The 71,056-nt window shown below is 46.1% G+C and overlaps 2 protein-coding genes across 4 annotated transcripts; both read left to right on the top strand.

The window, feature by feature from the left end:
* Positions 1-12,673: 12,673 nt before the first annotated feature.
* URGCP (upregulator of cell proliferation) lies at positions 12,674-40,979 on the top strand. Of its 3 annotated transcripts, none has more exons than XM_047095852.1 (6): positions 12,674-12,719; positions 26,198-26,224; positions 26,535-26,605; positions 35,758-35,790; positions 36,014-36,052; positions 37,821-40,979. In XM_047095852.1, the coding sequence occupies exons 1-6, from the start codon at positions 12,706-12,708 to the stop codon at positions 40,412-40,414; spliced, it is 2,778 nt and encodes a 925-aa protein (XP_046951808.1). In that variant the 5' UTR covers positions 12,674-12,705; the 3' UTR covers positions 40,415-40,979. The 3 variants fall into 3 exon arrangements, with proteins under 3 accessions (XP_046951808.1, XP_046951809.1, XP_046951807.1); XM_047095851.1 differs by lacking the exon at positions 12,674-12,719 and adding an exon at positions 22,595-23,974; XM_047095853.1 differs by lacking the exon at positions 26,198-26,224 and having other exon boundaries at positions 12,676-12,719.
* A 7,751-nt stretch (positions 40,980-48,730) lies between these two features.
* MRPS24 (mitochondrial ribosomal protein S24) lies at positions 48,731-57,730 on the top strand. The gene is made up of 4 exons (XM_047095854.1): positions 48,731-48,965; positions 49,046-49,114; positions 49,200-49,311; positions 57,299-57,730. Exons 1-4 carry the CDS (start codon positions 48,927-48,929, stop codon positions 57,580-57,582), a joined length of 504 nt encoding a protein of 167 aa, XP_046951810.1. The 5' UTR covers positions 48,731-48,926; the 3' UTR covers positions 57,583-57,730.
* Positions 57,731-71,056: the final 13,326 nt, after the last annotated feature.

Raw genomic sequence — 71,056 nt, 5'->3', positions numbered from 1 at the left:
AGACAATGCTATTAGTCACATGCAAATTAGAAATTGTTATATTTTCCTGGTGAAGTTAACATTTCATCTTTATGATTTTTTTATCACTACCTAAAAATAAGTATTCTGAATGAAAGAAGCCAGACCCAAAGGGATATAAATTATATGGGTCCATATATATGACATACTGGAAAGGGCCAACTCAGAGGAATATATAAAGATCAGTGGTTGCTATGGATTGGGGATTAGGAGAAGAGGCTGACTACAAACTGCAAAAGAAATTTTTGAGTGGACTGTGGTGAACGTACAACTCTATTCATTTTTCAGAACTCATAAAACTATATACCACAATGAACACATTTTAAGTTAAAATGGGAACCTTTATGTTATTATATTTTGCCAACAATTAAAAAAAATTTTTTGAGAGAGACAGAGACACAGCATGAGCGGGGGAGGGACATAGAGAGAGGGAGACACAGAATCCAAAGCAGGGTTCAGGCTCTGAGCTGTCAGCACAGAGCCCGATGTGGGGCTCTGACCCACGAGCTGTGAGATCATGACCTTAGCTGAATTTGGACGCTTAATGACAGGGTCACCCAGGAGACCCTACCAACAATTTTAAAATTGCATATAGAGTTCATACTGGTACGTCAGAATCTCATCTAGCACCACAGGGTAACATTCTTCCTTTGTGTATCTGTAACTTCTTTCCCTGATGTTGGGAAACATACTCTCATTATCTATATTTTCATATTTTTTATACTCATAATTTCAGAATTGCTAACCCATATCCTGTGGGTTACAGGATGTGTGAAACATTTACTAATCAGTCTGTTTATGTATCATTCTTTTTGTCATTAGCCTTATAGTATCCAGTGAAAAACACTTTTCCAAAGTTATGTAGGTTTTAGTTCCTTCATTCCCACCCTTTTCAAATGTGGTATGCTATATATTTATAATACAATTAGGTTATTTGTCACAATCTGCTTTCCACACTGGGTTTCCCCAATAGCATGGTACCATTTTTAAGTGTACAGTTCAGTGGGATTAAGTACATTCACACTGGTATGCAACCAACATCGTTATCTATTTCCAGAACTTTTTTTTCATCCTAAACTGAAACTCTGAACCCATTAAACAGTAACTCCCCATTCTTCCTCCCCACAGCCCTGGTAACCTCTGTTCTACTTTCTGTATTTGTATTCAAGTATCCTTATATAAGTGGACTCATACCATATTTGTACACTAATACCAGACTTTTTTTGTTTGGCTTATTTCACTTAGCATAATGTCTTTAAGGAACATCCTTATTTTAGTATATTTCAGAATTACATTCCTTTTTTCAAGGGATTACATTCCTTTTTTTGATATTTTATCATATGTATATACCACTTTTATTTATCCATCAGTGGTCATTTGGGTTGTTTCCACCTTTTGGCTATTGTGAATAATGTTTTTATGAACACTGATGAACAGATATCTGTTGGAGGCCATCTTTTCAATTATTTTAGTTATATACCCAGAAAAGAAATTGCTGGATCAAATGTTAATTGTATGTTTAACTTTGAAAAAAAATTTTTAATGTTTATTTTTGAGAGAGAGACAGAATGTGAGCAGGGGAGGGGCAGAGAGAGGGAGACACAGAATCCAAAGCAGGCTCTAGACTCTGAGCTGTCAGCACAGAGCCTGATGCAGTATTCAAACCCACAACCTGTGAGAACATGACCTGAACCGAAGTCGGACGCCTAACTGACTGAACCACCCAGGTGCCCCTTTATGTTTAACATTTTGAGGACAACCATACTTTTTCCACAATGACCACCATTTTACAATGCCACCACCAATGCACAAAGGTCCCAGTTTCTCCACATTCTTGCCAACATTTCTTATTTTCTGCTGAATACACACACACACATACACACACACACACACACACATATACATACACACACACTCATATATATTTGTAGGTAGATCAATAGAGATGTGTAGATATGACTTGGTATATATACACAGGTTTTCCTGATCTGTCAGCTGAGGGCCTAAAAACAATGACACACTGATAGTGATGAACACACCTAGCTCCCAGATCTTGGTTTCTAAATACAATTCTTGAGTCCAAGGGGCCAGGGCCACTTGGAGAAGTGCTTGGTTCCAGGGCTGAGGCAAGGAAAATACAAGCTAATTCTGGAGTTTCTTTGGTGGCAGAAAGTAAGGAAGTGCTAGGTAAAAAGAGAAAAGGATGGGGGCACATAGAAAGACACAGAAGCCAACCTGAAAAAGTTCCCATTGGCCACAACCAGAACAATTTGGAAAACATTTCTGTAGTATAGTTCTCCAAAATCTATAACCTTAGTCTACTTATGAGATAACATCAAACAAACCCAAAATGAAGGACGTTCTTCAAAATACCTGACCTGTACTCTTCAAAAGTGTCAAGGTCATAAAAGACAAGGAAAGACAGGATCTGTCACAAATTAGAAGAGAATAAGGAAACATGACAGCTAAATTGGAGTGGAGCCCTGGATTGGATTTTGGGACCAAAAAAAACCATTAGTGGGATAGCTGATGAAATCTGAGTGAGGTCTGTAGTTTATTTGGTGACATTGCAATAATGTTAATTTCTTACTTTTGATAATTGAACTGTGGTTATATAAGATGTTAACATTTGGCTATAGTGGGTGAAGAGGATAGGGGAATGTTGTACAATCATTGTGACTTTTCCATACATCAAAAATGTCCCTTAAGTCAGATTTATGTTTGTATATCCCATGTGCTTAATTGATTGTGTGTGTGTTTCTGAATGATGCTAAAATCTCCCACCATGATGTTAGATTAGTCTATTTCCTTTGTTAAAAACAAGACAACAGGCCCAAAATGGAGTCACTTGTGCTAAACCCCACATCACCAGATTGAGACTTAGACTCGTCAATCAGGAACCACCTGGTCAGCACTAGTGAGGTCATCTGCCTGCTACACCCTTGCCATCCCCTAAAGGGCAGTGACCTTGCTAGAACCAGTCCACTTCCTTGTCCTTGCTCCTTCTGCCTGTCAAAGTCTTTCATTGTGTCCAGCTCTTCAGAGCTTCTTTCCATCTGCTGCATGGGATGCTGCCCAATTCACGAATCACTGAGTAAAACAATAAGACCTTTAAAATGTACTCAGTTGAATTTTTTAAAATACTCTTCGTCATTTTATCAATGTTTATGTTTTATGTATTTAAGGTTATATTACGAGGCACATGCAAATGTAAAATTGCTTTATCTGCCAGGTGAAATAACATTTAATCTTTATGAAGTTTTCCTCTTTATCCTTTGTAGTGATTTTTGCTTTGAAATCTCTTTTGTCTGGTATTAGTGTAGCTATAGAAACTTTCTTTTGGTTAGAATTTACCTAAATATCTTTTGTATCCTTTGACTTTCAACCTCTCAGTATACTTGTGCTTGAGAAGTGTCTCCTTAATACCAGCATGACAAACTGTCTTTTAACTTGAACATTTAGCATATTTACATGATTGTAATTACTGATATGTTTCAATTTATAACTATCCTCTTGTACTTTTTCTTGAACTACCAGTTTCATGTTTCTTCTTATCCTCTTTTGTATATATTTGGTGTTTTTTTCTCCTCTCCCACTGTTAACCCCTCTCCCCAAATACTTTGGAAGCCAAGTTAGGGTGTAGTACTTTCATTGTTTACTCCAAGAATTCCAAATGCTCTTTCTCTTAAAAAGTAACACATTTAGTAAATAAAAGTTCAATTTGTAACACTTGCCTATTTCTGTGATGTAAATACTTCCATCTGATTTCAGGCTACCTTCAGTGAATGTGCACTTGGAAAGAGAGGTGCAGAAGTGGCTTGTAAGAAGCTGCTTCCAGCTAGTTTCACACCACTTACACCCTCGATAAAGACTCTTAAAATACTTTAACTCTATTTTCCAACTCTGAAGCTATTGTGCACATGTATTGTAACTCTCTATTAGTTTTCTATTGCTCTGTAACAAATTATCACCAGCTTAGTGGCTTGGTATAGCACCAATTCATCATCTTCCACTTCTGTAGCTTAGAGGTGCTGACAAGGCTGTGTTCCTTGCCAGAGGCCGCTGGTGAGAATTCTGTTTCCTTTCCTTTCCCAGTGCCTGTCGATCTTGTCTCGTGACTCCTTGCTCATTCTTCAGATCCAGCGACAGCCGGGAGCAGTCCTTGCATCTCCTCATCGACCTTCCCGGACCCTGGTAATGGCATTGTCCCTTCCCCCAATCCAGATAGGTGCTCCACATTAAATTCAGTTGATGACCATCCTTAATTCCATCTGCACTCTTAATTTTCCTTTGCCATGTGACACGAAATATTCCTAGGGTATGGGGATTAGTATGTGGGCATCTTTGGGAGACCATTACTTTGCCTCCAACTCTTGCTTTAAACATTTTTAAATTTAACCCACAATACATTATTATTGTTTTTAAGGCCAATGCTTGTTTAAATTACTATTTTCTGTGCTCTTTATTACTTCTTGAAGCCCAGATCCATCTGCTAATTCCCTCTCACCTAAAGTACAGTCTCTTATGCATTTCATTCTTATAGAACCTGGTGTGGATTTCTTTTTATTTGTCCCACTTGAGATTTGTCTAGCCCTTTGAAGCTGTGAGGCAGTATCTTTCATCAGTTCTGGAAAATTCTTAGTAACTATCTTTTCAGATATTGCTTCTCCATTTTCTCTGTTCTCCTGTCTGAGTCCATAATTATACATATGTTAGACCTTCTGACATTATCTTGTGTGTTTCTTAGCCCTTTTTCATCTTTTCCTTCACTTTGACCTGTTCTCCATTACTGATAAACTTTTCAGTACTATTTTCCATTTCACTAATTTCAGTGTGTCTATTAAACCCATCTGTTACACTTGTAATTTCAATTCTATTGTATTTAAATTTTGGTTGTTTTTCAAATCTCATCCTTTTTGGATATATTTCAAGGTTATCTTTTGTCTATTTCAAAGTGTTAAACATAGTTATTGTAAAGTCTGTGTCTAATAATTCCATTTATCTGAAATTCTTAAAGGTCTGTTTGACTTTGTTTTTTGTTTTTGTTTTCTCATTCATGGTGCCATGTTTCTGTTTGTGTTATTTTTGACTACCAAAATTTTATTTGGAATTTTTCTTTGGAATTTTATTTTTCTTGGAATCTTATTTCATAAATTCTCTGATGCCCCGAATAAATGTGGATTCTTTCAGAGGGGATTTGTGTTGGCATCTGCCAGGCTCTAGAAGCACTCCCAACCCAGGATCACTCTAAAGTTCCTTCTAATTTTCAGGTTACCCAGGTGGTAGGAGTTCAGGCTGCACAGCCATGAAAGGGCTACTCGTGGTTTTCATATCCTCAGAGGGAATCCTCTTCCAAACCAAATTGGAGACACTCTCCTCAGGGGTGGAGGCCAGTTATTTCTCTTTCACTGGGTATGACCCTTTGGAATCCTAGCCTTAGAGACAGAGGCTACTCTTTTACAGCCCCTACCTTGGATGGGTCCTGAGGGCTGGTTTCTGTTCCGCAAATGCTGGAAGCTGTGAAATCTCGAATGCAGGTTCCCTGGTGTGGTGAAGGTCCCCAGAAGGAAGCTGCTGTCATTCTCTAGGCTCACCTCTTTGCTTCTGGGACCTGACCAGAGAATGCCCAGCTTTCTTACCAACTCATTAGATAATTATGATATTAAAATAAATTTTCAGTGCTTTTAACTGTTTTAGGATTAGCTCTGATTAGTGTATAGTTTGCATTTTCTGATAATTAAAATCCACTCTTTCAGACCTTTTATTTCAACAATATACTTTTTAAATTTCTGAGATGTCTAAATAGATTCTCTTCAATTTTTTTTGTTTTGGCAAAATATATACAACATAAAATTTACCATTGTAATAATTCTAAGTGTACAGTTCTGTGGCATTCATTACATTCCCAATGTTGTACAACCACGACATCAGTTTTTCTAAAACTATCATTCCACAGAGACTCTGTAGCTACTAAGCAGTAACTCCCCATTCTCCCACCTCTGGACCCTGGTAACTGCTAATCCACTTTCTGTATCTGTTAGTTTGCCTGCTCTGGGTTCCTCACGTAAGTGGAGTCCCACAATATCCTTTTGTGTCTGGCTTATTTCACATAGTGTGTTTTCAAGTTTCATCCGTGTTGTAGTATGAATCAAAATTCCACCATTTCTTGTGAATGAATAATATCCATTTTATGTTTATACCATATTTTGTTTATCCATTTAGTTGTTGATAGGCATTTGGGTTGTTTCCACCTTCTCGCTATGGTGAATACCTGCTACTTTGAACCTTAGTGTACAAGTATCCGTTTGAGTTCCTGCTTTCACTTCTTTGGGACATATACCCCAGAAGCATAATTGCTGGATCATATGGTATTTCTGTGTTTAGCATTTTTAGCAACTGCCAAACTGTTTTCTACAGTGATCAAACCATCTTACATTCCCACCAACACTGTACTAGGGTCCCAGTTTCTCCACATCCTCATTGACACTTGATATTTTCTTTTGTTTGGTGGTAGTCATTTTAGTATGTGGGAAGTGGTATCTCACATACTTTAATGCATTTCTTTAATGACTAATGATGTTGAGCATATTTTCATGTGCTCATTTGCTGTGAGTATATCTTCCTTGGAGAAATGTCTATTCAAGCCCTTTGCCCATTTTCTAATTGGGTTGTTTGGGTTTTTTTTTTTTTTTTTTGTGGTTGAGTTGTAGGGTTTCTTATGTATTTTGGATATGAGTCCATTATCAGATATATGATTTGCAAATATCTTCTCCCATTCTGTGGGTTGTCTTCACTCTTTTGATAATGTCCTTTGATACACAAAAATTTTTAAACTTTGAAGAAGTCTAATTGATCAAGTTTTTTCTTTTGTTGCCTATGCTTTTGGTGTCATATCCAAAAGAATCAGTGTCATGAAGCTTTTCCCCTATGTTTTTTCCAAGAGTTTTATTGTTTTAACTTGCATGTTTGGGTCTTTGACCAATTTTGAGTAATTTTTGTATATGATGTAAGCTATGGGTCCAACTTCATTCTTGTTGAAAAACTGTCCTTTCCACATTGAATGGTCTTAGCACTTGAGTCAAAAATATGTTGGACCATGTATGTGAGAATTTATTTCTGGGCTCATTTTTCTATTCCATTGGCCTATATGTCTGTGTTTATGTACTACACTATTTTGATTACTAAGTTTTATAGCTAGTTTTGAAATTCGAATGTATGAGTCCTCCAACTTTGTTCTTCATTTTTAAGAGTGTTTTTGTTATTCAGTGTTCTTGAGATTCCATATAAATTTTAGGATGACCTCTTCTATTCTGTAAACAAATGTTTTGAGATTTTGATTGGAACTCCATTGAATCTGTAAATTGCTTTGGGTAACATTGACATCTTAACAGTATTAAGATTTCCAATCTGTGAACATGGGATATCTTTCCACTTATTTATATCTGCATTAGTATTTTCAACATTGTTTTTGTAGTTTCCAGTGTCACATTTTTTGTCATTTTGAGTAAATGTATTTCTTTTTTTTTAATTTTTTTCAATGTTTATTATTTATTTTGAGAGAGTGACAGAGAGCTTGAGTAGAGTAGGGACAGAGAGAGAGACACACACAGAACGCAAAGCAGGCTCCAGGCTCCGAGCTGTCAGCACAGAGCCCGACGCGGGACTCAAACCCACCAACGGTGGGATCATGACCTGAGCCGAAGTCAGACACTGAACTGACTGAGCCACCCAGGTGCCCCTGAGTAAATGTATTTCTAAAGATTTTTTCTTTTTGATGCTAATGTAAATAGAATTGATTCCTTAATTTCTTTTTCGTATTGCTCATTGTTAGTGAGTGGAAGTGCAATGGACTTTTCTCAATCTCTTTGAGTATGACTGAAATTCAAAAAGCTGTACATACATAATGTATACACTTTGATAAGCTTGGAGATCATAATATCCCTGTGAAAACATCACAATGAAGGCCATAAACCTATCCATCACCTCCAAAAGCTTTCCTCTCATTCCCTGTATGTATTGTTATTATTTATGTTTATTTATTTATTTGTTTATTTTATATATATATATATATATATATATATATATATATATATATGCTTGTGTGTATGTGGTTAATGGCACTTAACATAAGATCTACCTTCTTAGCATATTTTTAAGTATACCATTGAGTGTTGTTAATATAGACCCTATATTGTACATTAGATCTCCAAAAGTTACTCATTTTGCGTAACTTAGACTAACCAACACCTCTCCGTTTTTCCCTCCTCCCAGCCCTGGTAACCACTATTCTATGTTGTGGTTTTAAATTTACTATTTTAGATTCCTCTTAAAAGTGGGATCATGCAGTATTTGTCCTTTGGTCTATTTCACTTAGCGTAATGTTCTTCAGGTACATCCATGTCATTGCAAATGTCAGGATTTTCTATGTTTTAAAGGCTCACTGATATTCTATTGTATTTATACACCACATTTTTTCTTTATCCATTGACTCCTTGATAGACAGTTAGGTTGTTTCCATATCTTGATTATTATGAATAATGCTGCAGTGAATATTGGAGTATAGATATCTCTTTGAGATCTTCAGTACTTTTGGATATATACTCAGATGTGTGATTTTGGATCATATGGTATTGTTTTCTTTTAATTTTTCTTTTATTTTTTATTTTTATTTGAGAGAGAGAGGCTGTGATTGGGGGAGAGGGGTGGGGAAGGGGGGAGAGAGAGAGAGAGAGAGAGAGAGAGAGAGAGAGAGAGAGAGAGAGAATCCTAAGCCAACTCCATGCTCAGTGCAGAGCCCAACACGGGGCTTGATCCCACAACTCTGGAGTCATCACCTGAGCCAAAATCAAGAGTTGGATGCCCAACCACTAAGCCACCTGGGTGCCCCGGATCATATGGTATTTCTATGTTTAGGTTTTTGAGGAACCTCTATACAGTTTTCCACAGTGGCTGCACCAGTTTGCATTCCCACCAACAGTGTACAAGGTACCCTGTTTCTCAACATCCTTACCAACACATATGTTTTGTTTTTTTGACAATGGCCATTCTAACAGGTGTGAGGTGATATCTTATTGTGGTTTTCATTTGCATTTCCCTGATGAGGTTTTGTTGAACACCTTTTATATACCTGTTGGCCATTTGTACGTCTTCTTTTGAGAAATGTCTAGAGGTCCTTTGCCCATTTTAAAATCAGTCTTCTTTAAGTTTATTCATTTATTTTTGAGGGTGGGGGGACAAAGGATCTGAAGCAGGCTCTGTGCTGACAGCAGAGAGCCCAATGCGGGGCTTGAACCCATGAACCCTGAGATCATGACCTGAGCCAAAGTCAGAAGATTAACCGACTGAGCCACCCAGGCACTCCTAAATCAGTTTTTAAAAAATTATTATTGAGTTGTAGGAGTTCTTCTATATTTTGAATATTAACCTCATATGGGATTTGTGGTTTGCAAATAATTTCTTCCATTCCCTAGGTTGCCTTTTCGTTTTGCTGATTGTTTCCTTTGCTGTGCATTTGTTTTTCAGTTTGATATAATCTCATTCGTCTATTTTTTGCTATTGTTGCCTGTGCTTTTGGTGTTTTATCCAAGAATTCATTGCAGAGTGCAGTATTTAGCTTTTTCCCTAGGTTTTCTTCCAAGAGTTTTATAGTTTCAGGTTTTAGGGTTGTCTCTTACCCATAGTGCCCTGCCATTTCAGTCGGAAGGACTCCCTTTACCGTTTGTTCTAAGGTAGTTTGTGAATAAGGCCTGTTGAAGGCAATGAGTCTGTGGGGACTGGGAAACTGGATACTACCTGTTGAAGGCCAAGGCCACTGCTACTGTGGGGAAGGGGTGGGACAAGGCAATTAAAAATGCTACTGAACTTTCCTGCAATTTTAAATATGACCTTTCCTTGCTTGAGTGTTTGCTTGGTTGCTGTAAATCTTGGGTGTTCAGAGCCTCTACACAATTAGTTCAGAGAGTTTCAGGTGGTTTTCTTCACGTTTCTGTGGGGATATGAGAAGCGGGAACTTCCTAGTGAGCCATTTTGCCAAAATACTGTTTTTTTAACCTATCACACTGGCAATAAAAGAAATTGTGAAATTTACAGAGTGAGTTTTGGGAAACTGGCACTATTACCGGTGTTGGTGACTATGCTGGGAGAGTAATCTGTAGGTTTGTGTATAGGTACGTTTAAATATGTAAGTGTATGTATATGTGTTGTCCATATGTATATATGTATGTGTATATATGTAAGTGCATATATACATGTTATCGGCACGTATATGTGTTTTCATGTGTGTATATATGTGTGAGTGTATATACGTGTGTATTAGTATATATGTATGTGTTTGCTTGTATGTATATATGTATATTATATATTTATCTGAAAAGACTTAAAATACTAATATCATCTGACCTAGAAATACAGCTCCTGGAAACTTGGCTTAAGGAAAATAATCATGGATGATTACTGGATGAAGTAATCATGGTTGGGGAGTTTTGGCTATGAGGACATTTATTGTCCATATTCCTTATAATAATGAATACTGCAGCAGTATTTATGTCCAACAATATGGCTGGTTAGAACAGAATCATCCACCAGGCAGTGAAATGGCACACACACTAAAACTTATGTTAAGGAAGAATAATATATCGGAGACCTTGTATATAGTTATTACTTTAAAGTATTATTTATGTATTTATGTATTTATTTTTGAGGTGAGGGAGGGGCAGAGAGAGAGAGGGAGAGAGAGAATCTTAAGCAAGCTCTATACCCAGCACAGAGCCCAAGGAGATGTGGGCTCTGTCTCACTACTATGAGATCATGGCCTGGGCCAAAATCCAGAGTTGGATGCTTAACTGACTGAGCCACCCTGGTGCCCCATAAAATATATTTTAAATTTAACTAAGTTTATTTAAAAAAATTATCTGACCTCCCTCATTCTAGTAGCAATCATTACTGCCTTGAACTAGGCCATTTAACAGTTGTCCGCTCCCAAACTCTTCCTAACCCTGGTCCTCTGAGATTTCTTCCGATTTGGGGTCTCGAAGCCCCTGTGGATTTACTTAACTCCCTTTACAGAGCATTAATTACCTTCTGAACTTAGGGCAGCAATTCCGTGAGCTTCCATTTTACTGAAGGGAACACGGATCCTCACAACGGTATATGGATTTTCACGAAGGGGAAGAGACCATGCACCAGCCAATGTATTAGTCACTGTACAAATATTAACTCATTCGACCCTCAGAAAAAGGCACCTATTTCTACCTGACTTTTCAAATGAGTAAACTATGGCCCTGAGAAGATTCTATCTTGCCCATGTTTCCAGAGTTGGTAATTGGTGGCTCTCAGATTTCAACCCAGATATTCTGGCTCCAGAGGCAAGGTTTTCAGTCATTGCTTTGCTATCTCTCATTCTTATTAGCAGTGAAAACAAAATATTGATTATCAATAATACCGAATATAACACAGAAATGTGATCAACAGTGGTTTATATTTTCCAGAGCTTTTTGTCAGGCGTTTTCACTTACAAGAGCTCATTTATTTTTGAAAACTCATTTTGCTGAAACAGCAACTGAGGCTCAAGCACTCACAGATGGTGCCTGTGAAACCCACTGTGGGAACCCCAGACTCATTATTATTGCTTAATAACACAACGTAAAGAATAATAAAAGTGCTCCACGGTCCTTAGAGATGAACAGTGTACTTTTATACACATTTTACACGGGGTAACTGGCTCAGAGAGGCCAGCAACTCATGCAAGACAGCACTTAATCAAGTAAGAAATAGCAAAGTTACCACTTGTTTAATAGTAGTCACAACGCCTTGCTCTCCTGGGCTAAAGAAACGCTTTCCTTACAGAAATTAAACTCAGATCGCAGGGAGGTGTCCACTTCACCCAGTCCCGCCGCAGCTTCGTGGCCCCGGGACAGGTGTTCGGTTGGTTTGGCAACCTAGGCACCCGTCCGAGAGTCCTGGCCCGCGGGCACCCGGGCAGGTGGGCCGCCGCGGTCGCCCTGCTCCGGGTCCAAGCCGGTGCTGTGTCGCCCCCACCCCCGCCCAAGGCCGCTGGGAGACGATACTGGGCCCTCTCCCAACACCTCCAAAAGCTCGGCGAACCCCACCGCTCCCAGGCGCGCTTCCAACGAACCCCTGCGTTCCTCCCCAAGCGCCCCGATCCACTGTCCCGGGCCCCCTCCCCGAGCGCCTCCCTCTGCTGACCCGCGCCTCCTCCCGGATCGCCCCCCGCCGCCCCGGGACCGCTCCCCGAGCGCCCCCCATCGCCCCGGACCCCCTCCCCAAGCGCCCTGGGCTCCCTCCCCACCACCACCCCGGGCCCCCTCCCCGCCGCCCCGGGACCGCTCCCCGAGCGCCCCCCATCGCCCCGGACTCTCTCCCCGCCGCCCTGGGCTCCCTCCCGAGCGCCCCACCACCACCCCGGGCCCCCTTCCCGCCGCCCCGGGACCGCTCCCCGAGCGCCCCCCATCGCCCCGGACCCCCTCCCCGAGCGCCCTGGGATACCTTCCAGAGCGCCCCACCACCATCCCGGACCCGTCCCCGAGCGGCCCGGGCCCCCTCCCCGCACCCCTGCCGTCCGGAGCGGCCCGGGCGGGCGGCCGTGGCCGGCGCGAGGCCCCTCCCCGGCGGAGGCGCTCGGCGCGGAGGAAGCGGAGGCGGCGGCAGCGCCGAGACCTCGCCGCGCTGATGGCGTCGCCCGGGTGAGTGAGGCGCTCAGGCCGCGCCGGGGAGGGGTCTGCGGGCCGCGGGGTGGGGGCGTCCGGGTGCAGGTGCGGGCGCGGGCCGCCTTCACTGCCCCTGGCCCACAGCCCCCAGCCCGGACCCCCGCCCGCCGGGCCCCGCGGGCCTTCAGCAGACCTTGGGCGGGCGCGGCCGGGCGGGGGGGGGGGGGAGGGCGCGGGGGCGCGGGTCGGGGGCGGCCGGGCGGGGGACTGGGAGCAGGACGGGGGCGCGGCCCGGAATCCGGGAGCCGCTGGGCCCCGAGGGCCCGGAGCCCGGTCGGCCGGCGCCCCCGCCCTGCCCTGCGCAGCTGTTTTCCACTTGCTCTCTGGGAGCGGATGCCGGGCCCTCCCCCCACCCCGCGGGGCGCAGCCCGAGGGTCCCCGGGGGTCCCCGTAGGGGGGGGGGTCCCTGGGGGTAGGGGAGGCCTCTGCCGGGCCGGCTGGGGCTTCGGGTCGGGACTCGGGTCAGGCCAGGGCCGCGGGCCCCGATAGGGTGGCAGCCCCTGTTCTGACATCACCGCTTTCCACCGCCTGGGTGCTAAAATGTTCTTTCTTGAGGAAAAGATGGTGACACACAGAGTTCGTAATTTTTGAAAAAATTCCTTACTTGTGAAATAAAACCTCAGCAATGAACTGTAATTAGTTTTTGCTTCCATAATATAAGTGGTCATGAAAGCTGGGAATGACAGTTAATCCAATACCTCAGTTCACAGAGGAGGAAAATTAGCCTCAAGGTCATTGCTTTAGTTGGTAAAATTCTTTTTTTGACTACTGTCTACATTCAGAGGGTCTTAGACCTGGTGGCTGTGGTAGCAGCTCCAGTGGGGTAGAGATGGTGGGTGTCAGGCCTCTTACAGGTGGGGGCTGGCTCTGTCCTCAGCCTCCATGGAGCAGGGGGTTTGTGATAACCAAGTGGTGGATCTTTTCCATCTACCTGCAGGCTTTCTAGGTCTGGGGAGCTCTGGTCATAAAGTGCCCAGGACTCTTGAGTTCATAAGTAGAATAAACACTGGCCCATCCCTCAGAAGGCAGACTGATTCCAGAGGGTTCAAGGTCCCACCATGTTCTGGCCCCTCTTGTTGGGAGCAGGCGAGGCAGGGTGATGTCTGAGCCTGTGGTGTGGCTGCTGTCTGGTCTTCCAAACGTGATGGCCCATTTGGTGTCCCAGCACACTCCTTTTAGACCTGGGTCAGAGGTGGAGTTTATGGTGGCCTGGTAAGCCCTCTCAGAGCCAGCAGGCTCTACCTAAGTGGTGTCCTGTAGCAGGTGGCATTAGTTTAGATTTGATATTGTACCATAGCGGGTGTCCCCATGAGTCTGCAGTTAGTACTAAACTGTAGTTTTCTGACATGTACTCATTGCAGAGCTGAGGTCACAAAACTTTAATTTTGCTTTATTTTATTTTGTAGAGAGAACTGTCACTCATTGTGGCATATACGCATTTGGGGACAGTCGTACTTCCAGATATAACCCCTGGGTGTCTACTCTGCAGGTTTCACTGGTAGGGCAGAGTCCAGCCAGGAAGACCTGACTTCCTGGGACTTTCTCGCCTGTCTCAGTCAGCTGACCAGCAGACGTCCAGCCTGCTGGACTCGGTACTGTGGAAACTAGTCCAGGGCATCAGGGCAGGGATGGGAAGGGATCTGTGATTTCTCCTGGGCTGTTCATGGAGGCACCTCTGAATCCCATCTTCTCTCCTAAGTGAATCTCTGCAAGAGAGCTGGGAGAGAAGAAAGAGACCCTTACTGATGGGCTGGGCATTTTGCAGAAGGAAATGGTGAGAAAGCGGGCATCACAGGGAAGGATACATCTGAGGTGACCCCCAGCCCCATGAGTTTAGAGCTATGCAGAGACCAGGGTGCCTGGCCAGACTGTGGGCCTGGCCTCGTTTGTGGGCTCGCTGCCCACTGCTCACTGAGGGGGAGTCCATGTGACAGCAGCGTGGTGGGGCCGGAACACACGGAGCTCCTCACCCTGCTACCGTCAGCTCCATCCTGCCGGCCTTCACTCCTTGCTGCCCCATGGCTAGTCTTCTGTGCTCTGCCTGTGCCTTTGCTGTCAGGACTCCCGGGGGCCGGGGAGTCTGTAGTCCATTTCTGTAATCCCAATGTGTTCTCTGCCAGATTGTGGCGTTTCTGTGGTGGTTTTTTTTTTTTTTTTTTTTTAAGTTTATTTTTGAGAGAGAAAGAGAACATGACTGGGGGAGGGGCAGCGAGAGAGAGAGACAGAGATTCCCAAGCAGGCTCCACCCTGTCAGCACAGAGCCCAACACGGGGCTCGATCCCACAAACTGTGAGATCATGACCTGAGCTGTTGTGGACAGTCAGATGCTTAACCGATTGAGCCATCCAGGCGCCCCTATTTCTGTGGTTTTAAATGTTGTCTAAATCAGAAGTTCTTAACCTGGGGTCCATGATTCATTGGTGGGCTTTCAGGGTTCCTGTGCAGTGTCAGGGGTCAGCGAGTATGTTGGTGGGACCAAGGTCTGTAGCCTTTGTTGTCCACAGCCCATCTTGAAGGGGCTCTTACCTCAGGAGCCTTACAGCCACTCATCTACACTCACTTGGAGGGACAGCAAACCTGGATTACATGGGCTAAATATATTTACATTTGATTGTTAATGGCATATAATTTAAAAAACAAAAAAAGTATAAAACAAAATCAAAATCAAATGTAATCCAAATTTCCATAAACTACCACTTTTAAATTTTTGGTGTATTTTTTTTTTAATGCTTATTTATTTTTGACAGAGAGACACAGAGCATGAGTGGGGGAGGGGCAGAAAGAGAGAGAGGGAGACACAGAATCTGAAGCAAGCTCTAGGCTCTGAGCTGTCAGCACAGAGCCCGACGTGGGGCTCGAACTCACAGACTGCGAGATCATGGCCTGAGCCGAAGTCGGATGCTTAACTGACTGAGCCACCCAGGCGCCCCAAGAATCTTCTTCTTTTTTTTTTTTAGTTTTTAAAATATTTATTTATTTTTTGAGAGAGAGAGAGACACACAGAGTGTGAGTGGGGGAGGGGCAGAAAGAGAGAGAGGGAGACACAGAATCTGAAGCAAGCTCTAGGCTCCGAGCTGTCAGCACAGAGCCCGACGTGGGGCTCGAACTCACAGACTGCGAGATCATGGCCTGTACCGACTGAGCCACCCAGGCGTCCCTGGTGTATTTTTAATTAGGCTGTTCTTATCAGAGAGACAGACTTCCAGATACGCCTGGAGTGTCGTTCCCTGCCCCCCACCCCCTGCCCCTGTGTCTTAACTAGGCAACTATTCTGACATTTTCCTGTGCATTTACACATTATGTTTGTTCTTTGCTCTGTCCCCCCCGCCCCATTTTTTTATTGTGGGAAAATATACATAACACAGTTTGCTTTTCAGAGCATGTATTTGTTCTGTTTTTACTTAAATGCTCTCATGCTATTCTGCAGTTTGCTGTCCTCAGCCAACATGTCAGAACCAGGATCAGATCTACCTAAATCTTGACATTTATATCATATCATGTGACATGGTCATGTTACATAGTTAGGGAGGTTTCCAGTTTTCTCTGTAAGATGATGCCACACATCACGTCTCCCCTGGACATGCACATACCTTTTTCTAGAGTAGGTTCAAAGAACTGGGTGTTGTGGTCAGGGGGCCTGAAACTACTGAAGTGTCCTCACAAGGGGTCACACCACCTTCCCTCTCTGCACCTCCCAACACACGACATCAGACTTTAAAAGTTTTGCTTGTCTGATGGAATTACTGAGTTAAGAAGTAGGAAGCTGGGGTGCCTGGGGGACTCAGTCAGTTAAGTGTCCAACTTCAGCTCAGGTCGTGATCTCACAGTTCATGATGTCGAGCCCCACGTTGGCTCAGAGCCTGGAGCCTGCTTCGGATTCCGTGTCTCCCTCTTTCTCTGCCCCTCCCCTGCTCATGCTTGCTCTCTCTCTCTCTCTCAAAAATAAATAATAAAATCATTAAAAAAAAGTAAAAAAAAAAAAAAAGAACTAGGAAGCTAATGGCATATTCACTCACTGGGTCTTTAAAGATAGAAACTTCCTACCTGACTGCTTGTGTTCCCTCAGAAATAGTCCCAGTGGCTTTGATCCCATTGTTGACATTGGGTTCTAGCCATGTACACCCCGTAAGTGAGATGTAACACAGTGAGGCCTGTCCCCGAACAGAAGAGCAAGAGGTGAGCAAGTCTGCTGGTGTAGGTGCCCCCCCATCATGCACCACACATTTAAAAGTATCTGAGACTTTATTTTAACTGTTTATCATTCCTATCCAGGAAGATCCTCTCCTAACACCATCATTTTGTGGGGAAGGAAAGGATCTGGGGCTTCGCCTTCTGGGACGGGTTCAGCTTTCCTGCCAGAGCCTGGCCTGGTCCAGATGGGCTCTTCACACCAGGGGGGAGGAGAGGACCCACAAACGCACTGTGGGGTGGAGACACTGAGGAACTCAGGCAAGGTGTGTGTCTGCTCCAGGAGAAGTCTGTGAGGAGCTCTTTGCCCGCTCAGTGGCTGCTGTCGTTCCTGGGGAAGGGATGCGGTCTTACCAGCAGGCTGCAGACTTTGCCACCTCCTCCCCCTGCCCATTCCCCAAGGAGCCACACCAGCCCTCAGGGTGTCCCCCACTGGAGAAGAAGGGAGAGCGACGAGGGGCGTTGTAGGCAAAGCGTCCCTGGCTGTGCAGAGCAGCTCAGCAAAGCTCACCTAGCCGTGGTGGAGGGCCAGTGCTTGATCGGGCGGGATGGCCGTGCTGCCGGCCTCTGTCCAGCTTAGGGAAGGGCATCCTACCCAGGACCACGAGTGTCAGGGGCTTTCCAGTCAGGGAGTGTTCTTTTTTAAAAAAAATTTTTAAAGTTTATTTCTTTATTTTGAGAAAGAGCATGAGCAGGGGAGGGATAGAAAGAGAAGCCCAGGCAGGCTCCACACTGGCAGAACCTGACACAGGGCTCTATCCCACGAATTGAGAGATCACAACCTGAGCCAAAATCAAGAGTCGGACGCTTAACTGACTGAGCCACCCAGGCACCCCATTAGCTGCCTTATTTCTCACAACAAGTAATGCACACACGGTACAAATCTCAAAAGGTGTGAAAGGACTTTTGTGGAAACGCAGGCATGGTGCCCAGGTCCCACCCAGGAGGCATCCTTACCCCCCGACTCCAGGGCACAGCCGGGCTCTGGGTCCTCCTTGTTTTGTTTTAAACCTGACATGCATTTTGGAGATGTCCTGTCTCACTTTTCTCTTTGGAGTCTTGGCTTTTTCTTGTGGATTTGTAGCTTTTCGTACATGGAGAAAACCAGCCTTTTGCCATTTGTGTTACAAAGACTTCTCCTGTTGTCGTTTGCCTTGTGACTTTATGAAGCCTTCCCGGCTCTGATTTTTCAACGTTTATTTATTTTTGGGACAGAGAGAGACAGAGCATGAACGGGGGAGGGGCAGAGAGAGAGAGGGAGACACAGAATCAGAAACAGGCTCCAGGCTCTGAGCCATCAGCCCAGAGCCTGACGCGGGGCTCGAACTCCCGGACCGCGAGATCGTGACCTGGCTGAAGTCGGACGCTTAACCGACTGCGCCACCCAGGCGCCCCCCGGCTCTGATTTTTAAGTCTTTAATATTTCCTTTGAGTGCACTTTTTGTTTCCTTTTCCAATTTAAATCTTAGGTCCAGTTGATAACTTTGGTGAAGGGAGTGGCCAGGGTTTGCCGTTACCTTTTCCAGGTTGTTTTTAGCCCCCAGACACTGTGAGCTCCCAGGGTCAGGGACCAGATTCCCTGTGGGTTTGGGGCCTGCCCCTGGGCCTCCTGCCACCCAGCGGCCTGTCTGCTCATGAGCCGGGCCTGCAGCCTTCATTTCTGGTGGCTGGTCCTGTGTCCTACTCTCCGGCAGGTTTTGTCTCTTTCATTGCTGTTCTTTTTCAGAATTTTCCTGATATTGTACAAATATTTCTCCATAGAATCAGCTTATCTGTTTTTCAGCCTAGATGCACAGACAGGTTAACTCAGGGAGCATTGACTTAGAAAATCACGTTAAGCCTTCCTTTCTCAAATAGGATACACCTCTTCATTTGTTCAAGTCTTTTATGGTCTTTGGGATCTGAAAGTTCTCATACAGATGCTGCCTGTTTGCTGTGTGGATTCTTCACGCCTCTCATTGACGTTGTAAATGTACGTTTCTAACCTGCTTGTGTACAGGGCGTTGGCCGTGGGTTTTGATTCTTTTATTTGCAAGTAGATCTGGAAAACTGCCGCCCCAGTGAGAGAATTTGGGAAGCTGGGGACGCACAAATAGTTTCTTTACACTGGTCTCTTGAGATGCGGGCAGCTGTCAGTCCGGCTGTCTGCTGCCTGCACTGTCTGTCTCACACGTTCTGCCTCATCTGCTGAACCCTTCACAGAGACTTTGAGTCCAGCCCTGTGTCAGTGTCTCTGGTGCTGCCACCACCCAGGTATGACCTTTGTCACTGGACAGGTGTGCCACCTACACTCAGCACTTCCCCCCTCCCTCCTCCCCTGGAATAAAAGTGGATCTTGTCTGTGGCCTGAAGAGCTCAGCCTTACCTATCCTGCTGCCTCCTTCTGCTCACCCTGCCCTCCCGCTCATCCTGGGCCCCCTGCCCTGACTGAGCTCTCCTGTGCCCCCCCCCCCCCCCGCCCCACTCCGGGAGTCCCCACCCCCTTTTACCCACAGCAGCCCCAGCCCAGGCCTCAGGGCATCTTCCAGTGTGCCTTCTACTTAAAAGTTATTACTTGTCCATCTCCCCCAGCTGAGAGCAAGGATGTCTGTGTCCTTCACAGAATGATCCGAAACTCCTAGGGAAGTCCCTGGCAGGGAGCAAATGTGAGGGTAAGTCCAGGAGAACATTGACTGCCTTATATGAACTTGCTTCCCACATGTAAACCTCCCCAGACCCTCACAGCACCCTGATGAGCTGTGCGGGGCGGGGACGGCCAGCTTTGGCTCAGAGGTCAGCCCGTGTGTCTTGTGGGGTGTGACACGGCTCCTGTGTGAGCTCTCGGAGGACTCAGAGTCACTTCCTCTCGCTCAGTGAACCCAGGACACAGCCTCGTTGCACGCAGCCCCGTTCCTGCTCCACTTGGGGGTGCAATGATTATGGCCCTGGGAGGGGGGCTGCTGAGGGGGTGTGCTGTGATATCCCACATCTGCTTGTGTCCCTGCCCCCAGGCACTGCCACAGACCCAGCTCCTCTGTTTTCTCAGCCAGTCATGCCCCTGCACATGATGAGAGTTGAACACTTCAATGTGGGTGGTCCCTGTGGAGCTGGGATGGCCTCTCCTGTGGCTTGCATGTTGTTAGAGGTTGAATCGTGTCACCTCCAAAACGTGTGTTGAAGTCTAACCCCTCATAGCTGTTAATGTGACCATTTTTAGGAAATAGGCTCCTGGCAGCTGTGATTAGTTAAAATGAGGTCATGCTGGGCTCGGTGGGCCGTCCTCCAATGACTGGTGTCCTTGCAAGTAGCAGAGAAGGGACGCACTGGGGAGAACGCCGCATCCAGCCGTCAGGAGCCACACTCGTGCTCTATGAACTCTGTTGGGGATGCTGTCACAAGGGCCACAAAGAAGAGAGAAGCGTATTCCGCCACCATTCCGGACACCAGGAGTCTGGGATGAGGGTGTGGGCCCGGTTGGTGCCTCCCTGTTCCCTGGCTTCTGGTGGCTGCTGGTGATCTGTGGATTGTAGACACAGCACTGCGGTCTCTGCCTCCCCTGCCCACGTTTTGCTCGCTGTGGACCAACCACACTTTCCTAATAAGAGGACCCACCCTACCCAGTATGATCTGGTCTTAATTTAACTAATTATATCTGCAAAGACCCTATTTCTAAATAATACCACACTCAGTACTGGGGTTAGGGCTTGAACATACCTTTTTGGGGGACACATTTCTTTTTTTATTAAAAAAATTTTTTTAACGTTTATTTATTATTGAGAGACAGACACAGAGCATGAGCAGGGGAGAGGCAGAGAGAGAGGGAGACATAGAATCCAAAGCAGGCTCCAGGCTCCAAGCTGTCAGCACAGAGCCCGACATGGGGTTCGAACTCACCAACCATGAGATCATGGCCTGAGCCGAAGCCGGTCGCTTAACCAACTGAGCCACCCAGGTGCCCCTTGGGGGGGACACATTTCAACCCTAAACACACACCAGGTTGGTTTATAAAGGTTTATTACTAATTTAGTGAGGCTTCCTAGGCAGAACAACTGGCTTCGAAGTTTATTTTGTTCCGGGGGTGGTAATGGGAGGAGGGCCCCCCACCCCTCCTCCAGGGCAGAGGAAGAAGTCCCTAGGCTTACTTGTCAGCTGGCCCAGGTGTGGGGCAGGAGGGCGACTGGCGGGTCTTACAAGTTGTCAGCATAAAACAGCAAAAATTGAGCAGATTCTTTATTATCCAAAGCAATTGATAGTAGGCTGCTGGCTGCATTACAGTAAGCAAATGCACCTGTATTTCTCTCATATCCTGCTTGGGATGGTTTTCTGTGCCATCTTGCTTTATTGTCACCACCTGGTGAAGGAGTGGGGTTTGTTGCTAGGAATTAGCCCTGCTCACCAGGTTTGGACCGTTTATTCTGGGCATTGAAGACCGCTGCCCGAGAAGTGTGCAGCTCTGACGGGGTGCACTGGTCTCCGTTGTCAGAGGTGGGTCAGCGTGCATTGAACACCCTGGTCTCCAGAATCAGACTCTCCAGATGTAGAAAACCTCTGCAGGTAAATCTTCTGGGCAGTTGGAAAAAGAAGAAGGACAAGGAAAGTATGGCGTGCCCCATCACCTAGGAGACACGGCCAGGGAGTTGTCAGGGCCCTCATTTTTCCTGCTGGACTCAAAGGAAGCCGTCGAAGGGTGCAGACCACAGTGTCTGCTCACTGACTTAGCAAGGAAGTACCGCTAGATGCACTGGGCCCTCAGGGCGGCGGTCAGAGCACCCCTTGTCCCTGTGGGGAGATGCCCCAGGTCTGGTCAGCATGGAGTCCAGGAGCCCACGCCCACCATGGGCCTCTGCACAGGACCTGAGCTGGCTTCCATGTTTGGCTTTGCACTCTGGCCCGTAATGGGGAGGTGACCCCAGCCTCACAGAATGTCGTCCTCTGGAAGCCGGAGCTAGAATGAGCTGTAGCAATGGAATCAGACTAACGGGGGGGAGGGGATTGGTTCATCTGTTGAGTAATTTTCAAAAGAGCAAAGGCATTTTCTTGGTACTCTTCCATATTTTATATTCCCCCTATTTTGGGAAGCAGAAAAAGATAGTGATGATGTTAGTAATTTCCCACACCTGCTCTGCAGAAAGCCTCCTGGGCTGCATGTGCCTGAGGCCGGGCCGGGTACTCAGGGTTTTTGTAATTATTAGTTGTAGTTTTAAGTTACCTAAAATCTACCTGAGTCTTAAAAGTGATGAGCCCTGGGGGAGCCAGAGGACTGAGGTTTGGGTCCAGCCGTGTTTGCTGGTGTGGGGGCGGTGGGCAGGCCTCTGTGCTGTTTCCACCTCGCAGGACGTTTTGGGTATGGCGTTGCTGTGCTCATGGTGCCAGAAGCAACAGACTTGTGTCGCAGGGTCCTGGATGCTGGGTGCCCCGACTGCAGTGTGGTCATGGTTGGTTTCTCCTGAGGCCTCTCTCCCTGGCTTGTGGACGGCCACCTTCTCGCCGTGGCCTCATGTGGCCTTTTCTGTGAAGCTGCAGACAGAGAGCCAGCTCTCCACAAGCCCCAGGCTTAGGACCTCGTTTAACTGCAATTGCCACCAAAACGGAATTCTTGATCTAATTGTAATGTTGCGGGGGGTGGGGGGGGGTTCTGTCCACACCAGCAAACAATTCTGAGACACCTGCAGGGTGTCTGAAATTGAGCTCATCGCTGACCCTGTCTGCCTGGAGACAGCGAGCGTCTCCCACAGGTTCAGGGTCTTGTCATGCAAGACCACCCCTCCCTCCAACCCCCACCCCCAGCCCCACTTCCACGCTGCAGGCCCGGGCCGCTGCTGTGCTTGTGACATGGGCTACAGCCCGGGGCTCCCATGAACACCTCCTGCCTAGGATGCCAGCAGTGAGAATCCAGGCTGCCTCCTATGCTTCTGGCTGACTAGGGGTGAGTCCGGTTCCCATGATCCTTCTTTGGGGTCAGTTAATTGCTGCAGTGACTCACAGAACTCAGGGAAACGTGTTACTTACTAGATTACCCATTTGTTACAAAAGGAGTGATTCGGGAATAGCCAGAAGAGGATCTGCACCAGCCAGGTGTGTGGGGAGGGGCACGGAGTCTCCCTGCCCTCTCAGATCTCGTGCTCACCAACCTGGAGGCCCTCACAACCCCGTCCTGTCGGGGTTTTCTGGAGGCTTCATTACACAGGCATGAGTGATGAACTCATTGACCACTGGTGATTGATCCAACCTCCAGCCCCTCCTGTCCACGAACTTAAAGTTCCAATCCTGTAACCACGTGGTTAGGTCCCCAGGCCACCTGCCCCCATCCTCAGGTGCTTTCCCAAACTCACTCGTTAACATTATAAGAGGCACCTTTACACCTCACAAAGAAAATCCCAAGGGTTTTTAGGAGCTGTGTGCCAGGAATGGAGACGAACCAAATAAATTCTTTTAAATCACAGTATCACACTCTGCACAGACCTCGTCTCCAAATGTAGTCGCATGGGGGTGACAGCTTCAGCAAAGGACTTTGAACACAATTGAGACTGTGAAAGCGTTGAAAGTAGATCGAAAGGTAAAAAGTGCCAGGCGGAGCCAAGCTTCTGATCCCCTGCCAGGCTGGGCCCTGTGTTCCATTCACAATACAGATGTGCAGTTTGTGGACAGGAATACAGGACAGAATCCCTGTGATAATATCACTTTTGTTGCCTGCTTTCTTGTGTTGGAAGGAAAGGGTTGAGGTTCAGCTCTTGTCCCAGGAGCCCGTGTGTGGGTGGGAGGAGCCCCCGACTGTAAACACCTGTCCTTTGGTCCTCCCCTCTCCCAGCCTGGACCTCAGGCGCGTGTGTGCGGCCAGGCCATGCCTGCTTCTACTCTGGGAGCCAGTTTATACCCGTCCTGTTTATTTTTAAGGTTACTTTTTTTCTTACTACAAAAGCAATGAAAACTCTCATTTTTTTATCAGCATCGGGGGCGGAGCTTAGCGGTCTGTGCTGTACAGTTGTGTTTCCAGGACTCTCCTCACAGCAGGCAGAGGATGAGACGCCCAGAGACCCGGCGTGGAGTCTCCTTCCGGACTGCGGGTGTGACTTGTTTGCTGGGGAATTAGTGGGGGCTGGATGGTCTGAGGGTCCCTTACATGGAGTTGAGTGTCCCCATGCTCCTGGAAGACACAGCAGTCTGGTCTCTCTGGGGCACCTGCACATCTTATTCTGGCCCAGACCCCTCTCATTGCATCATTTTTAAGTTCTTTTGGTTTTACTAATACATGCTTCTTTCACTTAAAGAATGTAAATAGAACAAAATAAACTTTGACATTTTTTATTAAAATAACTTGTACCTAGAGATAAATGATAAAAGTGAAAGGCCCTTTATCCAGAGTTTGCTGTTTTTAATATTTTAGCTCACTTACCATTTTCATTTCTCATGCTCCGGCTCTCGCTGCATGTGTGTTTATGTACACACATGAGTACACTCATGCGTAATCTTTCTTACGCACTAGAGAGTCAGCTACATGCAGCATCCTGTTTTCTCACCAGATCCTTCGGGGTTTCCTGAGAGCAGAGATACTCTCTTACAGCTGTGGTTCAGTCATCAACATCCATGCTTTCAACACGCATAGTGCCCACATTTCAATTCTGTCAGTTGACCCCAAAGTCTCTCCCTCCGGTTCAGGATCTAGTGTGGGGTCAGGTCCTGCATTTTGTTTTCACATCTCTCCAGCACCCTGAATCTGGAACGTTTCCTCCACCTTTGTTTTGTCCTTTGTGACTTTGGGATAACATAGTCCTCCCCTCCAGGTGACTTTCTGTTTTGGATTTGCCCCCACAATTAGACCAGGACTTTTCATTCTTAGCCGGAACACTGCCCGGTGATGTGTTCTTTCTCAGGGTGCGATGGCTGGGGCACACAGTGGCCATCTGTCATGTTGTCACTGATTTGATCACCCAGTCAGGTATTGCCCAAGTGTGCATCATTGTAATTACTAGGTTTTTTTTTTTCTCCCTGACCCCTAAGAAGCAGTCTGTGGGGAGACATTTTGAGAGAAACAGAGAGAGAGAGAGAGCGCGCACACGAGAGAGAAATAGCACGTGTGCACTCGAGGGAGGGGCAGAGAGCAAGGGAGAGAGAGAATCCCAAGCAGGCTCTGAGCTGTCAGCCCAGAGCCTGAAATGGGTCTCAAACTCACAAACCCTGAGATCATGACCTGAGCCGAAGTTGGACGCTCACCGACTGAGCCCCCCAGGTGCCCCTGGCCTGAACCAGTCTTCATTGAGATTGAGATGGTCGCAGAATGATACTACTCCAGCCGCAGCACTTGACTCATCGGATAGTTGTGAGCAAGAGCCCTCCTCCCTCCCCCAGTTTGTTTATATATACCTACACGGACTCATTCAGTCCTGCTTTTCAATGGTTTTTCATTAGTTACTGTATTTATTATGCTCACACTCAGATTGTCCCAGACTTGGCCTTAGGAGTCTCTTCAAGCTGGCACCTATGTTCTGTGACCTACCCTAGCATTTTTTTGAGCACTTCCTTGTTTTCTGAAGATGCTGAGACTTCTCTTGTTCTTTCCCGGCCATCCCTCCAAGGAGACCTGTTGTCTCTTAGTGTGGAATGGCACAGAAGGGGGTTGGTGCGCTCACTGCCTCCGTAGAGTATCTTTGGCCCTTTTGGTGGACGGAGCTAGGAGAGAGAATGCGCATAGATGCAAACGCGTACCCACAAGCTCGCGTGTAGAAATCGTGCCGTCGCGCTGGCCTCACTGGTTCCTGTGCGCCCCTGGGAGTTCTTGTTCTAGCTTCTTCTTTCCATATTTGTGTGTCCCTTCTTCACCAGTGGAACCCCTGGCTCCTGACAAAATCGGCACATTTACTCAATTTTATATTTAAAATAGTTCATTCTTAAACGGACTGCACTTACCAAACCTACTTAGAAGAATTCAGGACCACCCCTGTCTGCCCACACTGTTACTCTTGATGAATATCCTTCTAGAGCTCCTTATGTACACCTGTAGGGAAATACACAAATACAATTTTATTGAAACGTCATACTACACATATTGTTCTGTAACTTGACTTTTCCTCCTGCTAATGAATATATCATTCACGTCATTCTGTAACATCGTCCAACGTCTCTGTGTCCACAAGGTGTGATCCATACAGTATTTTCTAATGAGTACAGAATAAGACTGTATCATACTTCTCTGTAATCGGACTTTGATTTTAAAAGGCATCCAGTTTTTCACTATTATATGTAAAGCTGACATCAACATCTTTGTAACTAAATCTTAATTATTTCCTTAGGCTAGAAGTGGAATTACTGGTCAAAGGGTATGTATATTTTTCTGTCTTTTTGAATGACGATGTGTGCTCTGGCCTGCGGTTGCAGAGAGGGCTGGTTTTTCTCGACCAGGGCTTCTCTGTGGTGGCTGCACGTTGGAATCACCGAGGGAGCTCTTTGAAACAGTGCTGCCCGGGCCCAGCCCCCAGGTCTGGTTTCCACGAGCTGGGGCGCGGCCAGGATTTGTAGTTTTCAAGTCCCCCCAAAGAGGTTCTGACGTGCAGCCAACTTGACAGGTAGAATCAAGTTGTGGTATTACTTCATTATTTTCATTACAGTTTTCCTTTGGAATTGTTTCAGACGCTCAGATTTGGGAGAAGTGGCCCCAGGAATAAAAGCATCTGAGAGACGGACCGCGGTGGCCATTGCAGGTAACGGGGGCCGGCACCCGCTTGGAAGCTGGTTCTGGCGGCATCCTGGGCAGGGGCGCACAGGCCTCAGAAATAAATAATCCTAAGGCTTTTGTTTTTCCTTTTATGAAACGATTCCATTCAAGGGCCTTTTAACTTCATATATTCAAAGTAGGGTTCAGTTTCCAACAGGTGATTATCCCACAGTTTTCTGGGAACGTATCGTCCAATTCAAGCATGTTGTTCCTGCCACCCTGAATCCTGGCTTTGGGGGACTGTCTACTTTGTGACCTGGGCACTTCTGAGCGTTGTGTTGGGACAACAGGGATAAAGCAGAACTGTCCCAAGCAGACCGATCCGTGGTCTTCCTGGCTGTGGTTCACACGGGCTGGGTCTCTTCCTCAGTGGGTTTGGGGGCTGGGGCTGGGACTGCCTCTCGTGACTTCAGCTTTGAGGTATGGTGGCCACACATCAGACACCTTTTCTCTTAGAAATCCATGTTGGATCTATTGCTAATTCAGTGCTTCTCGAAATAAATATGTCCTATTGGATATCAGAGTGGTATGCAAAGATAACCCCACAAAAATATGTAAAGAAATCTGGATTAATCAAATTCTGTTTTATTTTATTCATCCAAACAAATATTTGTTGACCACTTACCGTGTGCGGGCACTGGAGTAGGCACTGTGAATATAGTAAATAGTAGTGAATGCAGTGGCCCACATCCCATGGAGCTTCTGTTCTAGAAGGTAGGCACTGGGGGAAGTAAAGGCCAGGTCAAGCCTCACAGCAAAGTTGGGATCAAGTAGAAATTGGCCAAAGCCTTACACCTTCTCAAGATCTAGAATGTGCTGTTCGGTACCGTAGCCATTAGGCACACAACGTCTACCTTGGTCACACCAGGTATATTTCAGGTGCTTGTTGGACATGCAGACTTAGAACATTTCCTTGACCACAGGGATTTCTGTCAGAACGAGAGTTGCTCTGGAGAGACTGGGAGGCAGCGTGGGGTGATTGGGGGAGGGAGTCCCCCCACTGGATGCCTGTTGTGAGCCAGGTGGTTAGTCACTATTGGTCCTTTGTTTCATTGAGGAAACCAATGCTCAGAGACACTCTGCTACCTTCCTACGTCCCATCTTTATTATCTCTCCAATGAATAAGCCTCTAGTAATTATTTTAAGAAATTTTCTTCTTGAGGTATGTGATTTCCTCTTCAGCCTGTTTCATTAATAAGAATTAAAAGCAAACTCTTCAACCTATAGGATTAAGAGGGAAGTTGTATTGAAGTGTGATGTACACCTGAAGAAGTGCCCACATTCCCAGTGTGTAACTGGAGAAATTTTCACAAACATGAACAGACCTATCTTAAGCAGCATCCAGACAAAGAAGCCAAACACGTCAGTTTCCCAGTAGTCCCCTCCCACCCTGCCTCTTCCAGGGATACTCACACTCCCGATTTTTAAAAGCGTGGATTCGTTTTATATATAATCCTCTTATAGAGTTTATTTACCTCATTTCCATCTGAGGGTGTTAATTACTTCATAGCTCATTCCTTATTTTTTAAATTTATTTTTGTAAAAAATGTTTATTTATTTTAAGAGAGAGAAAGAGAAAAGGGGAGGGGCAGAGAGAGAGAGGGAGAGAGAGAATCCCAAGCAGGCTCCGTCCTGTCAGCACAGAGCCCAATATGGGGCGCGAACTCACAAACTGTAAGATCATGACCCGAGCCGAAATCAAGAGTCAGATGCTCAACTGACTGAGTCACCCAGGTGCCCCTTTAGCTCATTCTTTAAAAGAAATTTAAGAAAACTCTTTAAACTCTTCTCATTCTGGGAAGGTGGCAGAATAGGAAACGCCAGGAATCTGTCTCCCAACCTGCGCAGCACTTGTACTGGTGGATCTGGCCACTAACTGCTTTGTAACTCTGGAGTCAGGTGGAGATTTGCCACTTCCAGGGGGAGGCTTGGGTAGTAAATCTGTAGTTAGTTTGGGAAAAGCTACGTCTCTCAGCACAATAGCAGCTCCCTGCCTCCCATTCCTAGACAGATGCAGGCTGCTGTGCACACAGTCCTGCAGCAGCTTGCACACGGCTGGCGGGAACCAGCTGGAGTGGGCAGAAAGAACCCTGCCCAAATACCGGGGATCTCCGCTCTGCTGCTTACTGCTTCTGATCACAGAGGTGCAGACACAGGGTGGCCGTTGGTGTTGCTGCCCCTTCCTTATTGTTGCAAGCCCCTCCTCCTCCAGCTGAAGTGACTTCCAGGGGATTTCAAGACCAGCACCCTTCCTCCCATTAATTTTTTGCCCTTTCCCCTTCTGGGAGCCAGACATTAGACACTAGAACATTCAAAAGCAATTGCATATGTGGGGAAATTAGATAGTGGGTGGGCATTCCCAAAGAAGATTTCAGAAAACACCTCAGAGGGCCTAAATTTCACAACTCATTTTGCTCCTGAGCACAGAGCTCACCTACACAACCCAACAAATAATAACAAAGAGCAGCAAACCCTGGGGAAGGTGGGGGTATCTGATTTCCAGAGTTACCACATTATTAGATTCAAATGTCCAGTGTTCAATAAAGCAATCACAAGGCACACAAGTAAACAGGGAAATATGACCCATTCAAAGAAAAACAAATTGAACAAAAGCGGGCACTGAAAAGATTGAGGGCAGATGTATTAGGCGAAGACTTTAAGACAATGATCCTAAAGATGCTCAGAAATCTGAAGGAAAATGTGGAGAAAGTCAAGAACATGATATGTGAACTAAACAGCAATATCAATAAAGAGCTAGAATAAGAAACCAAAGGAAATTCTGGAGCTGAAAAGAACAGTAACCAGAATGAAAACTTCACTTGTGGAATTCAGAGGCAGATAGAAGCAGATGGAAGAAAGAATCCGTGAACTTAAAGATAGGACAATGGAACTTATGGAAGCTGAGGACCAGAGACAGAAAGATTGAAGAAAAGCATACAGAACCTAAGATGTCCATAGGACACCATCAGTAGGTACTCATTGTGGGCCTCCCAGAAGGAGGGGGGAGAGAGAGAGAGGGGCAGAGAGAATATTTGAAGAAATAATGGCTGAGAACTTCCTAAAAAGACATGCATATAAAATCCAAGAAACTCAACAAAGTCCAGGTAAGATGAATTTTAAGAGACCCACACCGAGACACGTTACAATTAAACTTCAACAAGAGAAGGAGTGAGTCTTGAAGGCAGCAGCAGAGAGGCAGATCATCACATACACAGGATCCTCCAAGATCATCTCTAGATTCCTCATCAGAAACTTTGGAAACCAGAAGACAGTGGGAATATATATTTAAAGTGCTAAAAAAATAAAAATAAAGTGCTAAGCAAACAAAAAAAACTATGAGCTAAGAATCCTATACCCAGCAAATCTGTCCTTCAAAAGTGAAGGAGAGGGATGCCTGGGTGGCTCATTCAGTTAAGCTTCTAACTCTTGATCTCAGCTCAGGTCTTAATCTCAAGGTCATGAGTTCAAGCCCCATATGGGGCTCCATGCTGGGCATGAAGCCTACTTTTAAAAAAAGTGAAGGAGAAACAGATATTCCCAGGTAAAGAGAAGCTGAGGGAGTTGGTGACCTTACACCTGCCCTACAGGAAATGCACCAGGGAATTTTACAGGTGAAAAGAAAGGACACTAAACAGTGACTGTATTACTGATGTATTGAGATGTAAAGATCTAAATAAAGGTAAATACATGGGCAATTATAATAGCTAATGTAACAATTCTAACAATGGTTTGTAGCTTACTTCTTGTTTTCTATATAAGACTAATACATTTTAAAGAAAAAAATGTAATAGTAATATTACTGTAACTTTGGTTTTTAACTCCAAATCTTATTTCCTGCATAACTTATGAGACTAATGCATTTGAAAGAATTAGTAGTTTATGTTCTGGGACACTCAGTGTATAAAGATGTGCTTTTGTCATATCAACAACCAAAAGAGGTGGGGGTAGAATGTAAAGGGGCAAAGTTTTTGGACGTATATAGGTCATATAGAAAACAAAGAGCAAAATGACAGAAGTAAGTGCCTCCTTGTCAGTGGTTACTTTAAGTATAAAGGCATTAAACTCTTCAATGAAAAGACAGAGATTGGCCCAACTATATGCTGTCTACAGGAGACTCACTTGAGATCCAAAGATAAAAAGAAGTTGAAAGTGACAGGATGAAGAAAGGTATTCCATGCAGATAATAACCAGTGGATAGTAGGAGTGGCTATACTAATATCAGACAAAATAGATTCCACATAAAAAAGGTTGCAAGAGACAAACAAGGGCATTGTATGTTAATAGAAGACTCAATACAGCAAGAAGATACAATAATTATAAACATGTACACACCTAATGACAGCCCATCAAAATATTTGAAACAAGAACTGATAGAATAGAAAGGAGAAATAGCTCTACAGTATGAGCTGGGAACATTAATACCCCACTCACAATAATAGATAGAACAACCAGACAGAAGACAAGAAAAGAAATAGAGGATTTAAAGAGCACAGTAAACTGTCCACATCTAACAAACATAGAGAACACTTAACCCAGCAACATGACACACACGTTCTTCTAAATTTTTTTTTTCAACGTTTATTTATTTTTGGGACAGAGAGAGACAGAGCATGAACGGGGGAGGGGCAGAGAGAGAGGGAGACACAGAATCGGAAACAGGCTCCAGGCTCTGAGCCATCAGCCCAGAGCCTGACGCGGGGCTCGAACTCCCGGACCGCGAGATCGTGACCTGGCTGAAGTCGGACGCTTAACCGACTGCGCCACCCAGGCGCCCCAACACACGTTCTTCTAAAGTGTACATCCACAAGTCAAGTCTACAGAGATTTTACAAGATAGATATTGTAAAGTGAGCACGATGGGATGTAGTTATAAATCAATAAAACCTAAAACTGAATAATTGTAAAAATTGTGGACACTAAACACACTTTCAACCAGGGTTTCAAGGTAGAAATCTCAAGAAAGTTAGAAAATACTTAGAGACAAATGAAAGCAAAAACACAAAACACCCAAACATATAGGATGCAGCAAAAACAGTGTTAAGAGGGAAAATTTAGAGCTATAAGAACTTACATTAAAAATAAGAAACGTGTGGGCCTCTCCTGGGTGGCTCAGTCGGTTAAGTGTCCAACTCTTGGTTTCAGCTCAGGTCTTGATCTCATGGCTCATGAGTTTGAGCCTTGTGTCGAGCTCTGTGCTGACAGTGCAGAGCGTGCTTGGGATTCTGTTTCCCTCTGTCTGCCCCTCCGCCACTCACTCTGTCTCTGTCTCTCTCAAAATAAATAAACTTAAAAAAAAAACATCTGGGGCACCGGGGTGGTTCAGTCAGTTAAGTGTCTGACTTTGGCTCAGGTCATGATCTCGTGGTTCGAGGGTTTGAGCCCTGTATCGGGCTCTGTGCTAACAGCTTGGAGCCTGTAGCCTGCTTCGGATTCTGTGTCTTCCTCTCTCTCTCTGCCCCTCCCCAACTCATGCACACTTGCTCGCTCAAAAAAATAAACATTAAAAAAATTTAAAGAAATAAACATCTCAAATCAACAACATAATTTTACAACTTAAGGAACCAGAAAAAGAAGAACAAGTGAAACCCGCAGCTAGCAGGAGGAAGAAAATACTAAAGATTGGAGCAGGGATCAGTAAAACAGAGATTAGAAAAATGGTGCAGAAAATCAATGAAACCAGAAATGAATTCTTGGATAAGAGCAACAACGCTGACAAACTTTTAGCTACATTGACTAAGAAAAAAGGAGAAAATACTCCTATCACTAAAATCAGAAATGGACGTGGGAGTGTGAATGGTGTGGCTGCTGGGGAAAACTGGGTGGAGCTTCTGCAAAAAATTAAATATAGAAATGCCATATGGCCTAGCAGTTCCATTTCTGGGCGGGGCCCAAAGAATTGAAAGCAAGGTCTGCAGGAGATCTTTATGCACCTATATCAATAGTGTCATCACGACAGCTAAAACATGAAGGTGACCCAAGTGTCCATCACCTCCTGGAGAGATTTCCCAAATGTGGTCCATCTGCACAATGGAATGTGATTCAGCCTTAAAAAGGAAGAAAATCCCACCATATGCTTTAGCATGGATGGACCATGAGGACATCATGCCAAATGAAATAAGCCAGTCACAAAAAGACAAACGCTGTGTGATTCTGTGTATGTGAGGCACTCAGAGTCGCAGAGACCAGAACTGGTTTACAGGGACTGGGTCGGGGAGAATGGGAGTTACTGTCTAGTAGGATTAGGACTCCGTATTCACAATGCGGGTGGTAGATGGCTGCACAACAGTGAATGAACTGATTCAACACCACTCAGCTGTAGTAAATATGCAAGGTAGTAAATTTTCTGTTATGTGTATTTTTTTAATGTTTATTTTTGAGAGAGAGCAAGAATGAGTGGAGGTAGGGGCAGAGAGACAGGAAGACACACAATCCAAAGCAGTCTCCAGCTCTGAGCTGTCAGCACAGCCCAATGCAGGGCTCAAACCCAAGAACTGTGAGATCACAACCTGAGCCAAAATCAGATGCTTAACCAACTGAGCCACCTAGGTGCCCCTGTTATGTGTATTTTTTTAAAAAATGTTTTTAAAATTATTTTTGAAAAGGAGAGCATGAGCTAGGGAGGGGCAGAGAGAGGGGAACAGAGGATCTGAAGCAGGCCCTGTGCTGACAGCAGAGAGACGGATGTGGGGCTTGAACTCATGAACCATGAGATCATGGCCTGAGCTGAAGTCTGACGCTCAACCGGATGAGTCACCCAGGTGCCCCATGTTATATATATTTTAACACAATAAGAAAGGAGAAATTATTTTGAGAGCAGGGGAGGGGCAGAGAGGGAGAGGGAGAATCCCATGCAGGCTCCACACTGTCAGTGCAGAGCGCCATGTGGGGCTCGAACTTGAACCATGTGATCATGACCTGAGCCAAAGTCAAGAGTCAAACTTTTTTTTTTTATTTTTTCACATTTATTTATTTTTGGTAGACAGAGACAGAACACAAGTTGGGGAGGGGCAGAGAGAGAGGGAAACACAGAATCTGAAGCAGGGTCCAGGCTTCAAGCTGTCAGCACAGAGCTCGACATGGGGCTTGAACTCACAAACTGCGAGATCATGACCTGAGCTGACGCTAAGCATGACGCTTAACCAGCTGAGCCACCCAGGTACCCCAAGAGTCGGACGTTTAACTAACTGAGGCACCCAGGCACCCCATCCTTTGAATGGGGTTTTTTCTTTTTTGTTTGAATTTGCGAGAGTTGTTTATGTATCCTAGAAACTGGACCCGAATCGCATATGATTTGCACGTGTTTTCCCCTATTCTGTAGGTTGTCTTTCCACTTTGTTCACAGTGCTCTTTGATGCACATCAAATTTTTATCTTCATGCAGTCCTGTCTGTTTTTTTTTTTTTTCTGTTCTTGCCTGTGCTTTGGGCATGACAGCTAAGGATCCATTGGCAGATCCAAGGTTACAAAGATTTACTCCTTTTCACTCTTATATTTAGGTCTTATAGAGTTCATCTTTGTACAGGGTGTGAGGTGGGAGTTCAACTTCATTCTCCTTCATATACACTAATAGCCCCAAGGTGTGAAGCGGTGTCTTCGATGTCCACGGACTGTCCAGTAGCAAGCACTCCAAAACACGGTGAAAGCTCTGTGGAGTGAGTACTGGGTGCCATAATAACTGGGGAAAAGTAAATCAGTTTTGTGGGTGAGAGTCGTTCTAATCCCCCCACTGACCTATCATTTCAGTGGGAGCACCCGGCCAGCACTCTGTCCCTGTCAGCCTGGCACCCCCGGGGGTCGGAGCCTGGGCCTGTCCAGCAGGAACTATAGTGAAGAGCTTGGCCCCCCCAGGAGCAAGCCCTTGCTGGCCCCCACGTCTGCTGCTGACTGGTGCCTATCTGGGCTCCCAGCGATCTTGGCCTACGGACGTCTAGAGTCCCCTGCCCCACGGTGGTTCCTGCAGTTTGATAGGCTGATCCTTTGGCCACTTTGTGCCTCCTTGATGTCACCCACCTGTAATCTGCCCTGTGTGCATCAGAGCTGTGTCCCATCCCTACCAAAAGGAGGCCCTGGCTTCTGTGAGTCTGAGGTTTACCCTGTGATTCCTGCTCACAACTGCTCTCAGAGCTACCTGGAGCCAGGCCCGGGCTCCTCTCTGTCCCATCATCTCCTATAACTCATATTTTCTTGGAGGGCATTTTGGATTCCTTGGAAAAAATCCTTCTGATGTTTTTTCTCCACTTTGAATAAACTGATCTTTTGATGGCTCAACACAGTGGTTTGATGTGTGTGACTCATCTGTCCTCCATGCTCTCGTGATTTCTCCAACCACTTTCCTGTTTCTCTTCCCTGCTCTTCACATCTGTTTCCAGAAATGCCATCAAAGAAGACTGAAAGGTCATGTTTATCTGCCTCCTGATATGGAAATCATGAGAGGAGTTAATCTGAAAATATCAGAATCTTTTCTTGATTCATAATCTTTAAAAAACATAATTTTAATTTTGGATTAGATGGTACTTTTACTTGGATCAAAAGCCGGAACAATAAAAAAGTACACACTGAAGTCTTGCTCCCACTGTCCCATGTTTGCAGTCAGGGCTGTAGGGTTTTGAGGTCTTTGTACATCTGAATGGCACTAACTTAAATACACCCTGTAGTAAAGTGTTAGTGTCAATGGACATACCCTGATGCTAGAGTTTGGACAGATAACTGTGGACGTGGAAGTCATGGCCCTTCCCCAGGAGAGGTGCCTCATTTCCAGGGATTTCAAAAGCTCTATGATAGAATAAAAATGATGTCTGTAGGAGGTCATCTTGAACTTGAACCAAGGAATTTGCATTGACTTATGTTTTAAATAGTTTCTAACATCAAAGATTAATCTATAAGTTTCATGAACTTATTTATATTTTATTTTTGGAAACTTGAAGTAAATTCTTCAAGATACATGTTCTAGAGCAAATCAGTGTTTCATATGTAGCTGTTACTACTTTGTGTCATATTTGGGGCTGGAAAAAAATTACACAGGAAAAACTGAAGTTAAAAGCACTAATAATAAACAGGAGCCCCCACATTCTCACTGAGACTTTTTGGTAGAAAGGTCCTAACTTGCTGATGAAAGTCCTCATGTGTGTGTTTTCTTCCAGATCTGGAATGGAGAGAAATGGAAGCAGATGACTGTGAGTCTCATGTGGGAGGAGACAGCAGGGTTTGGGGTGGACCAGTCTGGGGAAAGGGGGCGGGTGGGTAGACTGAGAACTCACCGGGATTTTACATTGTGAACACTGAGGAGAACTTGCTGTCTTAGTGAGAAGAAGGAAGGTTCTGGGTTTAGCCTAAATTAATTTGTGTCAGTCTAAGGTGCTGATTTGATTGACACCTCATTTTCCTTTGCTTTTTTAGACGGTACAAATGAGGCTCAGGACAGTGACTTCCCAACAGGTACGTGTTTTCTCTGCTCTCACCCCTGTCCTGTCAAGGGAAGACAGCTCCTGTGTCAGAGTCTCTGCTAGCCCCTTAGTCCTTAGTGCCACCACTAACCGGGACAGTGATGGACACTAGCATCTTGGCAGGGGAAGCTGCAAGTGCAGGAATCTTACTTGTGACGAGTCCCCACAGTGGTTCTAAATTTTTTTTTAATGTTTATTTATTTTTGAGACAGAGTCAGAGCGTGAGCAGGGGAGGGGCAGAGAGAGAGGGAGACACAGAATCCGAAGCAGGATCCAGGCTCCGAGCTGTCAGCACAGAACCTGATGCGGGGCTTGAACCCATGAACCGCAAGATCATGACCCGAGCCGAAGTCAGACCCTCAACTGACTGACCCCCTCCCCCCAGGCACCCCCTGCTCCAACAGTGGTTCTAAAGTGCAGTGGGATCCGGGGGGGCCCTCTGGCTGTTCCAGTGGTTTCTGTGACACTCCCACCAAGGGCCACACACTAGGCATGGATGCCTGTGAGGTTTCTTGTTCTGGCTTTTCCCCATTGCCCATCACCACCATGCTACTTAAAAGACAAAAACTGTTGTTCCATGTCTGGGTAAGAAAAACCACATCCCTGGTTTCATTCAGGCAAAACTCAAGAGACCTGAGCAGCACCTTTTCTATTCCTGTGTGACCCCATGCATCTCTTTTGTTTCTGCAGCAAGTTCACCAGCCCTGTGTTACTGCAGCCACACTGCACCCCCACCCCCTCCCAACGCAGGGCAGGTTCTGAAGAGAGGCGGCCCCTGCAGGGGAGGAGACACCTGTGTCCCAGGGCTGAGTCCTGCTGGTCACCCAGGAGGGCCCCGGACCAGGGCTGTGCCTCCTCTCAGGGTTTATATGAACATGTGGGTAACTTCATAGGCTTTCTCTTTTGAGAAAGGAGTGGAAAAAAGCCTGCAGCTCAGTAGGATTTGCATTTTTTAATTGTTCGTTTATTGGACCATGACAGCATACTAATCCTATGCAGTATGGAAATGCCAGATGCCATGCCCAAGAACAGGGGCAGTGGGTGAAACCTTTCGAGGAGTTACTGTGCTGAGTGTAGTGCTTGCTAAGAGTTCATACTGTGTTGGGTGGTATTTGGGGATCTGGACAAGTAAGTGCAGACTTCTGGTAATCTCTACCAAATATTTTACCCCCGTAACATTAAAACCACATTATTGGCTTCAGAGTCACAAAACTGGTTGCTAGCTATGATTTCTGTGACTCTCTATCTAGTGATAACTTCCTTTTCCCTTTAAAAATCCTCCAAGTTGTTTGTAAAAAGAAAAGAATGTAACCTGGAAAATCCGAGTGACTCAGTGATTGTGTCGCTTGTGGGAAATTCCTGGTGACAGTGTGCAGGGACCCCGCTTCTGGCCTAGAGTGTGGGGAAAGTCCATGGGGTCACTTGGCAGAGGTGGGGGTGTGGTCAGAGAAGGGGTCCTGCGTCCCATGTGTGGGTGCATGGCTGTGCATTCTACATGGTTAAATTGGGGCCCCAGTGTGGCTGGGTCTTATGGGTTTCAGGAGAAACCAGACGTGTAGACTGGACTCTCCCGGTTCTTAAACGTGGCCCCTTGGTGTCTTCTCTCTAATGTCCAACGTGTCTGGTGGTGTTTGGGTCTGGGGGTGGTGTGAGTTTGATCTCAGGCAGGCCTTGGGAGGCCGTCCCCCATCCCACCTGTAACCGGGGCCCCTGATGTGTGGGGTGAGCACTGATGTCTTCTCCCCCCACCCCCCCCACAGCGGAGAGGAGCAGGCTGCAGGAGATGCTGTCGCTGCTGGGGCTGGAGACCTACCAGGCCCAGAAGCTCAGCCTCCAGGACGCCCTGCAGATCAGCAGCGACAGCATGAGAAACTGGGCCCCTCAGGCCCCCAAAGACCTGCCCTGGAATTTCCTCAGGAAGCTGCAGGCCCTCAATGCTGAGGCCAGGAACACCACCATGGTGCTGGATGTGCCCCCGGACGCCAGGCCCATGGAGAAGGAGAGCCAGATGGAAGAGGAGATCATCTATTGGGACGCGGCTGACGACATCTCCGCGGACATCTATTCCTTCTCAGAGCTGCCGACGCCCGACACGCCTGTGAACCCCTTGGACCTTCTCTGTGCCCTTCTGCTCTCCTCAGATGGTTTCCTGCAGCAGGAAATTGTGCTGAAAATGTCCCTGTGCCAGTTTGCACTCCCTCTCGTCTTGCCTGACTCGGAGAACCACTACCACACGTTTCTGCTGTGGGCCCTGAGGGCCGTGGTGCGGACGTGGTGGGCGCAGCCCCCGCGGGGCGTGGGCGGCCTCCGAGAGGACAGCGCGGTGCTGTCCCGGGCTCCCACCTTCGCCTTCGTGCGCATGGAGGTCAGCAGCAACTCCAAGTCACAGCTGCTCAACGCTGTGCTCAGCCCCAGCCACCGGCCACGGGACTGCTTCTGGCATCGTGACCTGAGTGTGGGCACCAACCCCCGGGAGATCGCAGATGGGCTGGTGGAAGTCTCCTGGTTCCTCCCCAGCGGCAGGGAGGACCTGGATGTGTTCCCGGAGCCTGTGGCCTTTCTGAACCTGCGGGGCGACATCGGGTCTCACTGGCTGCAGTTCAAGCTCTTGACCGAGATCTCGTCCGCCGTGTTCATCCTGACCGACAACATCAGCAGGAAGGACTACAAGCTGCTCTACTCCCTGAGGGGCTCGGCCACCAAGTACTATTTCATCCTGAGCCCCTACCGTGGGAAGCGGAACACAAACCTCAGGTTCCTGAACAAGCTCATCCCGGTGCTGAAGATGGACCACTCACACGTGCTGGTGAAGGTCAGCAGCACCGACAGCGCAGGCTTCGTGCGCAGGGTCCGCTCAATCGTGGCGCACGTGGCCCGGTCCCCCTGCAGGAGGTTGTCTGTGGAGGAGATGGCGCACGCGGCCCGTAAGCTGGGGCTGAGGGTGGATGAGGACTGTGACGAGTGTCAGCGGGCAAAGCAGCGTATGGAGCGCATCACCAGGAGGATCAAGGACTGTGACGCCTACCGCAGGGACGAGCTGTGGCTGCAGGGGGACCCCTGGCGGAAGGCGGCCCAGGTGGAGAAGGAGCTGTGCCAGGCCCAGAGGGCAGGGGACCCTCCTGACAAGGGCAGGGCGGAGCTGGGGCACCGGCTGCTAGAACTTCGTGCACAGCAGAACCGCCAGGACCCTGCCTGGGGGCTGCAGGAGTTCATCGCAGGCATCAGCAGCGCCTCACTGGCTGAGAAGCAGTACTTCCTGAGGTGGATGGAGTGGGGACTGGCCCGCGTGGCCCAGCCAAGGCCGCGGCAGCCTCCTGAGACCATTCTTAGCCTGAGACCCAAGCACTGTGGCATGGTGGACTTCGGGGAGCTGCTCTGGCCTGAGCCCCTGGGTGTAGAGCACTTCCTGCGGGAGATGGGACAGTTTTACGAGGCAGAAAGCTGCCTGGTGGAGGCAGGGAAGCTGCCGGCCGGCCAGAGGCGGTTTGCCCACTTCCCGGGCCTGGCCCTGGAGCTGCTGCTGAAGGGGCTGCCCTTGGAGCTGATTGACGGCAGCACGCTGAGTACCCCCCTGCACTGGGTCACGGGGCTCCTGAAGGAGCTGCACGTTCGCCTGGAGAGGAGGTCGCGTCTGGTGGTCCTGTCGGCACTGGGTGCACCGGGCACTGGGAAGTCCACGCTTCTCAACACCATGTTTGGGCTGCGCTTTGCCACGGGGCGGGGGTGTGGCCCTCGAGGGGCCTTCATGCAGCTGGTCACCGTGGCCGAGAACTTCAGCCAGGATCTGGGCTGCGACCACATCCTGGTGATAGACTCCGGGGGCTTGATAGGCGGGGCCCTGACCGCAGCCGGGGAGAGGTTCGAGCTGGAGGCCTCCCTGGCCACTCTGCTCATGGGGCTGAGCAACGTCACTGTGGTGAGCCTGGCCGAGACGAGGGACATACCACCAGCTGTTCTGCACGCGTTTCTGAGGTTGGAGAAAACGGGGCACGTGCCCAACTATCAGTTTGTGTACCAGAACCTCCAGGATGCGTGTGCCCCCGGCCCCAGGCCTCGGGACAGGAGGCCGCTCCTGGATCCCCCTGGAGACGTGAGCAGAGCCGGCGCACAGATGGAGAAGCAGGGCGATGGCATCCGGACGCTGGCCGACCTGGCCTTTTGCGACCCTGAGAAGCAGCATGTTTGGCACATCCCTGGCCTGTGGCATGGGGTGCCTCCCATGGCTGCGGTGAGCTTGGGGTACAGCGAGGCCATTTTTGAGTTAAAGAGGTGTCTGCTGGAAAACATCAGGAACGGCCTGTCCAACCAGAACAAAAACATCCAGCAGCTCATTGAGCTGGTGAGGCGGCTCTGAGTGTTAGAAGGGGGCCTGTTCTGAAGGTGGTGTGCCTGTGGGGGCTGTGCCCGGCACCTGACCCCGTGAGAAGGGAGAAGGGCAAGAGCCTGGGGGAGGGGGCTGGGGTTCCCTAAACAGTGTTGAGAGGGAGGTGACCGCACAGACCTGCTCAGAGATGCTCTCGGGAGCCAAGGGGCCCTGGGGCAGGGCGTGCACACACAGCAGGAGTTTGTTCCGTGTGCAGCTCCTTTCCAGGGCCCTGTGCTCTGGCTCCCTTTCCTTCATCCCTGGGGTGGGGGGTAGTACCCCTGCAGCCCAGCCGGTACGGGGTGGGGGTGAGGAGGGGGGGTTGCTGGACGCCGCCCTGAGGAAGTGGAGGCAGGCCCTTCCTCCGTGACCCGCTGGTCCCGACTGACCCCCATGGAGAGTCCCCCCTGGCTCCCTCCACCTCCTGCAGCCATGTCTGCCCCGCCCCAGACTGTGAGTTCCTTGGGGATGGGGCTGTGTGTGACCCGACTCTGTACCCCCAGGGCCTGGCACAGGGCCCTGTGCACTGTAGGCGCTTAATAAATGTTTGTTAAAAGAGTGGAGTGAATGAACGTGCATGTGATAGTGACAGGCAGGTTCCTCTGTTTCCTCAAAGAGGATCACGGTGTCTAAGGAGGTTGCACACAGAGCATCTGCAATGGGGGGGGGGAAGGGACACCTGAGAGAAGTGTCCTACAGCTGCCCTGCTGTCCCCTGTCTTTACACAGAGGTCTGCCCTCAGGCTGTTACCAGGAGCACAGAAATAAAAGTCTTCACAGCCACGCTGGGTGTGGCCATCAAGGTCCCACTTTCTAGGCTACGAAGGGAGGCCTAGAGCAGTGAAGCCCCGTCCCACACACCTGGGTGGGGAGAGGGGCTGACCTGATGGGACCCTGCTCAGGGTCATCACCCCTGGACCCCTGCAGCTGCCAGGCTGACCCAAGCCAGACCCTGGCGTCTGCCCTTCATCTGGCTTCCTGTCTGTGGGCCAGGCTCCCTCCCTGACGTCACCTTGAGCCCCTCCACCATGGATGCTTCAGCCTGATCCTTGCCAGCGTTGGCCCTCCCTGAAGCCGGGGCACCTCAGGATCCCTGGAACCCAGCCCCGCTCCCTCACCAGCTCTGGGGGTCTGCTGCTTAGGCTCTGGGGCTTCCTCCCCTCCATAAGTTGTGACTTTGGGGAAGAACTGGGCCCCCAGTGGTGACCAGGAGCTCCTCCGTGTGTTCCCTGTTATCCTTTGCCAGACTCCACAAGGGGGCGCCCTCTGGACCGGACCGCTTTCCCAAAGCCCTTTTGTGTACTTCCAGGACGCCCAGGCTGCTGCTCCCCTGATGTTCAGTGCTGTGCCTGGGTCCTGGGAGCCTGGCTCTGGATGCACCAGATGGAAGCTGAAAACATGACCTCTTGCTAATTTAGGAAAACCGGGGCGCTTGGGGGGCTCAGTTGGTTAAACATCCCACTTCAGCTCAGGTTATGGTCTCAAGGTTCATGAGTTCAAGCCCCCCCGTTGAGCTCTGTGCTGACAGCTTGGAGCCTGGAGCCTGCTTCGAGTTCTGTGTCTCCCTCTTTCTCTGCCCCTCCCCCACTTGCTCTCTCTCTCTTAAAAATAAATAAAAACATAAAAAAATATATCATTATAAATTTAGGAAAACCTTTTCCCTTCTGAAACTCAGAACCTCTAACCTTCAGGCACTAGAAACTTCTCTCTTCAGGATCATTAACACAAATTGTAAGGGGTTGGTTCACCTGGAAATATTAAAACCTCTTCTTACTTTCTTCCCGTAAAGCTGGGGAACTACCCAGTAGCTTCTCCAGCACAGTAAGAATATCAGCCAGGATCATCGTGGGTCCAAAGTTCAGACATTGGAAACCTTGCTTAGAATTTTTGAATATCAACCATTTCCCTTAAAAATTGATTCAAGCTCTTCCTGAAATCTGAAATGAAAGTTATCCCTAGTGGCTCCTACTAAGCAAAGATTCTTGACCTTGTTGGGTCTTTCCATTGTCCAAAGATTTAATCACTGAATTCCAGATAATTATGTGTGTGCTTTTTTTTTCTGGGGAAAGAGTTCAACAGACTTTCAAAAGGATGCAGGATCCAAAATAGATTAATAACTGCTTAGTAATCAGGAAAATTATATCCCCCTGACCTAAGATGCTGTGAAATTGCAACTAGCATTTGCCACAAGTGTTTATTTTCATTTTTCTATATTTTAGAGGAGGGGGGGGAGCACAAGCAGGAGAGGAGCAGAGAGAGAGAGAAGGGGAGAGAGAGAGAGAACCCCAAGCAGGCTCCTCCCTGTCAGCACGGAGCCCAATGCGGGGCGGGGGTGGGAGTGGTGCTGGAGCCCACAAACTGTGAGGTCATGACCTGAGCCGAAATCAAGAGTTGGATGTTCAGTCCACTGAGTCACCCAGGTGCCCCCTTGCTAAAAGTGTTTAAACTTTTGCAAACAGACCAGTCTGAAGACAGGGTGTAACAGAATCTGAGCACGAGGTTGCCTCAGACAGGACCCCACTGGTGGGTGTACTCAGTAACTGCACCCACCCCCACCACAGCTGCCTGGGCAATGTCAGAAGACTGTCACCTCTCAGGTGCAGGGACAGGAGAGGTTGTGCTGGAGCCAAGTGATTTTCCCAGAAATCTCCCCTAATCCTTTCTTAGGTGATGTTCAATTCCACGAGGGATTCTCCTTCACACACTGAAGTCAGAGCTGCTTTTGTGATTCTAGTTTTTACAATACTTAGGCCTTGCCTAGTGACCTGGGGCTCGGAACGCTAAGTCTAAGTTTGCCCTGCCCATTCCTGGAGACATCAGGGTCTGAGGGGCCCTGGGATTTGCCACGGGGCTACTGGGCACTGATATCCTTGGAGCCAAGCTTGGTGAGGTGGAGAGCCACTCAGAGAAGGTGGACAGGCAGCTCCCAGGGGACCCTGTTAGTCAGTGATGGAGTAAATGTGCCTGGGAGTCTGCGACCAGGCACAAGAGAGCCTACCCCTCTCCCAGGGAAGAGCTCTCAGCTTGTGGGGCACCTGGGCCATTGCTTCCTGCTAATTATGTTGCCCTTGAGCAAAGTTACCTCAACTTCCCTAGGCCTTACCCCGCCACCACTAGCATCTGCTCTGGGGAGGGTGCACAAGCCTGGTGTTTGAGGAACCAGTCTGTGCTCACGGCACTGCACACCCACAAGTCTTGTGCAGAGGAAAGTGCCTATAAGAGGACATCTTGTAATCAGTGGTATCTTAAAATTTGCAGCCCTTTCTCTTTTATTTATTTTTAAGACAGAGACAGAGAGACAGGGCATGAGTGGGGAATGGGGCAGAAAGAGAGGGAGACACAGAATCTGAAGCAGGACCCAGGCTCCAAGCTGTCAGCACAGAGCCTGACATGGGGCTCGAACTCATGAACTGTGAGATCATGACCTGAGCCGAAGTTGGATGCTCAACCAACTGAGCCACCTGGGTGCCCCAGCCCTTTCTCTTTCTTAATAGTACCTAAAGCAATGTCTTCTAATCAACATTATCTTAGACTTCTCGAAACACAGGAGGGCTGGTGTTGAGAAATCTGCACCAATGTAAACCTGATACGGCAGCTCTCTCCAGCTCCTCAGATGTAATTAGCCCAGTTAAAAAAAAAACAAAACAAAACTTTATTTTTTTTTTCTAAATCAGTCAATAAAAAAAATGATTTTGGCTATAAACTTGTCCTGAGTTCCTAAGACTTCATCCAAATTACGCCGGAGTGCAGCTTTATGGGCCCAGGTGAGTTAGGACCACAGAAGAGACCCAGGTGACCTTGATCCTGACTTTGGCGGCCTCCTGCCTGCCAACCCACACTCTGTGCCCCATGGCTTTGTTCATGCTGTTGTCTGCCTGGGGCTCCTACCTGTACCTTTCCTGGCAGACTCTGGCTGTCACCTCTCTCAGGATGGCCTCAGGTGGCAGCTCCCACTCCATTCCACCCTCTGAGGGGTGCCTTGTCCTCATCCTTGTCTTTTCTCCTTTTACTTGTCTGCTTTTCTGCCCTCTTGTCTGGGGTCCCTGTGGGAGGCAGAGCCTCTTGCTCATTTTTGTGTCCAGATCTAGCCTGGTGTGTGAGAACCAGGGAGCAAAACTCCAGCTGCTGGCACACAGGAGGCCCATCTACCCGGCCCGGCTAGCAGGAGACCACACCTCCTCCCTCAGCACCCCAAAGCAGAACATCACTAATCCAGCAAACCTGCCCCTTCATCCTGGGTCCCAGCAGAGGGAGAGCGGAGGTGGGGGAACTGAGATCAGAGCCCCTCTGGCTATCTGTGCAAGAAACAGGACAATTCAAGACTCTGCTGTAACTGGATGTCAGCGGTGGTTCGGCTTAGTTCCACAATAGAGCTGAGAACCTCTGGTGAATGTTTGGTCACTAGGAGATGAATTACCGGGAGTATGAAGAACCAGATTTAGCAGAGGTTTACAAAATGCAAAAACGTCAGCAGTTCTGAGTTAGGATAAGTCCAAACGAATGGGGTTGTCTCGGCTAATCCTGCATCCAACAGGAAAGCATCCATCCTTGAGGCTAGATTCTGGTGACTTCCAGGACATGAAACCACGTTCCAGGCTGGACTGCCTTCTGCAAGTCCAGCTGGGCCCAGAGTCTCTGTCTCACCCAATGTTGTCCCGCAGCCTGGCCGGCACTCTATCCTCGAATACAGGTGCACCTGTGAGCTGTGCTGGAGCCCACCGGGCCGTCTCAGAGACTTGCAGCACCCCCCTCCTCTGCCTTGTGGCCTAAGAGTGGTAGGACTGGGCTAAGGCCAGGCCCCTCAGAGTGAGCGCTGCCATGGTCTTGTATCCAGTGGTAGAAAAGGGCTGTGAGAAGCACCAAACAGGCCTGTCCTCGAGAAGGATCTCTACAAATCAGGTTCTGGAAGACTCCCACATAAACTTGGAGTTTAGGACTTAATCCTGGCTGCACATCAGAATCATCTAAGCAGCACCGGGAAAGCTTGGGGATGGCCCCCTCCACCCCAGTTCTGTACCTGTGCTGTGGGGCCCAGTAGACTCAAACGAGCAGACACTACCACTTTGAAAGCATACAGGTGACCCTAGCTCTTCCTGGTACTATCATGAGGAGAGCAAAGAGGCTCACATCTGAGAAAAAACAGGTGTACACCCTCATCTTCTCAGGATTCTGGTCTGGGGACCCAGGAGGGCCCTTTGTGTGGGTCCCTTCTTCCTAAAGGTGGCTACTCCATTTCCAGGAGGTCCCCCAGGGCCAGCACTGAGCCTTCTGCACCCACCTCCAGAAATCCAGGCCATTCCCCCATCCTACATGGTTCTGAATGTTCATGCCCACCCAGGGAGGGGAGAACCCCAAATAAGGAATAATCACACACTTTGGAACAAGAAGGCTTGCTACTATTGGCTGGTTCTGTGACCTCAGGTGACTCTCTGACCTCTATCTTCTTTTCTGCAAAACCTGGACAATATTGCCTCCTTTACAGGGTTTATGGGAGAAGCAAAGTACATGAAAACACTAACCAATGGCAATTACGGAAAAATAAAACACCCATTAAGCTTTTTCCACTGGTGATTTAAAACAATGTGAAAATTCATACTGATGCTTAAGCAAATTTTTTCAGTTATTTTAATCATGCAAACACACAAGACCCACCCTCAAACAAGGCCTAAGGGACAGTGGCATGAAGACAAACATAAATTTGAGGGTGTGACTGCCTGACGCCTTGAGGATGAAATGAACCAGAGCCGCCTCTGCCCAGCAGCCCTGCACTGCCGCCTGCTGCTCCAGTAGAATTCAGAAATCACCTTCGCTGGAACACCAGCCTTCCTTTCTCTGGGGAGCGTGGTGTTCCTGTGAGCCCTCATGAATCCTTCATATTAAGTTATCTCCCTAAGCAGATGTACACGTCAGGGACTCTACCCGCAACATGGGCTCAAACTCACAACCCCAAGATCAAGAGTGGCATGCTCCACAGGCTGAGCCAGCCAGGCACCCTGGCTTTATTCTGTTTTTTAAAAAACATTTATTAGTTGCATTTTACAATGTAATTTTCACAATGTCATTGTTCCCATTTTACAGATGAGAGAAACTGAAGCTCCGGAAAGGTCAAGTCACTTGCCTAAGTTGCACAGCCAGGAGCCTATAATTCACATACCAGATCCCATATTCCTCAGCATGTTGGGCAGATTTAAAACTTTTCAAATTATGAAATTACCAAACTTTATGGAAACTTTAAAAGAAAAAAAAATGTCAGTTTAAAAGGGTCCTTTGAGGGGGCGCCTGGATGGCTCAGTCCATTAAGCATCTGACTCTTAAAAATTTTTTTTAAAAATGTTTATTTATTTTTGAGAGATAGAGCATGAGCAGGGGAGGGGCAGAGAGAGAGGGAGACACAGAATCTGAAGCAGGCCCCAGGATCTGAGCTGTCAGCACAGAGCATGATGTGGGGCTCAAACCCTTGAACTGAGAGATCTTGACGTAAGCTGAAGTCAGACGCCCAACTATGCCACCCAGGTGCCCCTAAGCATCCAACTCTTGATCTCAGCTCAGGTCTTGATCTCAGGGGTGTGAGTTCAGGCCCCACATTGGGCCCAATGCTGGGCGTGGAGCCCACTTAAAGAAAAAAAAAAGGTCCTTTGGGAAAAGTTGAAAGTTCTCTTATCTGGAAAGTATTGTGATTGGAGAACAGATCATTCTTCTTCTATCTCCTTATCCAGTATGCAGAGCAGTTGGAGGCCACAGTTTAAAAATTTAGAAATAAAACATTTCTAGTGAGTTGGACATGAGAGATGCTGTCCCTTGATGAAGATTGTTTTTGAGCTTCTAGTTGTCACAGAAATCTTTATTATGGAAAATACAGTGGCTGCAAGGCAAGAGACATATCTTGGTCCCTCTGCCCCTCCCCTGTGTCATCTTGGGTAACTCACCATCCACTTTTGCCTCTATTTCCCCTCCACGTAGATGACAATCCAGTCCTCCCTACCATGAGAAACGACAGGAGTATACAAGCAGCATTAGGGTCAATGATGTAGGTCAAAAATGGCCAAATGCTGGAATTCCATATCATTCAGCCTATCAATAACAATCATTTATCGTAACAGCTCTATGAGGTAGTTGTGCTAATAAAACACATCTTCTAGATTGTGGAGCTGAGACTCAGTTCCACAAAGACTGCCACACCTGGGCCGGACTCGAGTCCAGGCTTTTCCATTTCTGTGAGGAGTTCTGAAATAAGATACCCAGTGTTGCTATTTTTCCCCTCTGATAACAATTACTGGATACCCGATTACAGCCACAATGTTCTGGTTTGAGTATGAATTTCCTTACTATCCAGCCTTTTCTTACACATTTCCTTCCCCAAGAACCAGACACTAGGGTTTGGGCCCATGTGAAACCCTACCTATTCCCCCAAAGAACTGGGTTAAGTTTTAACCAAAACGTATTTCTTCTTTTTGTGGATACAAGCCAGAAGGGGTTTTTATTTTTTTTAATTTATTTTTATTAAGAAACTTAAAAATGTTTGTTTGTTTTTGAGAGACCGAGTGTGAGCGGGGGAGGGGCAGAGAGAGAGAGGGAGACACAGAATCCGAAGCTGCTCCAGGCTCTGAGCTGTCAGATCCCAGGGCTCGAACCCACGAAACACGAGCTCAAGTCAGACGCTTAACTGACTGAGCCACCCAGGCGCCCCTTTCCTTTTCTTTTGAAATAATATTGTTTGGAGGCAGAACTCAGCAGCCTGATTTCTAGAATCTGGGGACGAGCTCCGCTCACATCCGAGTCCCAAGGAAGGGTTCCGGTGAGAGAGCGGTACGTCCAAGTCCGGCGAACGCCAAGCTGTCCCGGAGGCCCTTTCCCTGCCGGTGCGAGCTACAGGAGGGCGAGACTTCACCTCCGCACCACCCACGTTCCGAACCTGAACCACCGCGCACACGCCGACCGTGGCAGGCCGAGGAGAGGTGCATGGCTGGCGTTCCCGGGCTGCTTGTTGCGGGGAAGTCCAGCTCTCAGCATTGCTCCCAGAGGAGGAGCCCGCCGACCTGCCACCGAAGTCAGGCTGCGCCCGGGCCGGAGAGACCCCGCCTACCTGCCTGCGGGGCCGCCCTGGCTGAGACCCAGACCTTCAGCAGCCTCGCCCGGGCCAAGCAGCAAGCACGCGAGCAGACCCGCTCCGACTGAGAAGCCCCACCCGTCTTGCTGCTGCTCGGCGGCCCCTCAGCGCCCGGGAGGTCCCGCCCCGACATAGAGACCCCGCCCACTAGCGGGCCTGCCCACGAAGACAAGCCCCGCCCCAGCCGGGAGGCAAGGCCCCACCCCCGCAGACAGGTTCCTGCCCGGATCGGGAGACCCCGCCAATTCCGCGGGGTCGAACCCGGCCAAGCGCGGGATCCGATTTGGTCTCGTCTGCCATCGTAGCCTCCCGAGGGTTGACCTTTGCCCTGAGCTCACCCCGCCCCGTCGCCCCTCCCGGCGCCGTGGTACATCCGGCGCGTTGCGCTTGGCCCAAGATGGCGGCGCCCGTGTGCTTCCGCGGGCTCAGGCTGCGGGTGAGTGAGCGACGCTGGCGGGGTCCTGCGGTTCGTAGTCGGGGCCTTAGTCTCCGTGTCACGTGCTCCTTATCTCACAGGCGCTGTCTTGGAGCCGAGAGCTGCCGTGCTCCTGGTGCGCCCTGCACACGTCCGCGGTCTGCACTAAGGTGAGCACGGCCGGGCGCGTGGGCGGTGTGGCCGCGGCTTGGGTCGGTGGGTGATCTCAGTGTCACGGCCCCTCCCTGCTTCTAGAACCGGGCGGCCCGAGTCAGAGTGGGCAAGGGGGACAAGCCGGTGACTTACGAGGAGGCGCATGCTCCGCACTACATCGCTCACCGCAAGGGCTGGCTGTCGCTGCATACAGGTGAGGGGGCAGCGGGGGCCGCTGTGCTGGGGGCTGTGGGAAGGAGAAGTTCTTGGCTGCGGCCTGTGACACAGCGTGAGATAAACACGTGCAAGAGGCTTCTTTCAGCTCCTACTTTTTCACAGGTTTTATTTCCAGATTTCATATTCGTGAGTTGTGTGCGGCGTGTGCTGTCACCCTCATTCTTAGACGGGGCAGAGCAGCGACCTCGCGTACTCCTTCTCCGCTGAGGTTGAGCGAGGCTTTGCCTTCTTGTTTCAGCGTCCGTGCTGTAAGCAAGTGTTCTTTTTGAGATCTGCTAGTGCTCCGTTTTTACGATTTTGTGCTTTTCGTCGGTGATTCCACCGCCTTAAAATAGCCCAGATGCTGAACCGTGAAGCACAAGAAGGGTGTGACGCACATTGCAGAGAAAATCTGCACGTCGGGTGGGCTTTCTTTCAGGCATGAGTTACAATGCTGCTGGCAGAGAGTTCAGTGTTAATCGCCGTTTGTATTAAACAAGGTGTCTTTAAACAGAAACATGTGAAACGAAGTTACATATTGATGTGTTGACCAAAATATCTTAATCAAGGGCATACAGAAACGTAACCCTGTATTTCCCCCAGGAGCGATGGTTCAGTGTTGCCTACTTCGTTGTTCATGGTGATTTTATAGAATATAACCATTAGCTGATTAGGATCAGCTGTATTTTCTTCATTATGAGTGTTCTCAGCTTTTGGATGTGTTGAGACCCATCTGTCCAGAAAACTTACTTAAAATACACATGACTGCCCTCCACCCTGTTCAGGTTCTGGTCCTAAGGTCTGGGGATGGGTGTGGATGCTCTAAGATGTGCAGGAGTTGCAGGAGCTATACTGAGAATTCACTGGTTGAGACTGCGTACCTGGCTGGTGAGTTCATGGCCCCTATCTCTGAAGCTGGTGGCCTCATCTCTCGGGACCAAAGGGTGGCCAGTGCTTCTATAAGGAGCCCAGAAAGAGTGTGAAAGGGCTAGACAAAAAGGATCATCTGGCTTTTGTGCCCTGTTAAGGCCTTGCTCTTCTATTTTGTAAAACAAGGATAACCAATAATATCTACTTCACAGGATTTGTTTGGGAATTTAATGAAATAATGTACTTTGAACCAAAAAAAATTTTTTTAAATATAATTTACTGTCAAATTGGCTTACATACAACACCCAGTGCTCATCCCAACAAGTGCCCTCCTCAATGCCCATCACCCATTCCCCCCCCCAATCCACCCTGTTTGTTCTCTGTATTTAAGAGTCTCTTGTGGTTTGCCTCCCTCCCTCTCTGTAACTTTTTTCCCCCTTCCCATCTCCTCTGGTCTTCTGTTAAGTTTCTCAAGTTCCACATATCAGTGAAAACATGTGATATCTGTCCTTCTTTCACTGACTTACTTCACTCAGCATAATACCCTCCAGTTCCATCCACTTTGCTGCAAATGGCATGATTTCATTCTTTCTCATTGCCAAGTAGTATTCCATTGTATATATAAACCACATCTTCTTTATCCATTCGTCAGTTGATGGACATTTAGGCTCTTTCCATAATTTGGCTATTGTTGAAAGTGCTGCTATAAACACTGGGGTACATGTGCCCCTATGCATCAGCACTCCCGTATCCCTTGGGTAAATTCCTAGCAGTGCTATTGCTGGGTTGTAGGGTAGGTCTATTTTTAATTTTTTGAGGAACCTCCACACTGTTTTCCAGAGTGGCTGCACCAGTTTGCATTCCCACCAACAGTGCAAGAGGGTTCCCGTTTCTCCACATCCTCTCCAGCATCTATAGTCTCCTGATTTGTTCATTTTAGCCACTCTGGCGTGAGGTGGTATCTCAGTGTGGCTTTGATTTGTATTTCCCTGATGATGAGTGACGTTGAGCATCTTTTCATGTGTCTGTTGGCCATCTGGATGTCTTCTTTGGAGAAATGTTCATGTCTTCTGCCCATTTCTTCACGGGGTTATTTGTTTTTTTTGGGTGCTGAGTTTGGTAAGTTCTTTATAGATTTTGGATACTAACTCTTTATCCGATATGTCATTTGCAAATATCTTTTCCCATTCCATCGGTTGCCTTTGAGTTTTGTTGATTGTTTGCAGTGCGGAAGCTTTTTATCTTGATGAGGTCCCAATAGTTCATTTTTGCTTTTAATTCCCTTACCTTTTGAGATGTGTTGAGCAAGAAATTGCTGTGGCTGAGGAGGTTGTTGCCTACTTTCTGCTCTAGGATTTTGATGGTTTCCTGTCTCACATTTAGGTCTTTCATCCATTTTGAGTTTATTTTTGTGAATGGTGTAAGAAAGTGGTCTAGTTTCATTCTTCTGCATGTTGCTGTCCAGTTCTCCCAGCACCATTTGCTGAAGAGACTGTCTTCTTTCCATTGGATGCTCTTTCCTGCTTTGTCAAAGATTAGTTGACCATACTTTGTGGGTCCAATTCTGGGTTCTCTATTCTATTCCATTGGTCTATGTGTCTGTTTTTGTGCCAATACCATGATTACAACTTTGTAGTAGAGGCTAAAGTCTGGGATTGTGATGCCTCCTGCTTTGGTTTTCTTCTTTAATATACTTTGGCTATTTAGGGTCTTTTGTGGTTCCATACAAATTTTAGGATTGTTTGTTTTAGCTTTGAGAAGAATGCTGGTGCAGTTTTGGGATTGCATTGAATGTGTAGATTGCTTTGGGTAGTATTGACCTTTTAACAATATTTATTCTTCCAATCCATGAGCATGGGATGTTTTTCCATTTCTTTGTGTCTTCTTCAATTTTTTTCATAAGCTTTCTGTAGTTTTCAGCATATAGAGCTTTTACATATTTGGTTAGGTTTATTCCTAGGTATTTTATGGTTCTTGGTGCAGTTGTAAGTGGGATCAGTTTTTTTCTCTTTCTGTTGTTTCATTATTGGTGTATAAAAATGCAGCCGATTTCTGTACATTGATTTTGTACCTTCCGACTTTGCTGAATTCATGTATCAGTTCTAGCAGTCTTTTGGTGGAGTCTTTCGGGTTTTCTGTATAGGGAATCGTGTCATCTGCGAAAAGTGAAAGTTTGACTTCTTCTTTGCCAGTTTTGATGCCTTTTGTTTCATTTTGTTGTCTGATTGCTAATGCTAGCACTTCCAACACTATGTTAACAGCAGTGAGAGTGGACATCCCTGTCGTGTTCCTGACCTCAGGGGGAAAGCTCTCAGTTTTTCCCCATTGAGGATGATGTTAGCTGTGGGCTTTTCATCTATGGCTCTTATGATCTTTAAGTATGTTCCTTCCATCCCAACTTTCTTGCAGGTTTTTATTTAGAAAGGATGTTGTATTTTGTCAAATGCTTTTTCTGCATCGATTGACAGGATCATATGGTTCTCCTCCTTTGTTTTAAATTTTTTTTTTTTCAACGTTTATTTATTTTTGGGACAGAGAGAGACAGAGCATGAATGGGGGAGGGGCAGAGAGAGAGGGAGACACAGAATCGGAAACAGGCTCCAGGCTCCGAGCCATCAGCCCAGAGCCTGACGCGGGGCTCGAACTCACGGACCGTGAGATCGTGACCTGGCTGAAGTCGGACGCTTAACCGACTGCGCCACCCAGGCGCCCCCTCCTTTGTTTTATTAATGTGATGTATCACATTGATTTGCGAATGTTGAACCAGCTCTGCAGCCCAGGAATGAATCCCATTTGCATGGTGAATAATTCGTTTTATGTGCTGTTGAATGTGATTTCTTAGTATTTCATTGAGAATTTTTGCATCCATGTTCATCAGGGATATTGGCCTGTAATTCTCCTTTTTTGTGGGGTCTTTGGTTTGGGAATCAAGGTAATGCTGGCTTCATAGAATGAGTCTGGAAGTTTTCCTTCCGTTTCTGTTTTTTGGAACATCTTGAGAAGGATAGGTATTAACTGTGCTTTAAATGTCTGGTAGAATTCTCTTGGAAGCCATGTGGTCTAGGACTCTTATTTGTTGGCAGATTTTTGATAATTGATTGAATTTCTTCACTAGTTATGGGTCTGTTCAAATTTTCTGTTTCTTTCTGTTTGAGTTTTGATAGTTGTGGGTATCCAGGAATTTGTCCATTTCTTCCAGGTTGTGCAGTTTGTTGGCATATAATTTTTCATAGTGTTCTCTGATAATTGCTTCTATTTCTGAGTGATTGGTTGTGATAAATCCATTTTCATTCATGATTTTATCTCTTTGGATCCTCTCTCTTTTTGAGAAGTCTGGCTAGGGGTTTATCAATTTTGTTTATTTTTTCAAAAAACCAACTCTTGGTTCTATTGATCTATTGCTCTGTTTTTTTTTGGATTCTATATTGTTTATTTGTGCTCTGATCTTTATTATTTCTCTTCCCCTGCTGGGTTTCGGTTTCTCTGTTGTTCTGCTTCTAGTTCTTTTAGGTGTGCTGTTAGATTTTTGTGTTTGGGATCTTTCTTGTTTCTTGAGATAGGCCTGGATTGCAATGTATTTTCCTCTTAGGACTGCCTTTGATGCATCCCAAAGGGTTTGGATTGTTGTGTTTTCATTTTCATTGGTTTCCATGTATTTTTAAATTTCTTCTTTAATTGCCTGGTTGACCCATTCGTTCTTTAGTAGGATGTTCTTTAACCTCCATGCATTTGGAGGTTTCTCAAACTTTGTCCTGTGATTAATTTCAAGTTTCATGGCATTGTGATCTGAAAGTGTGCATGGTATGATCTCAATTCTTTCATATTTATTGAGGGCTGTTTTGTGACCCAGTATGTGATCTATCTTGGAGAATGTTCCCTGTGCACTCGAGAAGAATGTATATTCTGTTGCTGCAGGATGAAAAGTTCTAAATGTATCTGTTAAGTCCATCTGGTCCAGTGTATCATTCAGGGCCATTGTTTCTTTATTGATTTTCTGTCTAGAGGATGACCTGTCCATTGTTGTAAGTGGAGTGTTAAACTGCCTCTGCAGTTACCACATTCTTATCAATAAGGTTGTTTATGTTTGTGATTAGTTGTTTTATCTATTTGGGTGCTGCCGAATTCAGTGCATAGACATTTATAATTGTTAGTTCTTCCTTATGGATAGACCCTGTAATTATTATATACTTCCCTTTTTCCTCTCTTGTTACAGCCTTCAGTTTAAAATCTAGTTCATCTGATAGAAGTGTGGGTACTCCAGCTTTCTTTTGACTTCCAGTAGCATGATAGATAGTTCTCCATCCCCTCAGTTTCAATCTGAAGGTGTCCTCAGGTCTAAAATGGGTCTCTTGTAGACAGCAAATAGATGGGTCTTGTTTTTTTTATCCACTCTGATACCCTATGTCGTTTGGTTGGAGCACTTAGTCCATTTACATTCAGTGTTATTATTGAAAGATATGGGTTTAGAGTTTTTGTATTATCCGTAGATTTCATGCTTGTAGTGATGTCTGTGGTCCTTTGTGGTCTTTGCAGCATTTCACGCACAGTGTCCCCCTTAGGATCTCTTGTACGGCTGGTTTAGCGGTGATGAATTCCTTCAGTTTTTGTTCATTTGGGAAGACATTTATCTCTCCTATTCTGAATGACAGGCTTGCTGGATAAAGGATTCTTGGCTGCATATTTTTCCTGTTCATCACATTGAATATTTCCTATACTCCATTCTGGCCTGCCAAGTTTCAGTAGATAGGTCTGCTACTACCCTTATGTGTCTACCCTTGTAGGTTAAGGCCTGTTTATCCCTGACTGCTTTCAGAATTCTCTCTTTAACTTTGTATTTTGCCAGTTTCACTATGATATGTCATGCAGAAGATGTATTCAAGTTACGTTCGAAAGGTGATTCGGATGCCTCCTGGATTTCAATTCTGTTTCCTTCCCCAGATGGGAGAAGTTCTCAGCTATGATTTCTTCAAGTACAGCTTCTGCCCCTTTCTCTCTCTCTTCTTCTTCTGGACCTCCTATGATACAGATATTGTTCCGTTTCACTGAATCACTTAGTACTGTAATTCTCCCCTTGTGATCCAGAATTTTTTTATCTTTCTTTTTCTCAGTTTCATCCTTTTCCATAATTTTATATTCTGTTTCACTTAATCTCCCCTATGCCTCTTCAGTCCTTGCTGTCACTGCCTCTAGTTTATTTTGCACCTCATTTATTGCATTTTTTTAAATTCATCATAACTATTTTTTAGTTCCTTGATCTTGGCAGCAATAGATTCTCTGCTGTCTTGTATGCTTTTTTCAAGCCCAGCGATTGATTTTATGACTATTATTTTATCTTGTTCAGTTATGTTGTTTATATCTGTTTTGATCAATTCTTTAGCTATCATTTCTTCCTGGAATTTCTTTTGAGGAGAATTCTTCCATTTCATCATTTTGGCTAGTTTCCTGTCCCTTATGTGTTTTAAAACGTTGTTATGTGTCCTGCACCTGCGAGCACTACTATATTAAAGAGGAGTGATACACTGTCCAGGGCCTGGCCCTTCAGGAGGTGTTTTTTGGAGTGTGTTACTTGCTCTCTGTTGTTGTGACTTTGGTTACCTTATCTCCCTACTCATAGTGATGTTTTGAACCCTCCATCAGTTGTGCTTTGATTTGTTTGCTGAAGTAGCCCTTAATAGGAAAACAAACAAAAAAACAGAAAACAAAAACAAACACACAAACAAAAAAAACCCCAAAAACAAAAAACCAGAAACACCAGCTACAAGTAAACAGCAGGGTGGAGGTGGTGCTGATTGAAGAGGCCTTATCCCATACAAAGAAATGACAGGGACAGGGAAAAAGAAAAAATAAAAATTGACCAGACAGAGAAACTATACGGCTTAATCCAGAGAGAGAGAAAGGAAAATAAAAAAAGGAGGTGTAGAACATGTATCAAAAGAATAGATTAAATGTGTCTGCTTAAACAAACCAACAACCAGAATAACCCGATTGGAGGAGGGAAGATATGAGAAGGAAAAAAGGAAGAACATATCTATATAATAAGAATTGTCTGAGAATTAATCCAGGCAGTGCAGCAGCACAGGTCTGGAGGAGCATCTATCTGTCTGGTCTTCAGCATCAAGCCTGCTCGAGTATCCAGGAGATTCGTAGTTACCCGGCACAGAGGGGCATGGTTTGGTGTAGGTGGGTCCCGCCTCCACTGGGGGCCCCGCTGTCTGATCCCTGAGGACCCACCTTGGTGGTGATGGGGAGAAAAATGGCGACACCCCAGTCTCTCCTCCACAGACTGGGTGTCCCAAACCACTCTGTTCGAGCCGTCCTTACTGTGCCACGGGTGCAAAAGAGGCGGTTTGCCCTGCTCCGCTGACTCCTGTGCCTCCCTGGTGCTTGGCTGGGATTCAAACTCCTGCTCCATGCACCCCAGTACTGGGGAAGTGCCGCTTGGCACCGCCCGATATATGGTCTCTGGCTGGCAGGCGCAGGCAGTCTTTGTGCTTTGAGCGGATGTATGCCTTCTTCCCACAGCACTCCAGGGAGGGGATCGCTTTCTCCTACTGCAGACTGTGTCTCTGACCTAGCCACCAGTCTGGGGCAGGCTCCGCTCCTCCCCAGGTGCGCGGTCAGGGCAGCCAGCCCCCAGAGTAAGCCCCGCAGTTAGAGAGTGGATCTCTTCCTCCTGGTCCATGATTTTCTCTTGTCCAAATACAGTCCTATGCTTCCCCAGCCTCTGTTTCTCTTCCCTTTGTCTCTCTGCAGAAGGGGATCCCTCCACTCGGTTCATTTTCTCTCTCCCAGTTCACAATCATGCACCTATGGCCTGTCAGGTCCCAGTGGGTCCCTGGAAGCTACTTTGTCACTTTGCCTTCTGGACTCTTGGAGTTCAAAGTCCTTTGGCTTCAACACTGCTTTGTTTGAGAGACGAGGGAACTTCGGGTCCCCCTACTTCTCTGCCATGTTGGCCCCCCTGTACTTTGGACTTTAAAGTGGTACTCTTTTTATTTCACTTATGGAAGAAAAGAGAAGAAGCCAGGGTGGAGGGTGGAATTGAGTGCCAAGTGCTCTTGGATGTTACCTCCGGAGGTTTTTGCTGATTCTTCACGGTGCCCTTCTCTCTTCAGGTAACCTGGATGGGGAGGACCATGCTGCAGAGCGAACAGTGGAGGATGTTTTCCTTCGAAAGTTCATGCTGGGCACTTTTCCAGGGTGTCTGGCTGACCAGGTTATCCTGAAGCGCCGGGCTAATCAGGTGGAGATCTGTGCCCTGGTTCTGAGGCAACTGCCCGCATACAAGTTCTACTTCCTGGTGGGTTACAGTGAAACTCTGCTCTCCCACTTTTACAAATGTCCTGTCCGTCTGCACCTCCAAACTGTGCCCTCCAAGGTTGTGTACAAGTACATCTAGCACAGTCACTTTTTTTGCATCAGGCTTGAGCCTGCCAAGGACAGGAATGTGTGGGAAAGGGGTGAAGTGGGAATGGGGAAAATGTATCCCTTCAGTGAACTGAGGATTCGTTTTCAAAGCTGCTGTTCAATAAATACTTTCCATGTTGTCTTGCCTCTTGGTTTGTCTTTACTCTTTAGAGAACTGGAATAGAGTCCTTTTGAGGGTGCTCCAAGGCTCCCAGACAGGCCAGGCCGCCAGTTGTTCGAGGTTTGGGTAACAGCTGCAATGCAATGATTATCTTGTGCCAATCACTTTATCAGGAACTTTACTGAAAGTTCTTTGTTTTCTCTCAAAATGGAAAGATCCGTTTTTGGTGATTATAAAATAATGTTGAGTTTAAATAATTTTAAACAATATATACATGTGTCGACCATGAAAGTTTCTTGTAATTCTCCCACAGAGAGAACGACTGGGTACAGTTTATTTGCAGATGCACCTCCCCCCTCCCCCCCCCCCCCCCCCCCCCCCCCCCGCCGCCCAGAAACACCCTAATGCGTACCCATTGTTTTATTACACAAGCTTTCAACAGAGCAGCGAGTCTGTGCCACAGACTCTTCTGAGTGCTCGGAACAAAACATTCTGTTCCAGGATCCCTGCCTCCGTGACACTTGTGTCTCTGTGGAGGTGGGCATGACTCCAAGCAGGTGAGGGAGGTAGACCTATAGCTCAGTGGGAGAGAGCATTTCAGAAAGTGGCATTTGCAAAAACTGCACGTGGTGCTGGGTGGTGGGGCAGGAATTGCTGACCAATTTCACTCTGACTCTGACCTTGACCCTCACCTTGATACACTTAACCTTGAACTTCAACCTTACATATCCTACTCCCAACTCTGACCTTGACTTATTACCCTCTGATTCTACCCTAAAGCTCTACTCTCACTCCAACAGAAATGCTCTCTCTAGTCCTACCTACCACTTGACCATCACTCAACTTCACTCTTGCCTGAGGGTCTCAGTGGGATCCTCCTGGCATCATGTCTGACTCTGACACTGACTTTGATCATGTCCCTCATATAACCCTCTCAGTTTGAGTTTCTGAAAACATCATTCTAATGCTATCTGATCCTTACCATGACCCTGACTGACCTCATCGTAACTCCAAGTTAGGAGTTGCTTGCTTTGACTCTGACCATAATCCTGATCCAGATTCTTATGACCTTGACCATAAAACTGAAAGTCATTTAAATTTGACCCTATCCCTGATCTTCCTTCAGTGATAAAGTGGACTCTGACCTTCACCTTGAAACTCAACCATCACCCAGACTCTCCCTTGCACAGATCTGACCCTATTCTTAACCCTGATTGTAACCCTGATTCTAACAGTCAACAACCTTCGATTGATAAGACTGATTGTCATTCAGGCCCTGAGATACCTTCACACCCTGCTGACAAAACTCAACCTTGACCTGATTCTGACCCTTCTGACCTCCACTCTGACACTGACCATGACCCTGGATTTCATGTGAATTTGACCCTCACCATCCTCCTGATTCTCACCATAACACTTTGACCCTTACCCTAAAAGTGATCTAACTGAACCTCAGCTGGATTTGATCATGTCCCTGACCCTCATGACCCTGATCAACCCACATACTGACCATGAAACTTCACCTAACCCTGACCTTGACCCTGAACCTTATTCAAATCCGTAACTGACACAGGTCCAGACTGTGACCCTGATATGCAGCCTTGCTTTGATAATCACCATTACTCACCCAGATCTTGACCCTGATCCAGTTTTTAATTGAAATGTATTTGACATATTGTATAAATTTAAGGTGTATCAACTTCACATGTACATCTTAAATGTATCAAGTTAACATGTACATCTTAAATGTACATATGTATCTTGATACATATCATGATTGCAACAATTAGCAGCTCTGTCATATTACAGAATTATTCTGTCTTTTTAGTTGTTGGAATAATGAAGTTCTACGTTCCTAGTAAGTTTGTTGATTATAATACAACATTGTCTATATTCACTGTATTGTGCATTGTATCTCTAGGGCTCATTTAATCTTCATTGTAAATTTGTACACTTAGACAAAAACTGCCCAGTCCCCTTCCCTCCCTAGCCCCTGGTAACCACCATTTCACTCTGTTTTGTGAGTTTGGCTTTTTTAGATTCCACATATAAGTGATATCCTACAGTATTTGTCTTTGTCCATCTGAATGATTTCATTTAGCGTAATTTCCACAAGGTCTATCCATGCTGTTGGAAATGGCAGGATGTCCTCTTTTCTCATGGCTGAATAATATTCCATGTGTACCACATCTTTGTCCATTGATTTGTTGACGGGAGGGTGGTTGTTTCCATATTGGCTATTGTGAACAAATACTGCAGTAAATATGAGAGTGCATATCTCTCTTCAAAATCCTGTTTTTATTTCCTTTGTGTATATACCCAGACGTGGAATCACTGGATCATTGGTAGGTCTACTTTTAATTTTTTTTATACCTTCATATTGTTTTCCACTGTGGTTGAAACATGCACACCAGCAGTGTGAAAGAGGTCCCTTTTCTCCATGTCCTTGTCAGCAATTTTTTATCTCCTGTCTTCTTGATAATAGGTGTTCTGACAGGTGTGTGGTGATGTCTCATTATGGTTTTGATTTGCATTTCCCTGATAATGAGTGATGTGGAGCATCTTTTCATGCACCTGTTGGCTATTTGTATGTGTTCTTTGGAAAAGGGTCTGGTTCTACCCATTTTCCAATTTGGATTGTTTGTTTCATTTTGTTAGTAGATTCTTTGTACAAAAGGTTTTAAGTTTCATGGAGCCCTATTTGTTCATTTTCACTTTCGTCTTTTGTGCTTTTGGTGTCATGGTCAAGAAATCATTGCCAAAACCAATGTTAAGGAGCTTCTTCCCTACATTTACTTCTAGGAGCTTTATAGTACCAGGTCCTTATGTTCAAGTCTTTAATCTACTCAACTGTAAGACAGGGGTCCAATTTCATTGCTCTCAATGTGCTCATCCAGTTTTCCCTACCTTATTATTTTTTTAATTTTTTAAAAAATGTTTTTATTTAATTAAATGTTTTTTAATTTTTTTAAAAATGTTTTTGAGACAGAGAAAGACAGAGCATGAGCAGGGGAGGGGCAGAGAGAGAGGGAGACACAGAATCTGAAGCAGGCTCCAGGCTCTGAGCTGTCAGCACAGAGCCCGATGTGGGGCTTGAACTCACAGACTGTGAGATCATGACCTGAGCTGAAGTTGGACGCTCACCCAGGCACCCCACCCCACCTTATTTGTTGACAAAACTGTTCTTTACCCATTGTGTGTTCTTGGCTTTCTTGTTGTATAAGCAGGGGTTCAGTTCTTTGCCTTCTATTCCATTCCATTGGTCTATGTGTCTATTTTTGTCTGTATATGCAGTAACATACTGTTTTTATTAGCAAAGATTTGTAGTATAGTTTGAAGCCAGGAACTGTGGTATCTCTGGCTCTGTTCTTTTTTGCTCAAGATTGCTTTGGTTATTCTGGGTCTTTTTGATTTCAAAAAGATTTTAGGACTGTTTTTTCTATTTCTGTGAAAAATGCCTTTGGTGTTTTGATGGGGATTGCATTGAATCTGTAGATGGCTTTGGGTAGAATGGACATTTTAACAATACAAGTTCTTCTGATCCATGAACACAGGATGTCTTTCCATTTGTTTGTCTTTCCATTTCTTTGATTTCTTTCAGCAAAGTCTTGTAGTTTTCATTGTATAGGACTTCCACATCCTAGGTTAAATTTATTCCTAAGTATGTTATTGTTTTATATGCTATTCTGAATGGGATAGTTATCTTTATTTCTTTTTCAGATGTTTCATTGTTAGTGTATAGGAATGCAACTGATTTCTGTAAGTTGATTTTGTGTCCCACAACCTGACTGAAATCATTGATTAGTTCTAACAGTTTTTGGGTTGAGCCTTTCAGATGTTCTAAATACAGACTCATATTATCAGCAGATAGTGACAGGTTCACTTTTTCCTTCAAGATTTGGATGCCTGTTATTTCTTTGTCTTGCCTATTTGCTTTGGCTCGGACTTCTAATACCGTATTGAATACTATGATACTATATTAGGACTTCTTATACTATATTGAATAAGAGTGGTGTGTGTGTAAACATCCTTGTCTTGTGCCTGATCCTTGAGGAAAAACTTTCAATTTTCACCACTGAGTATACTGTTAGCTGTGAGCTCATAACATATGGCCTTTAATATATTGAGGTGTGTTCCTTCTATATTCAATCTGCTGAGGGTTTTTATGAAATTATGTATTTTGTCACATGTTTTTTCTGCATCTATTAAGATGATCATATGATTTTTTCTTTTCTTCTTTTATAATTTTTTAAAGTTTACTTATTCTGAGACAGAGTGCAAGTTGGGGAGGGGTAGATAGAGAGAGAATCCCAAGCAAGCTCTGTAGGGTCAGCACAGAGCCTGATGTGGGGCTCAAACCCATGAAAATGTGGGATTGTGACCTGAGATAAAATCAAGAGTTAGATGCTCAACTGACTGAGCCACCCAGGTGCCCCTCTTTTATTTTATTAATTAGATGTATCATATTTATTGATGTGTGTATGTTGAATGATCCTTGCATTCCAGGGATAAATCCTACTCATGGTGTATAATTATTTTCATGTGTTCTTATTTTTTTTTAACATTTATTTATTTATTCATTCATTCATTTATTTATTTATGTATGTATGCATGCATGTATGTATGTATGTATTCATTCATTCATTTATTAATTCATTCATTCTATATATATATTCAATATATATATATAATGCCATTTATATATATAATAATTTATATATATAAATGCTATTATATATATATGAGAGAGAGAGAAAGAGAATCCCAAGAAGGCTCTGCACTGTCAGTGCAGAGCCTGATGAAGGGCTCAAACTCAGGAACTCTGAGATCATGACCTGAGCTGAGATCAAGAGTCAGATGCTTAACCGACTGAGTCACCCAGGTGCCCCCTTTATAGGTGTTCTTGAATTCAGTTTGCTAATATGTTGTTGAGTTTTTGCATCTATATTCATCAGAGATGATGATCTATATAGTTTTCTTTTCTCTGGCTTTGGTATCAGGGCAGTGCTGGCTTTGCAGGATGAATTTGGAAGTGCTTCTTCCCAATTTTTTGGAAGAGTTTGAGAAGAATTGGCATTAATTCTTCTTTGAATGTGTTAGAATCACCAGTGAAGCCGTCTCATCCTGGGGGAGGTTTCTGTGTTGGGAGGTTTTTGATCACTGATTCAATCTCTTTATTTGTTACAGGTCTGTTCAGATTTTTTATTTCTTCCTGATTCAGTTTTGAAACGTTGTTTCTAGGAATGTATCCATTTCTTCTAAGTTATCTAACTTTTTTGGCTTATAATTGTTCAGAATAGTCTCACAATCCTGTTTTTCTGCAGTCTCAGTTGTAATATCTCCTTTTTCACTCTTAATTTTGAGTCTTTTCTGTTTTTTTCTTAGTCTAGCTAAAGATTTGTTGATTTTATTTATCTTATTGAAGAAACAGTTCTCATTTATATCAACCCTTCCTCATCCCTATTTTACTTATTTCTGCTCTGAGTGTTATTATTTTCTTCCTTCTGCTAACTTTGGGCTTAATTTTTTTTTTCTAGTTCCTTGAGAAGTAAAGATATGTTGCTTATTTGAGATGTTTACAATTTCCTGATGTATGCACCTGTCACTTTAAATTTTCAGAGATGCTGTTTTTTGCTGCATCCCATACCTTCTGATATGGTGTGTTTCCTTTTTTATTTCTTTTGAGATACTTTTTTGTTTTCCTTCTGATTTCTCCTTTGACCCATTGATTGTTCAGGGCGTGCTGTTAGCTGCCACATATTTGTGGATTTCCCAGCTTGTCTCTTGTTGATTCCTAGTTTCACACCATTGTGGTAAGAAAAGATAGTTGGTACGATTTCAGTCTTGTCAAAGTAGCTAAGATTTGTTGTGTGTCCTGTCATGTGGTCCATTCTGGAGAATGTTCCGTGGGCACTTGAGGATAGTGTGCATTCTGCTGCTGTTGAGTCTCATTTAAAAAAAAAAATTTAATGTTTATTCATTTTTGAGAGAGCTAGAGACAGAGTGCGAGCAAGGGAGGGGCAGAGAGAGAGGGAGACAGAATCCGAACCAGGTTCCAGGCTCTGAGCTGTCAGCACAGAGCCTGATGAGGGGCTTGAACCCACAAATTGTGAGATCATAACCTGTGCCAAAGTCAGACACTTAACTTACTGAGCCACCCAGGCATCCCTGGTTCTCATGTTTTAATCCATGCAGCCATTCTGCCCATTGATTGGTGGCTTCAGTTCATTTATATTTAGAGTGATTATTTATATGTAAGAACTCAATACTGCTACCTCACATTTTGTCTTCTGCTTGTCTTGTATTTCCTTTGTTATTCCCCCCCCCCACCTTTGTTTCTGTCTACCTCTGTGAAGGGCTGGTTTTCCACAGTATGTACTTTGGTCTCCCCTTTTCTTGTTTTGTGACTCACTCTAGAGTTTTGTTTTGTTGTTACCATGTGGATTACGAAAAACATCTGTTAGATAAAATAATCCTTTTTACACTGATAGCACCTTATTTCCATTCCCTATGAAGTTTCCACCCTTTCACTCTTCCTCCTTTATTTTTGATGTTACAATGTACCTCTTTTTTTTAATATTGTTTATTTATTTGCTTTGAGAGAGAGAGGGTGAGCACGTGAGTGGGAAGGGCAGAGAGGGAGGAGAGAGAATCCCAAGCTGGTTCCACGCTGTGAACACAGAGCCTGGTGTGGGGCTTGAACTCACAACACGAGTCAAAACTGTGAGATCATGACATGAGCCAAAATCAAGAGTTGGCCGCTTAACCGACTGAATCACCCAGGTGCCCCAAAATGTGCTTCTTTTTACGCTGTGAATTCCCTGAGGAGTTATAGTGGCTTCAGTTATTTTTAATGCTCTTTTCCATTAGCCTCCAAACTATAATTAAGTTGTTAACACATCATTCTAATATAAGAGTTCCCACTTTCTAATTGTGTTAATTTTTTGCCTTTACTAGTATATTATGTACTTTCATTTGGATTTATGTCACTCATCAATGTCTTTTCATTTCATCTGAAGAACCCCGTTCAGCATTTCCTTCAAGGCTAGTCTCGTGGTGGTGAGCTTTCTCAGCTTTTGTGTGTCTAGCAAGGCCTCTATTTCTCCTTTATATCTGAAGGGTAAATGGGTTAATAAAGTATTCTTGGCTAGCATTTTTTATCATTTAATACTCAATAGGTCATTCCACTCTCTCCTGGCCTGTAGTTTCTTCTGAGAAATCTGCTGATAGCCAAATGGGAACTCCTTTGTAGGTTACTGTCTTTTGTTTCCTGTTTGCTTTTAAGATGCTTTCTTTATGTTTGATTTTTGACAGTTTCATTATAACGTCAAATATAATGAATGACTTTCCCTGGAGACGATCTTTCTGCATTCAGATAATATGGTGTTCTATTAGTTTCTTGGACTTACATGTTCAATTCCTTCCAGGTTTGGGAAGTTCTTCGTTATCCTCTAAATACATTCTCTGCTACCTTGTCCTCTCTTCTCTTCTGGCACACCAGTTGTTCTTATATTTGCTTTTCTTATCAGACACCATAGCACTTTTTACAAATGTTAGTTCTCTCTCCTGAATCATTCTCCTTCCCATCCCCAAGTCCCTTGTCATTTCTTCCATCTGACATTACCTAACCTATTACCTAACCTCTCTAATGAGTCCATATTGTTCACTGAAGTCTTCAACTCCAGAATTTCTGTTTGGTTATTTTTTAATATTCCAATCTCTTTGGTAAATAACTCCTTCTGTTCTTTAATTTTATATCTGAGTTCCTTGAATTACCCTTCTGGGCTTTCTTGTAGCTCGTTGAATCTCTCTGTCACAGATATTTTGGATTCTTTATCAGTTAGACTGCAATATTCCATGCCTGGGAGCTGGTTACTGGAGACTTATCTTCTTTTTGTGATACTGCATTACTGTGATTTTTCACAGTGTTCGATGACACTATGATGCCAATTGTTGGCCGCCCTAATGAGTGTATGATGACACTCCAGTGCCTGGCATTGGAGGTAGTAAACATCTTCCTTAATTAAGAGACTATGTTGACTTTGTTACAGTTCAACCTGCTGGCAATTAGAAACCTTTCTTTTGTTTTACAGAAGGTGGCACTATTGCTTAAGTTTTTGGTTTCTCTCCCTGAGTTGGCTCTTAGGGCTGCAGCAGAGTGGGGACAGGTACCTGGGGCTTTGGGGGTGTCCACATCCTGGTAGGGGAATCCTGCAGTGGGGGGACTCCCAGATGTCCATTGTCACATATCCTGCTGAAATCCTGAAGCACACAGCAGGAAACATGTTCCTCCAATGCCTTTTGTTATCCTCGTCTGCTGCCTCTTTCCTTTTCCTCCAATGTCCAGTCATGGACTCACTCACCACTTTCGCTTTCCACCTGCGCTGGCTGAGAGGCAGGTTGTCACCAGTATTGCCCTGGGAAGGGACCAACTCAAGTTCTTCCTTCTCCTCTGCCTCCAAACCCATCTCTACCCTGCTTCAGTGGTGTGCCTGGTTTTCCCATCAGGCTGGCTGGGCTTCCAGAAATTGTCTCCAGTGAGTGTCTCCCTGTTTTGTAGTTTCCAGTTGTGCTTCCCCCAATTAACAAGTAAGGGTGGGGCAGGCTCCTCAACTTTCTTGGATCTGCAATCTCCTTCAAGGTCCTGTCCACTCACTTTCTGATGCACAGGTGGGTAGAAATCTGGGTGTCCTGGTGTGATGAGCAGAGGCACTTCTGTTTGGTTATGAATGTCAAATTAGTTGTAAATAAAAGGGGAGAGGAAAAAAGGAAGACTTACCATCATGATGCTGATGTCACATTTGGCCCTGATCCTGACCCTACACTCACCCTAACCTTGATCCTAAACATGACCTTCACCTTGAAAATGACCTGACTTTGACCTTCACCCTGATATTGACATTGCAGGTTATCCTTAACCTGCTTCTGAATCTGGCATTCACCATACCTACTCAGAATTGACCCTTACCTTCACTTTGACTCTGATCTATTCTCATCCTGAACCTGAATTATACCCAACTCTCACAGTAATCCTGACTCTAATGTTCAAATTGAGTCATAACTTGACATTCACTCAGGCAATTTACCTAAAACTGACCCTGAAGCACTGATTATGACCTTGACCCAGATCATGAAACTTACCCTGACGCTGCTTCCTGTGATGCCTACTTTCACACCAACCTTGACCTTTAGGGTGACCTTGACCCTCACCCCCCCCCCCACCCCGGACTCTGCACCTAATCTCAACCTGATCTGACCCTAGCTCTCACCTCCACAAAAATTTGCCCCTGAACTTGACCCTCACCTTCACTCTTGCATTGATTTTCGATGGCTGGCATGAATTACCATCAATATAGTGGCTTAAAGTGACATGGGTGTATTTGTCACTGTTTTGCAGGTCAGAAGTCAAACCTAGGTCTCGCTGAGTTAAAATCAAGGTTTCAGCAGGGCTGCATTCCTTTCTAGAAGCATTTCAGATGCAGGAAAGGACTGTGAGCCATGGAAAGCAGGAGTCCTCCACAAGGTGGACAAGGCTAGCAAAGGGAATCTCCCCTTGAGCCTCCAGAAGGAACACAGCCCTGCTGACCCACACTAGACGTCTGAGCTGCACAGCTGTAAGATAATAAATTTCTGTTGTTTCAGGCCACCAAGTTTGTGGAAACTTGTTCAAGCTTCAATAGAAAACTAATGCAGTACTCAACCTCTAGGTGTTAAAAGTCTCTTTTCTTTTGCATTTGTAAAACTAATGTGGATTGAGTCCCACTCAGTAGGAACATTGGCTTATGCCAGCATATTCCGACCCTCACTGTGTGTGGCCCCCTCTGTAGACTCGTCTACAGCATTCATCACACACTCTAATGGAGGAGTGACTTAATGGCTTTTCATTTAATCTCTGCCTCCCTGTGTCCCCAGATGGCAGGCTCTGTGAGGACAGTATGTGGCATGGTGCACACAAGCACAGAGCAGGTCTTGGAGAACCCCTTTGCAGGGCTCCACCTGGGCCTCTGGTCCCCAGCTTTCCTTCCCATCCTAAGTGTAGCTGTCCTGTGTGACTCTTCCAGAGCTGATCTCTGCTAATGCCCTCCTTAGAGAAGGTGTGGCCCAGCTTTCCTGTCAGGAGGCCTGAGGAAGGGGATAAATGGGAGCGTGTGGGGTCCTGGGCCAGCACAGACATGGTTGTGTGTAACAGGTTGTGTATTCTCATTTCCCCAGGCTCTGCCCTGAAGGGAGCAGAGAGGAGGGCTCATGGGAAACCTGCTTGGGTCCCTGTCTCCCACTTGCCTGTGCAGTGGTGCGTTGATAAATGTGTAATAACTTGCTCTCCTGGAGGAGGGCGTGGCAGGCCTCTTCTGGTTACTGTGGTGTAAACATTCCCACATGGGTGATTTCAAGACACTAGTCCATGTCCCTGAAAGTGGAGTTGGAAAGTCTGGGATATCTTCTCTGGCACCAACCAATTCTCCAATTCTCTAATTCTCCAACAACAACTGGGAGACCAGCAATTCAATTCTGTTGTGACATTAACTGCTCATAGTTATCATCAGACTCCACAAGTTAAAGGGCTCAGGGATTGCCATGCCCAGTAGGCAGTGGGCTCAGGGTGGGGTTGGCAAGTTATGAGTTTCAGAGTCAGATTGACTTGGGCTGGGGTCTTGGCCCCACCAATCCATCCTCCTCCCACGAGCGGCTGTGATGAAAATAAGAATGCTCAGTTTCTGGCAGCCACTGTGTTGGCAGAAATGGTGATGGGGAAGAAGAGAAATCGACCCTATCCTGCTGAGAAGCACCGCAAAGGCAGGGGCTGCCCTCACAGGACACTCTCACTTCTAGAGCTTGGTCTTCTGTAGTCCCCAACTCTAGGACCTTCTTCCTTGGGGGTGAGCTCAGCTCTTTTACCTGTGGGTCATTACCTTCTATCTCACCCTGTCTATGGCAATCTGTAGCAGAGTGCTGATGGTTGGAGGACCCTTCCCATGCTCTGGACACATAGCCCTAGCAGACTACCACTGTCAGTGATATAATTTGCTTGTGGCAACAGTTGCAGCCACAGCATCCCTAGGGTGTGGCACAGTGCATGTGAGCACAGGGCAGATCTCAGAGAACCCCACTGCAGCGTTCCACCTGGCCTACACTGATTAAGACCATTGTTCATTCAGTGGACAAAGGTTTACTGAGTGATGCACCATGATCTATCCTGTGCTCTGAGGACACTAAGAGGATCCCTCTTGGTGGTGGCTATTGAGGAGTTCCACTGCACCATGATGTCAGCCTGTTACTAAGGGAAAGATGGCAACTTGACCTGGATGAGCCAAGAAAGACTCAGCAGAGAAGCCGAGCTGAGATTTGAAGGGATTTTCCAGGCAACAGGGGACAAGGCACCAATGTGGAAGGAACTGCGTGTCTATGAGTTTTGGGGAGGTATCCAAGTATTGGGAAAGCAATTGTGGAAACAGGTTTTATCAGGTTCCACCTTCCTTTCAAAGAACACCCCAGTTGTGTGGCCATCTTTATATCCCAAAGTGGCTGCCTGATCATGTTTCTTGAAGAGGTTCATATGACCTCTCAGAAAATAAATGTTGGCAAGGATGGAGAGAAACTGGAACCCTTGCATATTGCTGGTGGGAATGTAAAATGTTTCAGCTATTGTAGAAAATGGTCTGGTGGTTTCTGAAAAAATTAAACATATACCAATTACCATATGATGCAGCAACTCCACATTTTAAAATTTAAATTCAAGTTAGTTAACATACAGTGTAGTATTGGCCTCAGAAGTAGAACCCAGTGATTCATCTCTTACCTATGACACCCAATGCTCACCCCAAAAAGTGCCCTCCTTAATGCCCATCACCCATTTAACCCATGCCCCCACCTGCCACCCATCCAGCAACCCTCAGTTTGTTCTCTGTATTTAAGAGTCTCTTATGGTTTGCCTCCCTCCCTCCCTCTCTCTCCCTCTCTCTCCCTTTTTTAAAGTTTATTTATGAGAGAGAGAGAGAGAGAGAGAGAGAGAGAGAGAGAGAGAGAGAGAAGGGGCAGGCTCCAGGGTCCAAGCTGTCAGCACAGAGCCTGACACGGGGCTCGAACTTGTGAACCAAGAGATCATGACCTGAGCTGAAGTCAGATGTTCAATCAACTGAGCGACCTAGGTGCCCCCTTCTCTGTTTTTATTTTATTTTTCCTTTTCTTCCCCTATGCTCATCTGTTCAGTTTCTTAAATTCCACATAAGAGTGAAATCATTTGGTATCTGCCTTTCTCTGACTGACTTATTTCGCTTAGCATAATACACTCTAGATCCATCTGCATTGTTGCAAATGGCAAGATTTCATTATTTTGCATCACTGAGCAGTATTCCATTGTATACATATACCACATCTTCTTTATCCATTCATCAGTCGATGGACATTTGGGTTCTTTCCATAATTTGGCTATTGTTGATAGTGCTGCTATAGACATTGGAGTGCATGTGCCCCTTTGGATCAGCATTTTTGTATCCTTTGAATAAATACCTAGTACTGCAATTGCTGGGTCATAGGGTGAGTTCTATTTTTAATTTTTTGAGGAACCTCCATACTGTTTTCCAGGGTGGCTGCACCAGTTTGCATTTCCACCAGCGGTGCAAAAGTGTTCCTCTTTGTCTGCATCCTTGCCAACATCGGTTGTTTCCTGAGTTGTTGATTGTAGACATTCTGACACAGGTGTGAGGTGACATCTTATTGTGGTTTTGATTTGTATTTCTCTGATTATGAGTGAGTTTTAGCATCGTTTCATGTGTCTGTTAGCCATCTGGATGCCTTTAGTTTTATTGATTGTTTCCTTCACTGTGCAGAAGCTTTTTATCTTGATGAGGTCCCTATAGTTCATTTTTTGCTTCTATTTCCCTTGCCTCTGGAGACATGTGTAGTAAGAAGTTACTATGGCCAAGGTCCAAGAGGTTGATGCCTGTTTTCTCCTGTAGCATTTTAATGGTTTCCTGTCTCACATTTAGGTCTTTCATCCATTTTGAATTTGTTTTTGTGTATGGTGTAAGAAAGTGGTCCAGTTTCATTCTTCTGCATGTTGTTGTCCAGTTTTCCCAGTACCATTTGATGAAGACACTTGTCTTTTTTCCCATTGGAAACTCTTTCTTGCTTTGTTGAAGATTAGTTGGCCATATATTTGTGGGTTCATTTCTGGGTTCTCTATTCTATTCCATTGATCTATGTGTCCGTTTTTGTGCCAATACCATACTGTCTTGATGATTACAGCTTTGTAATATAGCTTGAAGTCTGGAATTGTGATGCCTCAAGGTTTGGGTTTCTTTTTCAACATTACTTTGGCTATTTGGAGTCTTTTCTGCTTCCATAC

The sequence above is a fragment of the Lynx rufus genome, unplaced genomic scaffold, assembly GCF_022079265.1.
Source record: "Lynx rufus isolate CCGP_SWC_20201006 ecotype Redwood Valley unplaced genomic scaffold, mLynRuf1.p SCAF_4, whole genome shotgun sequence".
Classification (NCBI taxonomy): Eukaryota; Metazoa; Chordata; class Mammalia; order Carnivora; family Felidae; genus Lynx; species Lynx rufus.
This window is presented reverse-complemented; position numbering and strand designations above follow the sequence as displayed.

Coding starts and splice junctions, on each gene's coding strand:
- URGCP (XM_047095851.1), top strand. CDS start 23,832: ATGAAAACTCTCATTTTTTTATCAGCATCGGGGGCGGAGCTTAGCGGT. Junction 23,975..26,197: donor AGTCTCCTTCCGGACTGCGG/GTGTGACTTGTT, acceptor TTATTTCCTTAG/GCTAGAAGTGGAATTACTGG. Junction 35,791..36,013: donor AGAAATGGAAGCAGATGACT/GTGAGTCTCATG, acceptor TTGCTTTTTTAG/ACGGTACAAATGAGGCTCAG.
- MRPS24 (XM_047095854.1), top strand. CDS start 48,927: ATGGCGGCGCCCGTGTGCTTCCGCGGGCTCAGGCTGCGG. Junction 48,966..49,045: donor TCCGCGGGCTCAGGCTGCGG/GTGAGTGAGCGA, acceptor CTTATCTCACAG/GCGCTGTCTTGGAGCCGAGA. Junction 49,115..49,199: donor CGTCCGCGGTCTGCACTAAG/GTGAGCACGGCC, acceptor CCCTGCTTCTAG/AACCGGGCGGCCCGAGTCAG.